We start from the raw sequence: 72089 nt of genomic DNA on the forward strand, positions 1-72089 counted from the left end.
AGGCGTCGTCAATCCGTGGGTGAGGGTATACGTCCTTCTTCATGATTTTGTTGAGGCGACGATAATCAAGACAGAAACGTAGGGTTCCATCCTTCTTCTTCACTAACACCACGGGGGATGCCAACGGACTCTTGGACGGCTGGATGATGTCGTCGCGTAGCATTTCGTCGACTTGTTGCCTTATGGCTTCGCGTTCGCGCGCCGAAACTTGGTACGGACTCTGACGGAGTGGGCGGACGTATTCATCGATTATGATGCGGTGCTTGGCGACAGGGGTTTGTCGAACTTTAGACAACGACGAGAAGCAGTCCTTGTATTGCAGGAGTAGAGCTTTTCGATGTTCTTTCTTATGCCTGGCAAAGTTCTGATTGACGTCGAAAGTTGGTTCAGGTACTACAGTCGTCGTTGCAGGTGCACTAGAATCCGTGAAGGCGAAAGCACTGCTGGCTTGTACTATTTCGTCGATGTAGGCGACTGTGGTGTCTTTGTTTATGTGCTTGTATTCGTGGCTGAAGTTCGTGAGCATCACCCTTGCTTTCCCTTCACGTAGCTCAGCTATGCCTCTAGCGACGCAAATTTCACGGTCGAGCAGTAAGTGATGATCGCCCTCGATGACGCCCTCCTGTCTGCAGGCACTTCGGTACCGACGGAAATCATTACGCTGGAGCGAGGCGGAACGGTGACTTCTAGCAAATTCAAGGCATGGTAATTGATTCCGGTGGTAACGCGTTGTACGTTGAAAGCGTTATCGACTTGGACCTTAAGTCGATGACTGCACCGTGTTGGTTTAGAAAGTACATGCCTAGGATGACATCCCTGGAGCAGTGCTGCAGGATTACGAAGCTTGCCGGGTAAGTGCGGTTGTTTACCGTGACTCGCGCTGTGCAGATTCCAGCCGGCGTTATTAGGTGGCCTCCCGCTGTCCGGATGTCGGGTGCTTGCCAGGCCGTCTTCACCTTCTTTAACTTGGCGGTGAACGCGCCACTGAAGACGGAATAGTCGACGCCAGTGTCGACGAGAGCGGTGCCGTTATGACCATCCATGAGCACGTCTAGATCGGTAGACTGGCGTCTGGCGTTGCTGTTAATTTGTGGCGTCGGATCACGGCTGCGTCGGCTTGCTCTGCTGCGGCTACGTCGCGTCGCAAGGTCTTTATTCGGCGGCGAAGTGCTGTCAAGGCTGTTGCTAGGCGGCGTGCTGATATCTCGTCGTGACGATTCGCGAATCGTCGCCGTCGTTCGCGGCGGAGGATCTTCGGCATTGCGTCGTACAGCAACCGCACCTCCATCGGTTGCTGCCTTTAGTTTCCCGGGTAAGGGCTGGTAGATCGGCCCCGGGTGGGACCGGTGTACTGACGGCGATGCGGCGAGATGTAGCGGCCTGGTGACGGTGAGCGTGAGGGTCGTCGTTGTTGCCACTGGGCTCAGGCAAAGTAGTCGGTGATGTCGCGCGGTAGTTCACCTCGCACTGGACGTGGTGCGTTGACGGCGAACCCGCGTAGGCCCATCTCGCGGTATGGGCATCGGCGGTAGGCATGACCAGCTTCCCCGCACAGATAGCAGAGCGGGCGGTGGTCGGGGGCGCGCCAAATGTCCGTCTTCCTTTGGTAACTGCGCTGGGCGACGGGCGGGCGTGCTGGCGGCGGCGGCGGTGGACGATGGAACTGCGGCGTTACGGGGTCCTGGCGCGAGCGTGTAGGGGGGCCTTGACGACGGGCGACGGCGGCATAGGTCATCGCTTCCGGTTGGGGTTGCGGCGATTCGGGAAGTCCTAGCGATTGCTGGATTTCCTCCCGCACGATATCGGCGATGGAAGCAATTTGAGGCTTCGACGACGGTAGCAACTTCTGCAGCTCTTCGCTTACTATCGCCCTTATGGTGTCTTGTAGGTCGTGGGAGAGTCCTTGGACATCGGCGTACTGTGGCGTTGAACGGCGATTGTATTGGCGGTTGCGCATGTCCAGTGCTTTCTCGATCGTCGTAGCCTCGGAGAGAAAGTCTTGGACTGTCGTTGGGAGATTTTGCACCAGTCCGGCGAATAGCTCCTACTTAACTCCCCGCATGAGCAAGCGAACTTTCTTGTCTTCTGGCATAGCGGGGTCGGCGTGACGAAATAATCGAGTCATTTCTTCAGTGTACATACCGATGCTCTCATTTGGGAGCTGTACACGGTTTTCCAGCAAGGCTGCAGCTCTTTCTTTACGGACGACGCTCGTGAAGGTCTCCAGGAATGCGGCTCGGAAGAGGTCGCAGGTTGTTAGTGCATTCTCCCTATTCTCGAACCAGGTTCTGGTGCCGTCTTCAAGCGAGAAGTAAACATGGCGCAGCTTGTCGGAGTCCCACTTGTTGAACGCAGCGACCCGGTCATATGCCTCCAGCCAGCTTTCGGGGTCTTCACATGGCGAACCGCGGAAAGTCGGCGGCTCCCTGGGTTGTTGCATCACGATTGCAGGTGTTGGCGCAGAGGCTGTCATGGTAGCTGCTGCCGATGTCGTGACTTTCTGCTCTTGGTCTTGTCGGGTGGGGTTTCGTACTCCGGTGGCAGGTTCAATAGCCTACGGCTAGCTCGCTGGTCGGGGTAGGCGTCGACGTCTTCTGGACGGTTTGGGCTTGGCTCACTGCTGGACGGGGGAGTTCGGTACAAGGACATAAAAACACCTCCACCAGATGTCACGTAGTAGTGACGCTGAAGTAAACAGTCGTAAAACTGTGTATGACGAAACTTATTCTTTATTGGGCGAACCTGTGCCCACAAAAGCAAGCTACGCGCGAAGCACAACGAGAGCGGCGAACATAGTCGGCGATCGTCGAAATCTGATCAGCGGTGACACGCGCCGGCTTTTATACATGAGTCATCGAATGTTCCAGATTATTCCCTGGTACCCGCAGTGTCTTCCAGAAAGTTCTAGACAATCCGCGTCGGTCATATAATCAGATAACATAAGCGTCGGTGAAAACAGGCTACGGAAAGAAGCATCGATAACGTTCGAGAAGCTTCCCATGCAGGCGCGTCCTGCGCCGAGCGATAACGTTTAACATTTGCTAGCCGGTGGAAAGCCGCCACCGGTGAAAGATACACATGTGTACGTGTCAATATTCAAGCTAATCCTAGTCAACAAGGAAAGCTAAGAATAACCAGCTGAACCTTCGCTTATGCTACGTATATCCTGGCATAGCCGAGCTAAGCCACTGTTAATTTTTTACAGCGAAGCTGTTAAGGGCTCAGCTTTCGATCGTCGCGTCCGACAATAGAAAAAAACTCATTGGCCGTATCCTGTATGCGCTGAGTGAAAGCGAGCGAGGGGGAGGGACGCGCGCTTTCACGGGGAGCGAACGCATGGCGGAGAGCAAACGCGACTTATGTGCCAGTGAAAGCGCGCGAGGGCGAGGAACGCAGGCTTTCACGTGGAGCGAACGCACGGCGGAGAGCAAACGCGACTTCCCAGTGGAAGGGAGTGGTGGGCGAGGAGGGCATCGAGGCACCTTAGACTGTATGTGTGCGTGCCCGCTCTCCCACTGTGGCGCATGCGCGCAGCCCTGCCTAGGGAGCCTACATGCAAGCGCCCTAGCCCGCCGGCCTTTGCCGCCGACTCTCTCTGGGCTCTCTCCCACCTCTCCCCTAACAGTGTCGACAACGGCGTTTAGCCATTCGTCACGTAGCCAGCGTTTTGACAGCGTTTGTGTGCGGTCACATAAACAACGCGCACAACCGTTGTCGACGGCGGTGGCGTTTTGCCCGCGTTCGCACCGAACGCGCGCGGCGTTGGTGACATGTTTATGAAGAACGTGCCAACCTTTGCCGTACACCCTATGGCGATGTACTGTAGCGACCGTAAGGCCATGGTCCCTGTGGTCACTAAATAATTGAAAACCACCGAATCATATATATTTCTCATTCTTTAATAGTTCAAATCACCAATTACACCATCATATATTAAGAGTCATATTTGGAAATACATAATTCCCACCATAGTACAGCTTCGCTGGTCTTCCATCTCTACCCTGCTGACAGTTTTGTCAGATATGGCTCCTTTCACTACGTATGTTTGACAGAGCCATGTGAGCGCGCACTGATGGCTATAATGCCGAAAGCGATTGTCCGTGAATACGTCTGCAGTTTTGTAAGTAATGTCGCTTTACCAATACATTATCTGTTACAGTGCTAATGGAGCGGGGAGCGCAACGAAAAGCGCACTCTTGCTACGTTACACAAACTCCATCGTTGTCCTGGGATGTTTACATAATTTTCTCTTTATTTCCTGAAGCGTACTGGGCAAATGCAAATGGGGATGAAATTATATTTACGTTGAATATCCGCGGTGTATGTCTTTATTTAGACATTTTCTCTTTTTTTAATTGAAAAATGCGTCTGCCCTTTTTTGTTTGCAAAGTATATTTCCCTATCCAGTACATAGCTTCACCGCGCATTAAGGTATGACATCGCAACCACTAAACGCATTAGAGGAAATCTTGGCGGAAAAAAGTGTCAACCACAAGAGCACCGTTAAATTGTCACTTTCAATTTTGTTGCGATAGGAATTATATGGACACTGCAAGCATATTTCTGCCGTCGGCGTCGTTGTCGACGTCACCGTGAGGTTCCACATAAAGTGCAACGGCGATAAAATTGTCGCCACGCGCCGTATGCTGTATGTGCGAGGGCTTTCACGGGGAGCGAACGCACAACGGAGAGGAAACGCGACTTCTTCCAACGCCACCTAGAGGAAATTATTTTGCTTCTTACGTCGCGCAAAAGGCCGTGGGGAGACGGGAGGGAAGGCGGGGAGGCGAAGTTTAGCTGTGGCACCAAATACGTATCTTGCGGCCGGGCGCACGGAGAACTGGCGACTCAATCTCGCACGCGAAAGGAGGAAAGCGGGAAGGCAGCGCGGGAAGGAGGGGTTGCCACTTCTTATCTCCGAGAAACCGCGTACTTATACTTTGCGCGGCGCCGAGCGACCGCGCGCACCGTATCTTGAAAGCGATATGCAACACGGCTCTTACCTTTCTATGCGGTGTGCTTTCGCCGCTAAGCCTCCGTTGAAGCGATAGACCGCACGAACCTTCGCTCTCTGTTGCTGGTGCGCTTGCTCACGCCAGCGTTTTGACAGCGATTGTGTGCGGATTGTTATCTAATTCATGTTTGCTTGTGCGCATTGACACCATGCTTGATAATGCAGTTAGCAAGCGAATGTGTCCAACTTTATACAGCCGATAAAACTGCTATACTTAATGCCTATAGCTCGCTACTAATTTGCTATCGCAATTGATGCTTCGTTTCCTGGCGAAACTGCGTCTTTTTTGTCACACTATCTATTACATATGTCTCTATCCTTTCTACCTCGCACCTGGGTCAATGGGTTTGTCCATGGTCAAATGAGTGGCACATAGGGCTGCTGTGCTGAGGGAACACGGTTCAAGACCAGCTATCGCGATAACTAGGGTCATCAATATTTGACGTTCATTGTGTATGTGTGCCGATTTTCCATCAACGTCCTTACCCAAAACTTGAGTTGCTCGGTATCTGCGTCTTTTCTTCTCCTGTCGTGGACGAAATCGAGCCCGCGAAACATAAAATGAAACCCTCTTGTCTCAATTCGCTACCCCAGAATCCGCTACTTGAGCTCGCAACACTGTCCAAATATACAAAGATGACTACGGCATCTATTTTGTGGTTTCGAATAGTGTTTCGCGGAATCCGAAAGGGTCCATGCTACTGATCACAATATTTTCATCGGTCTCAAGGATTTGAGCGACGAAATGCGCGGAAATAATTGTGCTGTGCGTGCTATCGTGTGGCCTGCCCAGCAAGCCGCATCAGATTTTTTAACACGAAAGTGTTTTATGTCGGGGTCCACGATGAACTTTCTGTAACGCATGTGACCTTCGGCGCCAACGAGTTAAATACGTTTTCTTGACAGTGATTGCGCCGCCATCTAACAGTAATGAAGCGAAGTACTGCATCGTGATACTAACGAGCGCCGACAGGGAGCGCTTGGGTATTCACAGCGCAGCGGAGGCTCCAACTTGGTATAGCCTGGTACCGGTGTTGGCACTTTCCGCACACGGGTTTCTCTTTCGCGTCGGATTAGCCTGTGGCGCCTCTTCACCTACGGAGTACAACATGCATCAGCAGTGCTTAAACTCCACCTACTGCTTCGCTTGCGATGACACAAACTAAGAAAACTGCTTCGCTAAGCAGCCCAGAACGGCAACGGCGTCGACAGGGCGAATCTCGCTTTGGTTCAGCGAGAGACACGCCAGCGTGAAGCAGAATGCCTTTGCTCGTTAGCAGCGCACGCTGCGAACTCTGCCACTCCCATTCCCGAAGTTTAGCGCGTCGCAACTGGCTGCCCAAGGTATTACGGAGTCATTGCAAAATGATGGTAACGTCGCCGAAGCGACTACGCAGCTGGAAGCCGCTCGCCTACAGGACGCCGCGCGCGTCAAGTAAACCTGCAACACGGTCGCCGGCCCTCATATTGTGCGCCTTTTGCTGCAGCGGATCGGGAGTTCACGAAGCGAACAGGCAACCGCTTTTTTGAAGACAAGTTTCAGTTTCGGCTTCTAGCAGCTACCTGTGGAAAATGAATCAACCATAATTCTTTATTGACAAAGAAGCCGTTCAAGCGAGCCGAAAGGTAAAAACACGAAGTGTTTGTGCGTAGCGGGCCTCCGAATGGTGCAAGCACGTGTTTTCGGGCTTGCTACAATGTTACAGGTACGATACTTGACTGTTTTCGACCTTCTTAGGGAACTCCGGACTGCGAGTCATGTTCTAGTATTTCACATATAGCATCTAACAATATATAGTCAGTAACATTTACCGTGCTTTGAGGAGCTATATACGGTTATTCTGCGCTGATAGAACGAGGCTAAAGGCTGTGAAGTTACCTGGTCAGTGTGTCTTGGTATAAGAAGAAATAAGAGTTCCATTTGTATGCTGGGGTGCACCTTCTTATTATTCGCGATTAGCCATTATATAGATACTCCAAGCGCGTTTCTGCCATCGCCATTGCCGTGATTATTAAGTCGAAACACGGTAAGATCGTCGCCGCACTGCCGTAGGCTGTAAGTGCGAGTGAATGTTTGTGAAAGTAAGCTGACGATGGCAGCTCAATCTCGCGCGCGCGTGGGAGAAAGACCGGGCGGAAGCGTTCCGTCTTCCGTGGCGCGCGCGAGTCCGGCGGCAGCTGCTCCTTAAGGCCGCTTATCTTGACAGTGATCTGCCACGTGAACAAAGTATGCCCAGTGCCAGTAGCTTCATATGCGCTAGTGCTTTCGTTGTTAAGTTCGCGTTGAAGCAAGCGACAGCACGAAGGTAAATGCACGCGCTGCTGCCAGCGCGCCTCCTCACTCCAGCGTTTCGACAGTGAGTTTCCACGGTCATAGAGTGAGAGAGAGAAAAACTTTATTTTTATGTTGGGTGGTGTGGTGAAAAGGCCCTCAGTCCAGAGCCTCGCTTGCCGCATTCTTCGGTGGAGCACCGATAAACGCCGCAAGGTACCGTTGGTCGTCGGTGCTGGTGGCTTCTGTCAGCCACGCGGCATGGGGTTTAAGGGAAAGATTTGTAGGGGCACGCAAGGGAGGTGGGGGCGGTCCGCAGGACCAGGGATATGGGATGTGTTCGGGTGTTCGCCACAGTGTCGGCACGCTGGGGGATCCTCAGGTATATAGCCCGCGGAGGAGGTGCATTCGCGCTGGCGTAGGGAAGTGTTTCACTTTGGGCCTGACGGATGAGTACACCCTGATCACAGGTGAGCTCTTTGCTAAGCTTAGGAAACTTTCGCCTTGCATCTTGATAAGGCCGCAGAAGCAGAGCCCACCTTGTCGTCTGGGCGGGTTGCGGAATGTCGGGCGCCTGGTTCACAGTCTCGCAGGCGAGCTGATTAGCTCTTTCATTTCCCGACATCCCGTCGTGACCAGGTATCCAGATGATTTCTAAAGGTCCCTGTAGGTGCTCTTGCATAAGTGTGGAAATGTGCGCCGGGACATCGTTGTGCGACAAGTTTCCGCAAGCCGCCATGGAGTTGGTAAATATGATTCATGGGTATGCTGAGTTGCTAGGGGGCATATGTTAGATCGCGATTGCGTTGGCCGTCAGCTCCGCTAAGGTCAGATCTGTCTCGAGATGTGTTCATGTTTTCTAGTGTGCGCGTGACACCAGGCTTGTTTACTTAGTTAGAATGCCTATGTTTAAAAGTTTGTATGGCCGACAAAACTACTATCCTTACTTCGTATAGCTGTTCACTAATTGCACATGGACAGTCCGAAATTGCCCGAGCTGTTCCTGTAGCCCTGAATAGTGGTTGCCGCATCAGCCATAGTGCCTGATTTGCCACAGGACAAGCTTGCGGAGCTCGCTGGTCGCATCGTCCATTATTATGCCACCATGTGCACTGTCGCTGCGACAGCAGCTGTGATCCTGCCGCCAAGCCTTGAGGGCCGACAGGGATGACAGAAGATGAAGAGGACGTGAGTGACAAAACATCAGTAAGGGAAAATTCATCGGCATAAATAGAGGGATTCTTTTTCTTGTAATGGATTCATGATTACATAAACGGAACTTCCAAGGAGGAAACAGAGAGTAAAAAAAAAACGTTTGATGCAAACAGTCACCGCACATGATTTTTGCGGTTAAAGAGACTTATTTTGTCCCTGCTTTCTGATATGTATATATACCACACAAAAAAGAAAAAAGTTAAAAAACCTTCATAAGAAAAAAAAATACATAAGGGGATCGCTTAGCACTGTGACAACAATGGGAAAAGCATTGTGAAGTGTGGCCTAAGGCGAACGCCCATGAATGGTAGCAAACAACAGATGCAGCTATCGAGGCATGCAGTTGCGTCTTTTGGATAATGTTCAACTAGATATGTACCTATGGAAAGCGATCAATGATTACCTCTCACACTGACAGCTGGCTTCTTATATGATTAATAAAAATCGGGTCCCTCGGTTCCCTTTCTTCTCGTTCAATGACTCAGCGAAAAAAGATTAACACTCAAAAGCCACTGAAATGGGTTCTGACGAGGGTATAAGTGAAGGAAACACTAAAGCATGATGGTAAAAGTCATGAGCATGACTCAGCTAAACTGACAATGAATCAGCAAAAAAAGAGTAACACTCAAAAGCCACTGAAACTGCGTCAGCAGGCGTTTGGTGAGTTGCGACACCACGTACCCGAGCACATGAGGGTTGGACCCTACCTGCGTGGAGCAGTGCGCGGCTGAGCTGTGTCTGGGAAAAGGAGAATCCTGGGGGTTGAGCCGATGCCGGGTGTTCGGACCTTTAAGGCCCCCCGGCAGAGGCAACACACCTCTTCGGCCTCTGCTTCACATAGACGGTACACCTGGACTGACCCACCCAGCGGAAATAGGCAGTTGCCTTTTCCTGTACTCCTCTTCATTCTTAGTCTTTCTATCTCACTTTCAATCTATCCTGTCTTCTTTTCACTTCATTTTACTTCCAATTTCCCAGGCAGCTAGGTTTAACCTTGTGTGAGTAGCCAACTTTAGATATTCCATATCTGGTTATAGTCAAGGCGTACAGCTGGCGTTTGCAGGACCCGTCTTTTCCAGGTCCTGCCGCGTCCCCTCGTTGGGCTCCAAGGTGGGTGGCTGGCGCTGCTGCCGAAACATTCACCTATACTTATGGAAAATTCATTCCCCCCACTGCCTGATCGCCGTCTGAAACGAGGGCACACCGAAGAAGTTTTCCAGTTTTTTTGCGGAAATACTGAGAATTTTCCTCTATTTCATGTGATCCACTCTGAGAAAAAAGAAAAGGCAGCGAGAATGATCTCACCTTTTCTGGTTGCAAAAACACTGGCTGAAGCTTTTGGCCCAGGTTATAAAGTTTACAGGCTGGCAAGCGGTGATCTCCTTCAGGAGCTCCGCGAAAAGAAACAACACGAAAAACTGTCAAATCTATTGTCATTCGGGGATCTCCCAGTGACAGTCACACCGCACAGCCCTATGAACACAACTCGTGGAGTCGTTTCCGATACTGATCTTATGGAACTCACTGAAGCTGAACTACTAGAGGGCTGGAGTGATCATAATGTGATTAATGTCAAGAGAATTAAGATGAGGCGCGATCGAAAAGAGATCGAAACAAAGCACCTAATTCTAACTTTCGGAACAAGTACGCTGCCCGAGACCATTGAGGCTGGGTACCTAAAGATCCGGATCACACCGTACATCCCCAATCCTCTCCGATGCTTTAATTACCAAAGATTTGGCCCCAGTTCACAGAACTGACGAGCGCGCAAGACTTGCGCTAAATGTAGTGCCCAAGAACACCCATATGAAAATTGTGAGAATACTCCACAGTGCGTGAACTGTGATGGGGAGCACCCCGCATACTCGCGATCATGCCCATCCTGGAAAAAAGGAAAAGAAATCGTTACAATCAAAATAAAGCAAAACATATCGTTCAAAGAGGCACACAGGCGGGTATCGTATCTGCCAAAGAACAGCTTTGCCGAAGTGGCGCGTCAGGGGGCAGCGTGACAACGGCCACCGGCTGCTGTTCGGCCCATGCCTAGTGAGCCGGCGGCAACGCCGTCCGCCCCCTCGGCGGCTGCAGCTACCGCTGCTCCGCCATCTCAGAACAAGGGGCCATCGATCTCCGGGCTGGTGGCCTCCAGGGTTTCGTCCCTTGAGACGTGGTTCTCACGTCTAACCAACCGCTCGCAAGAGTGCGTGTCCAGAACCCTGCAAGAGGCAATGGACACAACCGGGCATACGGCGCCGCCAGCTCCTGAGGAGCTGCTAGAATCTCTCGACCACTCCAGACAAGAAAAACACCGCATCATGGCGCCCGGAAAGGGCGCCATGATGCGTCTTTCTCAAACACAGAGCACAAAAACCACATTCAATATCGATACACAAATATTACAATGGAATGTCAGAGGTCTCCTCCACAATCTCGATGACATTAAAGAACTCTTACGTAATTATAATCCAAAGGTGCTGTGTGTTCAAGAAACACACCTCAAACACACGCAAACAAATTTCCTCCGAAAATATGCTATTTTTCGTAAAGACTGCGATGACACTGCCGTGTCATCCGGTGGTGTCGCTATCGTAATGAAAAGAGTTGTTGCCTGCGGAGAACTAAAACTCCGTACATCCCTAGCGGTAGTTGCTGTTCGCGCGGTGTTGTTCAATAAACTAGTTACTATTAGCTCTATATACATCCCTCCGAATTATCAACTCCAGAAAACCGAATTTCAAAACAACATTGATGAACTTCCGGAGCCATACATAGTTGTAGGGGATTTAAACGCGCATAACACTTTGTGGGGAGACAGCCGTTGCGACGGAAGAGGGCGCTTAATAGAAAATTTTCCTTTTTCCTCGGAGGCTTGTCTACTCAATAAGAAGGAGCCGACCTATTATAGCGTTGCGCACAAAACCTACTCCTCAATAGACTTGAGCATAGTATCCAGTACACTAATGCCTTACCTTGATTGGAACGTTATTAAGAACCCCTACGGAAGTGACCACTTCCCAATAGTCATAAATGTAATAAAACAGGCTGAATGCTCTCCACATGTTCCCCGATGGAAAATTGAAGTCAGCAAATTGGGTTCTCTTAAGAGAAATAACATATTTAGCTCAGGATGACATTGCTGGTTTTAACATAGACGATGCTGTGGCCTACTTGACAGGTTTCATTATAGAAGCTGCCACAAAATCTATCCAACAAACTAACGGACTAGCCAAAAAGCCTCGCATCCCATGGTGGAACGACGATTGTAGAAAGGCGCGGAAACAACAAAACAAGGCTTGGGGATTGCTTCGCGACTCTCCACCTGACGAAAACCTCATCAATTTCAAACAGGCAAAATCCCAAGGCAGAAGAGCACGTCGACGTACTAAGAGAGATAGTTGGGAGCAGTATCTTTGCACTATAAATTCCTATACGGATGACAGAAAAGTGAGGATCAGAGTAAACGCATTAAAATCACGTCGCACAAAAACACTCCCCTAGGCAAACAAAGAAGGTGATAGCCTGGAAGAACAGGCTGATTTCCTGGGTGAACATTTTTAACACATCTCCAGCGCGTCACACTACACAGAACACTTCTTGAAGTTCAAAGAATGTGCAGAGTGACAGCCCCTCGAACGCAAATGTGCGCCAAATGATACGTACAATCGACCATTTTCTCTCGCTGAACCTAACACATCTCTAAACTGTTGCAACAACTCCGCCCCAGGTGGCGATCGTATCGTGTACGAAATGATTGAGCACCTGCGCCCTGATTCCCTAAAAACACTTTTAAGTCTTTTCAATGCCATGTACGCAGCTGGTTACATTCCATCTTCGTGGAAGGAAAGTGTAATCATCCTTATACATAAACAAGGCAACGACCCATCCTTAACCAGTAGTTATAGGCCAATAGCATTGACAAGCTGTATTTGCAAGTTATTCGAAAAAATGATAAACCGGCGCTTGATCTGTGTGCTTGAACGCGGCAAAATCCTAGACCCCTTCCAATGTGGTTTCAGGTAAGGTATGTCCACAACAGACCACTTTGTTCGTATTGAATTTTATATTAGAGATGCCTTTATGCATAAGCAGTTTGTCTCTCAGTATTTCTGGACCTAGAAAAGGCATTACAATACGACATGGCGCTACGGAATCCTCCGAGATCTTTCGGCGATGGGTGTCCATGGCAACATGTTAAACACAATCGTAACTTATCTCTCTAATCGTACATTCCGCGTAAGAGTGGGTAACGCGCTGTCTCGGCCCTTCACCCAAGAGACCGGTGTACCGCAAGGGGGCGTGCTTAGTTGCACGCTATTTACTGTAAAAATGAACTGCGTGCACACAGTCAATTCCACGCACAATGTTTTATTCCATTTATGTCGACGACGTGCAAATAGCCTTCAAGACATGCAATATTGCCGTCTGCGAACGACAAGTGCAGCTTGGAATAAACAAATTGTCCAAATGGGCAGATGAAAATGGTTTTAAAATAAATGCCCAGAAGAGCACTTGCGTACTCTTCACAAACAAGAGAGGCGTAAAACCTGTACCAAGTATTGAAATTAAAGGAAATACGCTCTCTGCACAAGTTTTTAGGAATCATTTTAGATCTTAAGTATTCGAGGGCAAAATGCTTTGAGACAATGAACCCTTTAAAACTTCTGTCGCGCTCAACACGGGGCAGTGATCGAAAGTGTTTGCTTAATTTGTATAAGTCTTGTCCGCTCATGCCTTGATTACGGAGCTATAATTTATAATTCAGCAACGCCAAGTGTATTAAAAATCCTAGACCCCGTCCACCATCTGGGTATCCGCCTCGCGACCGGTGATTTCAGGACAAGTCCAATACCGAGCTTCTACGTATAATCGAATCAGTCGTCGCTTCATCTGCAGCGGTCATACAGCAGTTTTACATAATTTCCGTGCAGGTGCTCCTTGAAGACCGTCCCCATCGCCCGTCGGCCCACAAAGCTGTGCAGGCACTGTTGCGACCAGTGATTTCAGGACAAGTCCAATACAGAGCTTCTACGTAGAATCGAATCAGTGGTCGCTTCATCTGCAGTGGTCATACAGCAGTTTTACATATTTTCCGTGCAGGTGCTCTTTTCCGTGCAGGTGCAGGTGCTCCTTCACAAAGCTGTGAAGGCACTGTTGTCTTACTTGAGTACGACGGGCCTATCTGAACGCCTTTGAATTGCTCAGGCCCTCCGCGTGCGTGCGCGAGCTCACCGTGTCCTTCCTCCCCCCTCCTCTCTCTGTCTCATCTTTCCATTTCCTATTTCCCGTCCCCCAGAGTAGGGTAGCCAACCAGACGCATTTCTGGTTAACATCCCTGCCTTCTCTTTCTCTCCTCCTCCTTCTGAAAGTACAAGCGAATATTGAACATCGTTGTTATTCAACAATAAACGATGTAACCGCTGCCACACTCTTCCATAACCGATCTGCAGCGAGAAAGCCGTTCTCTTTTCGTGTAACAAACCCAGTGAGGAAATGGGTGTTCCAGTCCGTGAACACTGTCCTATGGCTCCAGCGAAACTGTCACCGCCGTGGCAGTGGCAACTCATAGATAGCGATACATTGTTTGTAGAGGTCACGAAGCACGCACCAGAGGCACACATGAAAATGCATTTCCTAGAGCTCCAATCCAAGTACTCGTGCACAGAGTTTTACACAGACGCTTCCAAGTCACATGCCGGGGTGTCTTATGGAGCCGTCGGTCCATCCTTCTCGAAATCTGGTGTGCTGCACCCGGAAACAAGTATCTTTACGGTTGAGGCCCATGCACTATTGTCGGCTGTTAATCATATAAGGAAATGAAAACTTCAAAAAGCAATTGTATTTACAGACTCCCTAAGCGTCGTGAAAGCCCTGATGTCACTCTGCAAACACAAAAATCCTGTGCTCACTGAGCTCTATTCCACTCTATGCAGAGCGTATATATCAAACCAGCATGTCATTATATGCTGGGTGCCTGGCCATAGCGGCATCGAGGGCAACGTGCTAGCAGACCAGTTGGCCACATAAACTACATCGCAACCTATTAATCCTGCCGCTGCTATTCCCTCCGCAGATATGAAGCCTTTTTTGCGAATGAAACTGCAAGGCCACTGGCAGCACCTGTGGGACGCTTAAACAAATAATAAGCTTCACCTAATTAAGCCACAGTTAAGTTTCTGGTCCTCTGCATCAAAAACACGACGAACTGAGGTCCTATACTGTCCGCTCAGAATAGGACATACATATGGCACCCCCAGTTTTTTGCTGACTGGCGATGAACCACCAACCTGCGGTAGATGTGGTGAGAGGCTGACCTTCTTCAATCTCCTCCTGGAGTGTCAGGATGCCGAAGCGGAGAGAAGGAAACATTTCCATGTAGCATACCACTATCATATCCCTCTTCATCCTATGATGTTTATTGGTGAAGAACCGCTTTTTAACGCAAAAGCAGTCCTCGGTTTCCTGAACGATGTTGTGCTACATGATATTAGCCCAATACATTCGTAGCGCATCCTCTCTCCAGAGGATGCCGCTGTGATAGTAGTTCTGTGTAGCACATACCTCCAGGTCCTTGTGTTTCAAGGGCCCTGTTCAGGTAGACGTGCTTTTTGCCAATTTTTATATCTTACATATTTTGTATATGATATCATACTTTAGCAATGATTTTTTTATGTTAATAGTACGCGTCACTAGTCATTGGCATTATCTTATGACATGTTGATTTTACGCACTTTACAGCGACTATTTTAGGCCCCTTTACAGCCCTGTCACATCTACTTCTCAGAATTCATCACTTTACTGCGAACTAACAAACACTGGCATGGCACTCTTTGGCCATACCTGGCCCTTGCGCCATTAAACCACACACATTCAAAAGCCACTGAAATGGGTTCTGACGTGGGTACTAAGTGAAGGGAACACTAAAGCATGATGGTAGAAGTCAAAGTCATGAGCATGACTAAGGCTTTCGCCCTAAGGTCTCTTAGGTGTGGCTAAAGGACTCTTGAGGACTCATGACATGAATGTCATGACATGCGTGTCATGTAGTTCATGAAAGAGCCGCCTACGTCTTGGTTCTCTCATGGTCGTTTCGTTAAATTGGTAGGCTCCCCGCACACTGCTTCGCATAACACCGAGTCCAACAGGGTGTGGGATCTGCCGGCTTTTTTTTTTTCACTCCACTGAAGTCCCGGTCACTGCGAAAGACGTTGTAATGTGGTGGAAAAAATCTGAAGTGGAAATTTGACTTCAGAGCCATGTTTCAGAAATAACAAATATAGGAAAGGAAGACGAAATAACATTGGCGAAAAATTCACGTGCTTTGGTGCGATGTCCACGAACGTTTTGGTATGAAATGTCCAGATTACACACCACTTTGATCATTTGGGAATTTCTCGCAATAATAATAATAATAATAATAATAATAATAATAATAATAATAATAATAATAATAATAATAATAATAATAATAATAATAATAATAATAATAATAATAATGTGTTACTGGGCCGTTCTAGCAGCACAACTTTCACGTACAATCTTTATCATGACTGTTTGCGCAGTGCTCGCGTTACTTCTGGTTCAGCGTGGAGCAAACCAGGTGCTGCCCTATTCTGAGTGGTTTGACATTGAATTACATGCAGTTTCAATGGAGTATTTAGCACGCTTTGGCGATGGACAACTAGATAACGCTCCCTTTGCGCGGTTAGCCAACAACTCTCGGTACGCATATCAGTTGTGCACTCGAGAAAAGCGGTGCAGAAACGAAAGTGCTTTTCTCCCTTTGCATCCTTTTATGTACCTACCCCGCACCTTAGCCATATATAAATCCAGCAGGCCCAAATGTCTAAAGTTTTTCGTGGCTTTAGCTTTGTATAGCGTGGACCCTCTACCTATAACCTACCAAATGCAGTTCCCTGGCTGCGCTTAATACTCACACTAGCTCACTTCTGTTTTCGTTCTATATGTTACAAACGTGCTCGAGCCTTATTTTATCCCCAAGGGACTGCTCTTCAGAGCGATAAAGGTAAAGACATGTTATCTCCACCGTCGCATTGGTAAACAAAGCGAGATATTGACTACAGTGAGGGCTGTGTTATCGCAAACTGACACCACGCTGAGCGCCAGGCCTTCTCACAACCGGTCTTCCTCATCAAATGCAAGGTAGCACGAGCACCTATGTCAAATTATCTGGCAAAATCAACAGCACGCTTATCACAGCGGCAGATAAACGAACCCGATACACAGGGAGTTGTCAAAGGGCATCGTCATTTGTCGCCGCAAAAGCGCATAGGTACAATGCTACAATGCAGTCGCCCTCGGGTTCCTTACTTGTGAGTAGCTTTCAGGTTGTTGTTTTTAATCGGTTATTGTAGGCGTTTGCTGGAGTATTGCACCAGTTTTCAAGAAAACCACTATCATGTGTGCAGCGTAGCATGCAACGTAACAAGAACGCAGCTTCACATGATGTTGATCGCGACGTTCACAGCAAGATGTTCCTGAGATTAAGTTTCCACTGGTATGGCCGCATATCGCCAGCGTAAGCGGAAGCCCTGGTCCCATTTTGGTTGTGTCAAGCCCAATTAACATAACGACGATCAACCGTATTTTTCACAGCATCCGACCAAGGTTTCTGCAGTGAAGAGTGAGGAACAAGCATGCTTCCTCACATGCTGTGGATTTCATTGTGCCTTGCATTGTTGGCTGTCCTTCTTCTGACGCTGGTGAGAATATTGAACTCACGGACGGTTGGCCAGTGCACGTCTACCCGGGACATGTCTGGAAAAACAGTGATCATCACGGGAGCTAGCTCCGGTAAGCCCATCTTTGTCAACCTTTTGTTTCGCGTAGAACGCATAAATGTTATGGCTGGGCGCCATCACGTGTTTTCGTTTTGGCAATTCGTAGCCAAATAAGCGCCTTAAGTGTCTGTCTAGCGACCATTTTTTCCTATTTAGTGACCGGCGACCTTTGACAGTACAATCAGTGACATGTGAGTGACTTGAAAATTAGGAAAGCTGCTTGAAAAATTACTTTTAGACCGTACTTTATTATTGCAAAAGTATACAAGTAGCTGAAATTGGCTTTACGGTGCGTGGGCAATGGGATCATGATGGAGCAACAGCTGCCATCACATAACTGGCCCTTACAGGTTTCACATTACGGTCACAGAATACATGTTTCTATAAATTCATTGCGAAACCGATTTGAATGGGTCTTTTTTAGGCGTGCAAGATTATTGATTTCATAAAAAACAGTACATCACAAAGCTGTTGGGCCAAAAGCCTAAGCTAGTGGAGGCCACTACTTCCATACATTCGCAGCTAATCTTATTAGAAATGATGAAGATTAAGAGCTCATAGAAACAAGCACGATGAAAACTATAGTAGATATGGAAATATACCCTTGCCGAGAAAAAGATGTTTCACTGCAAGTACAAAAATTTTAGCTAATTTAGTGTCAAGTGGCCATGCATTTCCAATTTTCGCACAATAAATTGCAACAACCATTGGCCGTAGACATTAGGAGTGGCAGGGAGATTGAAATTTAGGTTGTCCACATATCTAGTGCTAGAGGCTGGTATAATAAACAGGCTTATTGTCAGTGGGTAGTTGTTTACGATGCTATGAATGGGGCATTACACCTTTAAATGAAATACAAGTGGAAATGGTAGTATGCGGAGTTCTTGAATAAGAGGTCTGCTTCCATTGTATATGTTAGAGAATGTCGTAATCCGCAAGGCTCTTTTTTGGAGGCGAATGATCAGTTGCAGGTATGACCTAAATGTAGAAGCAACGATAGGTTAAATGACAATGGAGTATAGAGTACTAGATAATTATTAAGACAGAGATTTAAAACTCAGTCCTTGTCCTAAGTAACGCAAACCACATAGATGCTAACTTTGAGGAGACGTTACTATTGTGTAATTTCCAGTTCAGACTATAGTCTAATGTAAACAATAAATATTTTATCTCCATAATGCTGTTATTATTGCCAATTTGCGAGAATCCTTGCGCCGATACATTGGTATGCAGAACGGAAGCACTGTGTATTTAGTGTTGGTAGTGTTCGGTACTAGTTTAGTATATTCAACCGGATTTCAGGCGCGGTAGCTCGCTTCTTAGTGTAAAACTTGCTTCCTAGAATGTAATTACTCGTAATATTGTCTCGGTACACAGGCCCACGTCGAGTGCTGCGTACTGTGACTCCAGTTACTTATAAAATCGCCCCAGTCAGTACCAGCGCCTCATCTGCCCCGAATTGCACTGACGTTGTGCATGTCGCATGCCTAAAACCGTATTACTCTCCTGTTACCGCCGATATTTAGACGCACCGGGACGGTGATTTTGCCGCCGGGGACAATGATACATGCGTATTGCGTGTTTGTTGTGGACGATGCGCGCGGGCACCCCGACGAAGACGACGAACTGCTCCTTGCTCTCGAGCTGTCGGCTAAACTGGCCAGCGCTGCAGTTGTCTTTTGTAAATATACATTGTAAATAGTCATCATCACCATCATCAGCCTATATTTATGTCCACTGCAGGACGAAAGCCTGTCCCTGCGATCTTCATTACCCCTGTTTGCGCTAGCTGATTCCAACTTGGGCCTTCAAATTTCCTAACTTCAACACCCCACCTAGTTTTCTGCCATCCTGGACGGCGCTCCCTTTCTCTTGGTATATTCATTCTGTAACTCTAATCGTCCACCGGTTAACCATCCTACGCATTACATAGCCTCCCCAGGTCAAACTTTCCACTTAATGTCAACTAGAATATCGGTTATCCGCGTTTGTTCTCTGATCCGCACCGCTGTCTTCCTATCTCTTAACGTTAGGCCTAACACTTTTCTTTCCATCGCTCTTTGTGTGGTCCTTAATTTGTTCTCCAGTGCTTAATCCTTCGTTAGCACAACAATATAAGAGCCATGTCGTCGGCATAAATTATGGTTTTCGCTGTATTCGAAAACAGCGGTAAATCATTAACGTACAGAGAAAATAAAACCGGCCCGAGCAACGACCCTTGTGGTACTTCATTTAAAACATTATGTATGGGAATGAAAGACCACTCATACAGACATGCTGCTTCATATTTCACAGGTAGAAGGTGCGGGTTCTGCAGTTTCACTAAATACGTTCAATTTTTAAACGTACGCAAGCACAGCAATACATTAAATATATTATGGGTGCTTGATGCAAGAAATTTGATGGTGAAGCTTAGAAGCAGCAGTTGAATAATAAAACAGTTCAACTGTATATATACCGGAGCGGCTAGGCTCGTTCACACTAATCTCAACGCACCGCTTCCGTTTCTCACAGCCTTCGGACAAATCAGTATTGCGCGGATCTTTTAATGATCAAGGGCTGCAGCTTAGTGTTTTACTTCTATAAAGATGGCGGAAATGTCCTGGCCGTGTTAACGACATGCGACTAAGCGCATGTGGAAGAATTTATTTCTCCTTTCACGAGCCCTGAAAACTACAGGATCTGCAGAAATAATGTGGATGAAGTGCCTTTTCCTGTTTGGAAAGTAATGTTCCTAGTGATTTTTTTAATCGTGCTGGATTCGCAACCTTACAATTTCATAACAAACGCAGAATTTCACTGGCATCAATCATTTATTTGTGACCTCTACACCCTACCGGTGAGTTTACTGATGGTTAATTCTCATGCATTTGCACGGACACTGGTCCAATGTGAAACGCGTCAGCAGATAATATACGCCACGTTAGCTTGTATAGTGTTCCAAGCACCTATTTTGCTTGAAGGTGACAATATTTTAGCGTCATTGCAGCAAGATTTTGCGGATAGTTGGCGACTCCTTTGTCTATTGTTAGGACACATGGCAAAATTCGACAACACTGCACGTCGTAACCCAGCATCTACCTGTGTGGGAATGTCTAGTGATGCTGGTGGCATTTATTAGAATAATTTATCCAATGATGGTTGCTCAGTTTCGCCGCCCGGAATTTGCACCAAAACATATATCGCGCTTTATGAGGGATGCTTCCCACACCAGGAACTGAATCATTACGCAGAATACTAAATCAGGAAATGCTCCGGAATGGTCTAGTTAACAAGCACAGTGTGTTTCCATCTGCAATTATCTCAAGAGTGCTCGTGTAGCTCTTACGGAAAAAGGTACTACTGATCATTGAGTGCGTCTACGTATACACGACAAACAATCCGTTCTACGTTTCCTCTTCTTATTTCTGGGGTTTAATGTGCCAAAACCAGTTCTGATTATGAGGCACGCCGTAGTGGAGGGCTCCGGATTAATTTTGACCGCCTGGGGTTCTTTAACGTGCACTACGCCGCAAGCACGTGTTCGTTTTTGCATTTCGCCTCCATCGAAATATACGGCTGCCGCGGCCGGGATTCGATCCCGCGATCTCGTGCTCAGCAGCGCAACGCCTTAGCTGACTGAGCCACACCGGCGGGTCAATCCGTTCTACATGAGCCCTTTGAACCCATTGCTGAAATTCAATAATAGGCTGTTCAATGAAAAAGAAAACTTGAAAATCATCGAGAAGCTACCGCATGTGTGTTGTCATCGTCATAGTTTTTGTCATCATCATTATCAGCATTATAAGCCTATCTTACGCCTACTGTACGACGAAGGCCTCTCCCGGTGAACGCCAATCACTCCAGTCTATCTCCAACTGGCACCATCTTATGCTTTAGAATTTCCTGATTTCACCACACCACCTAGTTCTCAGCGGTCTCCGACTGCCCTTTCATTATGTAGGCACCCATTCTGTAACTCTAATGAACCACCGGCTATCTGCCCTGTGCATTACATAACGTGCCCCACCCATTGTTTTTTTTTAATCTCAACTGTAATGATTGGCCACCCCCGTTTGTCCTCTATTCCACGCTGCTGTCTTTCTGTCTAAGCTTATTCTGGAAGTGGCATACATGTAAGCTCAAATGCCACTGAATAGGGTGAAGTTTTCGTATTCTCTTCATTGCCGATAATAATTTTCTTGTGGTCTGCTAAACACACAAGAACAGGTGTCATGGAATCGTGATTCCCAAAGTTTCTTTGCAAACAGAAGTTCACTTCGCGTTAAAAGAAGTGATGTTATAGTACCCCATTTTCCTTCCCTGTTTCTCAAACACTTTTCAAGGACTAGAAACGACTTTTCCCCCGCCTTTTTCATTGTAACTACCATTACAACTAAGGCCGCACAAAGCGAGCTTAGCAATTTTCAATATAATTCACCTAAATTTGGTGCCGCGGTGAGCAGGGGCGACATAATCTTCACTTTGCCTCGAACCGCAACATTTACTCGAAACACTGTTGAACGCATAAACATTGCATTAGCTTACCATTTGCATAGAATGAAAATAAACGCAATTTTATGCATCGGATTTAGTTCTAAGGCATTTATTTAACTGCTTCACTAATGCTTCGCTTCACACTATAGAATCCGCGATGTGCGTTGAATATGGATAACTTATTCTGCCTGTCTTTTGTAGCTTATTTTGCTTAAAGCGGTCATTATGCGGCCCACTCTTGGCAAACAATGCACATTTCACTTTATTTATTTATTTATTTCACTCTCAGGCATCGGCAAAGCGACGGCCCGCGAGCTGTGCCGGCGCAACGCGCGCGTCATCCTGGCCTGCAGGGACGAAGCCAAGGCCCGCGCCACAGCCGACGAGATCGAGGACGACACCGGCGTGCGGCCGGCGTGCATGCAGCTCGACCTGTGCTCCTTGGCGTCCGTCAGGCAGTTCGCGCACCAAGTGTTGGCTCAGGAAGAGCGCCTCGACGTGCTCATCAACAACGCCGGCACGCTGCGTGAGTGCGCCGGCGCATCCGTGGTCGCGCAGGTTTTAGTGCACTTGTTTGTTCGTTATACAGGGTGTTTCAGCGAACACTTTCAAAAAAGTTTGAAGCTTGCCTGTGGCAGACAGCACAATTCTATTTCGCGAGCTGGTCTACTCGAAGAAGCGGGCATTACTTTCGCAAAAAAATGGAAATGCATAATAGACAAAATCACAAAGAAATGACTAATTTAGTTTTTAACTCAATACCTATGGCCCATATCGCAATTTACAAATTCTAGCCGGGGTGTCCGCAAGGCTCATCTACTTGAAACAAATTATCAGGGTGACACTAGTTTCGAGATGGTAATTCCCGAACTTTGTGGAGAAATGTATTGGCGTTCCAGTTACTTTCTTATTTTATAACGTTATTTTATACACTGAAGCACAAATTAACTGGAACGCCAATGTATTTCTCCACAAAGTTCGGGAATCAATATCTCGAAACTGGTGTCAGCCAGAGAATTCTTTCCAAGTGATTGCGAACTCCACGGCCAGAACTTGTAATTTGCATTATGGGCGTTTAGGTAACTAGTTATAAACTTAATTACGGTCAATCTAGTAATTAGTCGATTCTGCATTTCATTTTCTTTTCTGTTAGGGATGTCCGCCTCTTCGAGAAGACCAGCTCATGAATTAGAATTGCACTGCTATCCGCCACACAACCTTTAAAATTTTTGAGTGTTCGCTGAAACACCGGGTATAAGGTGAGCAACGAAGAGGGAAGCTTTTATATACTGCAATAGACGGATGGATAGGAAGACGTGCAGGCGTTACATTTTGCTAGAGTTCTTGTCTGTGTGATATGCTGTGCGTCCCGTCTGAAGGACATCAGCCGCACTAAAACAGCTCTTCTTTAATAACAAAAGTCGTACGCAGCCACCACATCAAACCAAACATTTAGGGCACGCAACATTCGTCAGGTCTACTCTGGAATAGGCTGGCGCAGTTTCGTTTCCGTACACTAAGCTACTGATCCAGAAAGTAGAGGCTGTGCAGATGGAAACATGTAGGTGCATATACAACGAACACAAATCACCAGATTCACCCACGGAATTACTACAGCTGGTATGATTCAGTACCTTGGGGGCAGGGGGGGGGGGGGGGGGTGTCCACTCAGCTACGGCTAACGCGGCCAGTCTTTTTTGCAGGGACGTGGATACTCACGCTTTCGCTAGAGGCTGTGACAGCGCTGGGAAAACTGCGATGCAGGCAGAGCGAAAATGTACTTGAGACGGCTGTTTGACAGTCAGAAAAATGCCTTAACCCTTGTGAGAAAGAGAGAGAGAAATAGGGTGGGAAAGGCAGAGTAGTTAACCAGAGGAGCTTCTCGTTTGCTACCCCGCACTTGACGAAGGGTAAGTGAAAAACAAAGTTTTGCACTGGAATTATCATGCGGGACTATAACGCTGTAATCATTACCCGCCATAGGACTAACAGATTATTTTATTTACGGTTTGTTAATAATATTTTGAGCGGCTTCTTGCTTTCTTTGTACTTTGTTGCTCAGTTATGTTGCGTGCTAGCCTGAACATTTCGTTTGAGCTGTTCAACGTTTTACATTCACAGGTAGCTCAAATTAACACGTTTTTCCTGCATTTTATTTCACAACACTGCTTGAGTATATCGTAGCACTCACGACACTGAATAATGTTTGCCTGCTTAGCAGTAACGTTTGTTTGTAACATTAAAGCAATGAAATGGTACAAGTTCATTGCTGTGGCAGACGCGCATGTTACATCCGCACAGAGCGCACGAGGATGGTTTCATACCTGCGCTAATCTTTGCAGTGCATTCAGGCCGCTGCTGATGGGTAATCTTGATAACGTAATGCGCCTTAACACTGGAATGGTTCTGTGATAGCCTACTTTGCTCAGCCTTTGCACTGTTCCTTACAACAAGAACCATATGGTTCTGATTTGATCCTGCATTTCGGAACATTCTCTTGCGCACTATATAGTGGCTCATTTCGATGCATAACAGAGCAGCTACGAAGCGAAGCGCTTACAGGCAGACATAATGTGACAATAGCCGCAGAGTAAACATGACGAATAGTTGGAATACGCTAGCGCAAGACAGGGGTAATTGGAGAGCGCAGGGAGAGGCCTTCGTCCTGGAGTGGACATAAAATATAGGCTGATGATGATGATGATGATATGAAACATGACGAAGTGTCCTAGAATGTTTTCCTAATGCATATGCAGTATTCAATAACCCAAAATGTAATTCATACCTGCAGCTCCACCTGAGAGGACCGAAACCGAGGATGGGTTTGAGATGACCTTTCAGGCTAATCATTTGGGCCACTTCTTGCTGACGAATCTTCTTATCGGTAAGTTCCAGTTATGGGTATCGGAATATTTTTTTGTTCAGCTTCGCACTTTACAATCAGCTGAAAAAGGACGATGAAAGCCTGCTCGTAGCAAGCTGACATCTAGTAGTATCAAAATTGTGTCTGTGAGGTACACGGCTGCGACGATCTCCTGCTTCCATTAAAGTTCGTCGATTACTGGATGTCGCATGAAGTTTCATTTACCCTTTCCAGACCTTCTCAAAAAGAGTGCGCCAAGCCGCATCATAAACGTGGGCTCCATGGCACAAGTGGTTCGGAAGGTTTGAAGTGGACAATATCGGCTTCAAACGGTACAAACAAAATCGCATATACAGCAGCACAAAGCTGTACAACATGCTGTTCACGGTGGAACTCGCCCGGAGACTTGCAGGGACGGGTAAGCGGCAATGACATGCCTAATCCATTCAAAAGTAGGTGTGTCTATTTTCGTGCAAAGAAGAATTTTGCCAGGAATAGTGAAGACGCATATTTACCTACTTTTCCAAAACAAGGTAATGATTGCGCACGCAAGCAGACGCACATAAACAAAAAAGAGCAGCACAAGATAAAAACAAATTTCTCTTTTGATATTGATTATAATATTTATATATGTAGTGACGAACTTATTTTTTGCTTTATTTAGAAACCAAAACCTACATTAAGACATATATGGACATAAGGACTCTCTTTAAATTGCAAAAGTACTGAAAGTTGGGCGAGTTGGTATCTATTCATCTTGTAACTGCAGCGCGCACACGGAGAAACGAGGACAAAAAGGTGACAGCGCCTGTCTGTCACTTTCACCTTTCTGTCCTCGTTTCTCGTGTGCGCGCTGCAGTTACAAGATGAACTCTCTTTAAAGATTGCATTTTAACAGTGGTAGCGCCGCGACAGTATTCGATAAATTTGGTTTAAAGCATGTGTTATACAAACAGAAAACTTGCAATAGAAGAAAGAATAGAGTCACATACAGAAGTGATAAAAACTGAGAATTGCCACATCAGTTGAATGTTAAATGTTGGGTTTTGTAAGAACAAACTACTTTGCACAGTGTACCTGCTTGACCATTGCACGGAAGGCTCGGGTTGACTACTCAGCTCTGCCTCGAGGCAACACGTGAAAAAAAATACTTATGCAACTGATTACGTGCTGAGGGCAAGTAATTGAGTCATAATTTCAGTGTTTTAAGCAAAGTAAACATTCTTGTAGAAACCCGATGCGCTTCGAGTTTCTCGCTTTTACCGACATGACATTTTCATCGCATCAGTAATCAGTGTTGGGGGCTTCCGTATACGTAGTTTTAACTGGAGGCTACGCAGATCGAAAAGTCCTCTCGTAAAGATTTCTGCTTGGTTTCAAGAGAAACCACTGCATGTTTAGACACTTCGAATGGTTTTCTATTGCGCTGTAATAGGAGGTCCTTGAAAAACGATTGACGCGCCCTTCAAGTTATCCATATAAGCAAGCTGGACACCGAAATTCTTGCTTGAACATTGTCTGTCTTTGTTAATTGTCTGGTTTCAACGGAATTAGGGCGTCGTGCGGTCTGTGTTAAAGTTTTGAATTGTTACCACAATCTCAGTTGCAGGAGTTTAACCACATCGTTGCAGGTGTGACAGCAAACTGCTGCCATCCAGGAATAGTGAAGACGCACCTAGCCGATCGTGGAGGAGCAGATTTTCACTCAAGATTGCTACAATTCATCGTGGTAAACTTTGGAAAGGTACAAACCACTTGCCTTCGTGCGCAGAATGTACAGTTATTTGCGTCATATGTGCGCAGCATTTACCGGTTTGCTCTTGAGAAGTGGCACACACAAGATTAATGAAAAGGGGGCTCTCTTCGTTCCCTTATTGATGTCCAGTTTTTTTGCGCTGTAACTCAAATATAATGTAACAATTAAGCGAGCCGCCGCGATGGCGCCATGCAGCCTGTTAGCGCCGCTGACGAACGTGTTTCCGTCCGCCGCTGCAGAGCGTCGAGGAAGGTGCGCAGACGTCGGTGCACCTGGCCGTCTCGGAGGAGAGCGTCAGTGGCAAGATGTTCTCCGACTGCAAGCAGTCATGGGCTCCTCGCTGGGCGACGAACCCGGAACATGCGCGCATGCTCTGGGAGGCGTCGGAGACCATGACTGGAATCTTTTGAAAGGCTTACAGCACCCACTTCACAGTGTCCCCAAGTTAAGCGCAAGAGACGAAAAAGAAGTGTCATGGCTGTGTCCAAATCTCCATGTTACTCTGTCCCGAATGCTTGCTGTTTGAACTCAGTTGTACCCCAAGATAAGCTCTATACTAAACGTTTACACGCATGTTTTCCCCGCGTCTGACATGTATTACTAATTCTACACGGAACCGGACACTAACATCGTGGCTATCAGTCCAACTATATTCTTGTATTGCCGTGTGCTGTACATCGCTGACAAAGTCTTTTATTCGATTCATTGAGTGATTGATTGATTGATTGATTGATTGATGACGTGCTGCACCAATCTTTATCTTCTGCGTTACAAGAATGTGATGTAAACGCGGGGGCCTCGGGTAAAATGCTTTCACACGGACACATTTGTGTTTGTCTTGTCTTCTAGCTTGCTCAAGAGCTATATTAATCTTTTTGTTTGTATTTAGTGTTAGCCAGTCAGTTTAGTCTATAAATCCGAAGACAATTCCCGATCAAAGATGGTTAGAACAACATGATCACCTTTATTCCTGTGCATGGAGATGTTTGAAGGTCTTTCTACAAAGAAAGAATATGAGAAAAATCTAATTAGTATAGTAATTATTTGCTACTTGATTTGCTGAAAAATCTACAACTGAAAACTTTCTCCAGCGTATCAATAAAGTTGTTATGCCTAAGCTTCCTGCGTTTAAATTTAAATTTTTAGTTGTCGAAATGAGCATAGCAAAAATGAGATGTTGGGCATCACACTGTTAAAAATAATTATTTAACTGCCTAGCATGCCGTGGACAAGGCCTGCCACAAACGTAAAACAAAGGTTTATTTGTGTTCTTTAGCAAGTGTCATTCGGGTCCTTCCATAGCAACTGTCTCAACCTTGGCGCACAACCACCTGCGGTTTCTATTTTTAAATTTTAAGCTCTTCAGCAATAGAGAAAATGTCATCCAAATATTTTTGAGGAAAAACAGAACCGAATAATTGAGGCTATCCTACGCACAAAAAGTTTGTTTTATTTACTCAATAATTCAGAAGCTTCACTGCTACCATTTCAATGATTGCGGTAATGCAATATATGAACCTGCAGCCATAGAGTCTTCATTGTTAAATGTACAATGAAGACTTACACAAATAGAAATAGGCATTACTCAAACATACACAAAGAATGACCTCTTCAATACAATTGTCACGGTGGCACGAGACAGACTAGGAAGACGGATCATCAACAAGACGAAAGATACGACGTAGTGTTGCTAGCCTAACGTCCCGCCATACTGGTTGCACCGCCCATAATTTATGCAGACTAAACACGGTCCCATTTAACCTTATATCGCTGCCCGTTTCAACAGTTTTAGATGTCACGAATCCAAAACAATCTTGTTCTCAGACTAGTAGCATTTGAACAATAATTAACGTTACCGTAGACAGTACGTAAAACAAACGTTCGGTCTCGCTAATCGCTTCTGATTCTGAGAATATTTTTACTTGTAGCTTATTGGAACATTATCATTATTAGAATGTTGGTCCATGCTCTGGCACTGGCAATTCTTTGCCTTACATATTTTATCAGGGAGATGGGTTGAAATTTACGTTCAAGTTCCTTTTCTTTAGTTTACGCTGAAGAAAGAACTGCGAACAGAAGAAAGGAGAATATTAAAATAGATTTTGCGAGTTTCTAAAATGAAATTACACTCTTATAAATTTGTAAGATGATTTGATCACATGTATCCTATGGAAGGCCTAGAGATTCTTAGCACCCTCTGCCGCGTCCTGCAGTGGACATGAATAGGCTGATGATGATGACGATGATGATGATCCTCCTATGGGAAATATTAACGTCGGATGGATAAGTGGGCAATTTATAACACGCAATGCGCACCATTGCAAAGGCTGACACCATAATGAAACACAGAAGCTGATATTTTATGACATATAGGAATATGATTGAACTGAAGTACACTGCAGAACTTATATAAGCGCGTAAAAGGTAATACATTATTTTGAGCACATTTAAATTTGATGCGTAGTTTGTTAAGAACAAGCTCCAGGATATTTGAAAGCAAGAACTTTTGAAATAATGACTTTTGAATGGCAGATTTGTACTGTAAGAATTGTTATTCATTTATTTTCTTTGTATAATGCAAATATTTATGCTTAATGTGTGTTTGTATTATGCGCAGAAACTCCATTTTTGAAGCCATTAGTTCTTTTTTTTGTGCTTATTATAAGAATGGCGATGTGACACTGGCTGTTCTGAAGGAAAATGAACAAAACGAATTCCGTTGCACTGTGCTGCGAACTTTCAGTCAGTAAACTATGTAATGTGAAATTTTACACTGCAGATAGAGGAGCATGCGCCAGGTTCCAGTCGCCTTTACCTCCTGTATCTTTATTGAAATGTATCGAGACAAACTCAATAAATGAAATCAAATCAAAGGAAACAATAGTTAACGACAGGATAATTAACTGCAGTCCAACGTCTGGAGTGAAAGCGCATTTAGCAGTTCAAAAGCTACACGCGGGCGGCGGGGAATGTGGAACCATCGCTATTATTGCCCGCGCGGCAGGAAGGGGTCTCACCGACGGTGCACACGTGACGCTGATCCTGCCCACTGAAGAGCCACCCGATTTTAGAACAAAAGTCCACAGGTGCGACGAGAAGCAGCATCCGCTCATGGGCTGCCGATGGCCGTTTGCAGCCGCAGCTGGTCAAATCCGACAAGCTTGACGGAAGCTCGAAGGACATCCTCGGCCAGCGCCCGGTCCTTGAGCAGCGGGTTACGGTAGCGCTCGACGGCGAGCACGCATTCTTCGAAATATTCGCCCGTGGTCTTATCGAGCGCCGGGTCCACCGCCAGTTGTATGGTTGTCTGTGCGCCTTGCACGGCCGTCTGTAGGTTTTTTTTTAATAAGGAGAGATGTATAGACGGCTTTTCAGCAGCGCTTTAGGCTACGCCATTAACTCAAAAATTACGGCACGGTATACCAATTAATGCGGGATTCGTACTTTCCTCTATAATTTGGTATGTGCAGTGATATTGCGTAACTTACCTCTCAATGTATTACCATTTACTTTGCTTTTATGCGCACTCACCTCAATTGCTGCAAAGAAACATTGGGTCCCACATATCATTTGCACTCAACTCATCCAAAATTTTAGATGAAGCCCTCAACTACGAAGCCGTAATCTGGACAAGGTCATATAGATTTAACTCTGTTGCATGTTGAGATTCTGAGCAGACACGCCATAAGTAATACACACACCTTTTCAAGTATATCACCCGATCACCCGTAAGATGGCATTGCGCAATCTGTAACAGCAGATTTGTTTTTTTTTAAATTCTGATACATTCCCCAAGAAAAGACTTCCAGATATCCAACAGCAACGTACGTATCCGACATAAAGACAAATTCTCATGGCGCGAATGCATGCAAGGCCAAGAGAGCAAAAAGGGCGTCATCACCTTTCCTTTGATGAACAAGCCAACCTGAATAATCAGTTTCCGCAAAAGTGATCCATGGCTTGCTATGGGAGTCTGCACCAGGCCAGGATTTAGGGAGTTTACAGTGACGCCTGCAAAGGTAAGCAAACGGAAAGAAATCGCGACAACTATGTGAGAGCAGTATCTTTAAGGCATCACCCTTCGCGTTCGGCTACGTGTTGTTGATCACGTGTCAAGTCGGCCGCAGTGCGGGCAGAACGTAAAAGCGCTCCTCCACCGACAGTTATGTTGCTTCGTATAAGTGACGTGCACAATTGTAAAAATAATCCTCCAGTCGCTTAAAACCACATGTGTGTTGCTGCTGATGTTTACTCAAAACAAACAATAGCCTTTAAGAGACGCGACAATTTGCTATTCAACACACGCATATGCTCAGTATACCGGCGATGTCTCAGGATTCATCATTTATATATCTGCTCGTCGATGTCACTGCGCACTTCCGCCGCACTTCCTCCGTCTTCTACCGCAGCGGGGGGGGGGGGGGGGGGGGGGGGGCGCTCGTGCGATAATTTGGGTAATTACGAGGTCACCTTCGAAGCTCGCTTTATGTTATGCCAAGGTTAGCTTCTCGGAGATACGCACTCCCCGAGCTGCACGTCTCTTCGATCTGGTCCACTTATATCAAAACTCCTTAACATGTTTCCGATTCTAATGCATGCTTTCGAGCATGTTGGTCAGCATACTCAGCCGCGAGTACACTGACTCATACTTTATCCGCACTCAATTCTAAGGCGTGAAACAGAGTGAGTGACAAAATGTGTGAATGGACGTAAGCATGAGTGGGAGAAAATGCCGGTGATATTAAGCGAACGTAAGTTTTAACAGGAGTGAGTGCTATAGTTTAGAGCACTGCACGGGCTCGGGCTTACCCTAAAGCCCGAGCCCGGCCCGGCCCACGGGCCGGGCCGGGCCGGGTAGCACAGTTTTTTCACGGGCTCGGGCCGGGCTCGGGCACGGCGTGTGCTTTTTGACTCGGGCCCGGGCCGGGCTCGGGTTTTTTGACGCGGGCTCGGGCCGGGCTCGGGCTTTCTGGTGGTGTGCATGTAATGTGCAGCGAGTTATTCTCGGGTGTCTCAACTCTGAAAACATTATTTTTTGGTCTCGGACCGCGTTCGGGCAGGTTTCGAGTCGGGCTCGGGCCGGGCTCGAGCCTGACTTAAAGGGGTGGCGGGCCGGGCGGGTAACGCAGATTATTTCCGGGCCCGGGCCAGGCCCGGGTCTCGCGATAAAAGTTTTGATCGAGCTCGGGCGGGCCGCCCAACGTAAAAACGGGCCCGGGCCGGGCCCGGGCTGAAAAAATCGACCCGTGCAGTGCTCTACTATAGTTAACGTGAGTACGAAACGGGGCGGTCAGTTTGAGTGGACGCGAGTACCAACAGGAGGAGTGGCAGTCGATGCAAGTGGGTCGTCCCTAAGTGTTAACCGTGGAAGCGACTGTGAACGCATGCGAGTGCTGCTTAACATGAGTGAGTGCCGGCGAATGTGAGTGCGCATGAGTGTACATGTATGAGGGAGTCCACACCAAGTGAAAATAATGGTGACTGAGTGTATGAGTGAGATTGGCTTATTTGGCCATCCTATGCTTCGTGCCACTGTCCTGCGGGTGCTTGCTTCGTTACTGCGTTCCGCGGCCCTTGTCAGGGTAATTTCCACTAGCTGCTCCGCCTGCGCTTCCGTAAGTCTAGAAGGGCCAAATGGATAAACAAAATTTAAAATAGGGCCAATAATTTTTATTCCTGCCAATTATGAGTGCTACTCAAGCGTAACAACAATTAAACTAGGCCTCTCTTTTCAGCTACAATGTAATCGTTTTCAAATAGCCCTTGTTTCATCCCTGTGCCTACCTCTTTCTTTAGCAACCGTCTTTTGCGATAGGAAACCTGGTCGCATACGCGCCAAATGTGGAGTGCGTGATTCGCGCGCACCTACAGCAGCGCCGTAGCGGGTTTGGACGCTCCATTTCAGTGTGGAATAACCTTCCTACTAGCATAGTTTTGTAAAATAGCCGCTAAAATTGCGGCAGTAGCTCAGCACGCATTCCCTCAGTTAATTAATGCTGTAATTTTTATCGTTGCATTGTGCGTTCCAATACTTTGTTCTCGCTGTATAATCTCCTAGTTCTCCAACTTTGTGCGGCGGTAGTCGCTCTGCGATGAAGATTATTGAGAGGCATTTGTCCGTATTTTTCATTTCAATCACCTGGTTGATTGCTTGTTGCAAATACGTTTATTTTCTAGGGGTGAGTTGGGGTTAGAATCTTTGATGCTGTTGTGAATATGCTTGTTCGTGTTGAACTTGAAATCGTACGTTCGTAATGAGATTTAACAAGCGCTGCGCGACGCATTTCCACGCAGCCATGCGCGTTCGAAATCTTCGCTGTGCCACAACGGTGCCATTAACAAAGGGGCCTATGCACGAAGTACCACGCGGCGAGTCGTACAGTTAGCTAGCATTGTCGCAGCTGGATATTGTGCAGAGCTTTATGAGCTGCGCAATTAACGGGACACTTTAGTCCAGCAAGAAAAGAGCCGGAGACAGCTTTTATTGGAGCAGCGCTTACATAAATTTGAAGCTAAAAAATTTCAATAAAGGATAATGCGATGTATATTACTGCCTCTTTCATATAGACGCAGTTCTAGATGAGGAAACAGAGAGCAAGAAAAAAATGTGATAAAAGAATCTTGGGATAGGCTACTTGATTCATCGTAACCAAAAGTTGACGCAAAACAAAGTGAAGACAAAAGGAAAACTAATGAGAGCAGCGCTGGTCCTGTTTTCATGTATTTTACTTTTGTACTCGTCTTCTTTCCGCTGAAAACGTCCATGTACATATCAAGAAAGTTGTTACTGTAGCAATATTGAAGTTCAATCTTGGTAACTGTCACAATCATCAGCTTATTGTGGTGTCATACATTTTGACAACGCCTGGGCGGTGTGAGTTATTTGTGTTTTTTTAATAAATAATAACTACCTCGCTCTCAGAAGCAGGTACAGATACAACGTGGATACTTTTGACAATTTGCCTGCCTCCGAATGGCTCAAATGCAAGGAATGTTGCAATAACCGTGACGCCATCTTGACCTGGTCGGTGCCTTGGCTTGGACGTGAAACTGAAGCGGAGACATTTCGACCTTAATTTTCCATTCCGATGGTCAGGCACATATACAGGCAGAGTCCTGAACGAATGATCCATCCGCCTGTGCTCTAATGGCGCTTCTCGTTCATAACTCTTTAACATTGGGAAAGAACGCTCGTCCCGAACGCAGCCGGTTCAGTCTCCATTCCAGGCCGGGGCGACATTTTTTTCGCGAATATATTAGGCTCGCGGCTACGCGCACAGCATGGTCATACATTCTTAAGAAGAACCGGGTACGTTTTCGCGTGTGTTAAATTCAAGTTGTAAACTTCTTTGTGTATGGGAGCAAGGGTGCGTTAGAATAAGTGGCGTTCACTGTAAAAAACGCAAACGCGTACCAGTGTTCTTGAGCTTGTCGGCCAGCGCGACGGTGTAGAGGGACATTGCCAGCTTGCTGTTGGAGTACACCGAAAAGGGAGTGCGCAGCGTGCATCTTCCTCGCGCCTTCGCTTCCAGCTGCGAGACGTCACCGCTGCAGTGGGAGTCCGATGACACATTCACGATCCGGCTCGGCGCGCTCTTCCGCAGCTTCTCTGGGCGAAGAAAAAAAAAGTGACCTGCTAAAAACTGAATGTTCCTATTGTTGCAGATGTTGCTATGTGCACTGAAAAATAATTCGCACCCTTAAAAAGGAGTAAGTGTGTACATTAGACGTTCGATGTCTCGAGGTTGTGCGGCGGCGTGGTTAGCAGCATTCGCCCGCCATTGCCGCTTGCGATTCTTCGAAATTAAAATTGCTTTGAAATTAAATCTGTCCGTCAGGGTAAGACAATAAATGGCTCATACCTCCTTAAGCAATGGCTCATACCCCGTAAACGTGGCCTCCCCATTACGACGACAGAATAGAAGTGAAATTCTACGCTCGAAAGATGAGCGGCAATGCAGCCATCTGTTGAAGAAGACGACGACGCTCTCAGCTAATGATGATGATGATAGTTTTCTGTGGACAGATGACGGACAGACGCTTTTTCATTTCGCCTAGCCATATAAAGCTTCGCTTTAACATATTAGTGGTAAACAGCGCAGGCGGCGAGGTGTGACGAGACGGCCATATCGCCCGACCATGACAAGCCATGCTTCTAGAAATTTCATCTAACTGCACGAATGGTCACTGATATTGCGCGCTTGTCCTTTCGTCCTTGTTTATCGCGTTACCATCATTTCGCCATTGAATTGATGGGTTGTGAACAGCATATTATAAGAAATTAAATCTAGGAAAACAAGTCCTTACATTACACTTGCACGCCTTTCGTCCTCCTTGCCCAATCGCTACCAGACACAGTCGTCTCTAGCATTTCAATAAGTTAGTTAAGGATGCTTGTTTGAAATCAGCGCTAAAATGACGGCAAGACGGAGAAAAGGCCACAGCGCTCGTCCTGTGCCTTCTTTTTCTGCCCGTTGTTTATAACGCAGGTTTCGAATACGAGCACTCTGCTTGTCTGCTCGGCACAAAACACAGGCAATAAACAGCTTTGAAATAATGTCTGCGTGCTGCAAGCACTCAGGCGCTGACACAGTCCGGCGTAACGCGCGCGCGCGCCACGCGCAGCGCAATTACGCTACGCTGGAGCGTAATTGCGCTACGCTGGAATGTCTCCAGGCATCTTGACTCGAGACATTCGGCTTGCTGTGGTGTGGCCAGCTGGGCCAGTGTGGCACACAACATGTCCTATCCCGCGCCAAAGACGTTAGGCTAGAGTTAATCGCGTGCTAGCTTGGCTAGCAGGCCTACATTTCGGATGCAATGAAGAGATTGCAGGGAGTTTGCGCCTTTGCCACACAAACAAACAAACAAAAAATCACGGGGTTTTACGTGCCAAAAACACCATCTGATTATGAGGCGCGCCATAGTGGGAGGACTCCGGATTTGGACCACCTAGGGTTCTTTAACGTGCACCCAAACATAAGTACACGGGTGTTTTCTGCATTTCGCGCCCATCGAAATGCGGCCCCCGTGGCCGGGATTTGATCCTGCGACCTCGTGCTTAGCAGCCCAACATCATAGCCACTAAGCAACCACGGCGGGTCAAAAAAAAAAAAAAAAGCGCGAGGTCACCGTGCCAGTGTGCGCATGCGCTGAGGCAACCGTTCATCACCGCGATGCTATGCGGGCCACATTAAACGCGCTGCACTATACAGGGGCCAAATTTGCGGACATACTGACGTCACCGACTGGACGTATCTGAGTGCACCGGCCGCTGCATGACACGTTGAAAACGCCGGACTGTATGCGCGCTTTAGGCTCAGCCGTCTCGGCAGCGCTGCTTGCGAGCAATGCTTAGTAGTGTGGAGCGCGTAATGAAACGGCGTAGGTCTTGCAGAGCTCGAGCCGTGGAGCGTTAAGCTCGCCTTCTCGCGTCGTGCACTCGGGAGGTTTGAAATATGTTTTCAGAAGGCTGGCGCATACGCAACGGCGCACTATGCTTTCTGCCTTGCGTGGTCTCAGCCAATGTTATTTGGACAGGGACTGATATTTGTCTGTGCTTCCCTCCGCTCTCGCATTGTGATATGCCCAATCAAGAAGTGCAACGTTCGCTATACCACGTTTAGTGCGGTGTGTTCGGATGCCACGGAGAGAACGCCTGGGAGGACCTTGCGACATTACAGATTCCGAAACGATGGAAGGTGGTCATTGGAATTGGATGATGGAGTTTCAGGCCAGGATTGCAATGTCGCCAGCCATTCGTTGGTGAGTAGGGCCCGGCCCACGCTTGCTACTTCTTTAACGAGATATGTTTCGTTCGCGTCGAACGTCTTATGTACAGTTTCTCTGGTCACAACAGACACGCGCGCAACTTTCATAGTCGTGAAAGGGTTGGTAATATCGATGAACGATTAATCGATTAAGGTATCCCACCATACAATTAATCGATGAAAAACCCTGCATAGAAAGTGATTATTCGATTAAAGGTTAAAATGATGAGTGATTGTTATTCGAATAAAAAAATATTCGACCATCCCTATCGTGCCCTCGATAATGCATCTGAAATGATTGGAGAACGGTCGCGGCGCGTGGCTGCTCTGTTTGTGCCACAATCTAGTGACGGATCGTCAGAATAACAGTGCACACACAGTTTTGTTAATTTGGTGTTTTTTCTTTGATAACGCATCAGCACACTTTCGGGCCATTTTACGTATTATGGTTAAAACCAAACACACTATTGCACCTTTTTTTTTGGTCCTACTAATGTAAACTTTGCTCACTCGCGAGGGTTTTTCCGTCGAGGTAAGTTCACATATGTTGGATACGAATGAAGTAGAAAATAATTTCTGCGTATCTTATCGCCGCGACATTCATTTTTTTGAAATGCCAGTTTTTTTTTTGTGCATAAAGATCAACACGACAAAGCCTTCGAAAAGCCCAATATTACTCACCTTGACGCACATGCTGTCGTATTGCGTCAGATCAGCTTTATTATACAAAATTAATCACATATCTCATAATGAAATGTGCGCGCAATGAAGGTAGTCTATGAGATGTCATCATGAAGCGAGGACTTTGTTCTCCTGCACCATCTGTAAGTTCAGTTCACTGCTTACACATAGGATGCACGCAGGTTACTGCATGGAACTTCGCTGCCACCATTACCGATCACATTGTAGCAGACGATGAAATTTTGACATCCTTACATGATCTAGCACTGTGACCTTCGCATTCACCGACGATGCCGTTGCAGTGGCGATTTGTGCAATATTTTGCTGCCGAACGAGAAGCACACGGGAGACAAATAGAAAAAGACCAAGCAGAGGATTTCAAATAATGCCCCATCAACAAAAATAGCAATGCGAACAGTTGAGCGCGTGCTCGAAGCATAACTGAAAGTGCAGGGCGCGCCATCGGCGCGCACCCTACTGCTACCATTTTCCTCGATCGTTTTATGTGAAAGCGACTGAACTAAAATCGAAGAAAAAATCTGGATCATAGCTATCGCAGAAGGGCGAGCTGCCTCGCATCTGATGGGCAAACTGAACCAGCGGGGTTTTCTCTGCTGATGACCAGCTGAGGGCGCGAATTGTGCTTTCATTTATTCTTGGGGCACGTGCATGGATTGCTGTCAATTCAGTTTTTTCTGATAGTGCTTTTTGCCGAAGGAGATAACAAACAATTGCGACTGCACGAAGCGTTTATCCGCACCTTGCCTTGCGCAGATCAACAGAAAGGACTTGGAAACATTCAACAACTTTAGTGCATGAGGGCGTACCTGCTTGATGAAACAGGTGGTTAACAACCTAACTGGATGACGAGACGGGATAGTTCATGTAGGCGGCACGCATGACAGCTGGCAGTAGGCTGAGGTCAACTTCAGCGTCCGTTGCGACTGGCTATCGATATGGATCTACGCCGTCAAACGTGAGAATTTTCTCTCTGTATACCAAACCAGCGTCGGTACTACAAGTGCATAAAATTGCCTTCCCATAATGTTATTGCACATATATTTTACGCATTTTACAGCGATAGTTTTTTAGGCCCTTTTACAGCCACGACGCATCTACCTTTCGCAATTCATTGCTCCATCGTCCACTCATGAACACTGGCCTGACGCTCTTTGGCCATACCTGGCCTTTGCGCCATTAAACACCATACATCATCAAGTGGCGTTGTGGTTGAATTGATGTGTAGTCGTCCTTGTGCCGTCTTCAAAGTATCCTGCTGTAATTTCGTCGAATAGGGCGAATGTACACAGGCTACTTCGAACCTGCGATTGAACAGAGTGCCTTGTGTCCCCTGCAAGGGGAGGCGCAAGTGGTCTCCCAATGATGCCGGACAGCGTGCTCAGCTCTGTTGTGCATGTAGCGAGGCCGCGGCATTTACACTGCAGCACGTGAGGAGTAATTCTGTCGGATGTTAAAGTGAATGAATATGCAGGGGCCTGTGATAAGGTGCCAGTAAAAGAAGGCGGGCTCGATGTTGATGCGCACGTTTCTGCTTATGTAGCCATTTTGATTCTTGCTAGTGTTCCTCAATCGCCTGCGATTGTTTTTCAGATCGATTTCGGGGCTTTTTCACTTTCCCTTTCTCGTTTTGTAATGCGTCTGCGATGCTGGTTCTTCAAGTTTCGCCTTTCACGCAAAATTTACCGGGCTGCATATATCTGCCGCAAAAAAAAAAAAAAACTTTAGCATCCACAAATCCCACTAGGCATCAACAATGACGTTATAATTACGTGATCAATTCGAAGGGGTAATCTGCCTAATTTCCACAAAGAATGTGAAGAAATGAGGGCCCTCTAATTGCATTCGCATTGTTGAAAGGTACAAAAGCGGTGAAGGACGCTTGAAAGAAGCAAGTGATTAGGCATTCTGACGAGCTCCACACAGCAGTTCCGCTCTCCTTTTTCTCTTTGTCTTCCGGGATAAGTGAGTGCGCTCAGTTTCCTTGTTCCCTATAAATCGTCACGGGGACTAATCACGCGTCACAACAACGAGTCTCCAGGGAGCCATCTAGAGGAAATTGTGAATCGCCCTTTAGAATATCAATGCATTTAACGATAGCGACATTTTCTATGCGTTTCTAGTCTAGGCAAACATTAAGAATAGGCAAATGCTTCGTAGATGGACAGAACCAAGGTATAATGTTGTTTGCCGTCGCTTGGAGATACTCAGATTATTTTTTGCATTGAGCCTAATTAGGTAATTAGTCTTAATTAATAATTCAACTTCTCAATTATTAAAATAATTAAAAGTGTCGTAGAGCAAATTGTAGAGCAAGATTAGAAACTCCCGAAACAGCTTTCTGTTGCTCAACACATGCTACATAAAAGTGTTTTTCCGAGAGTGAAAGATGCCCACGAGTGCACGCCAAGTGCCTCGAACGGTCGGTAGCGAGGCAATTTTACGCGTACTCGCGGGCTTTTTTGACGCTCGGAAAAGCCGTTTTATGTAGCACGTACTGAGCAACAGAAAGCTGTATCGGGTGTTTTTCGTGTCATTGTACAATTTTCTCATTGACACTTTTCATCTAATTATAATAATTGAGAAGTAAATATTCATTAAGACTAATCGTCAGTCAAGATAAGGTAATTATCTAATTAGGCGTAATGCAAAAGATAATCTGGATATCTCCAAGCGACGGCAAACAACATTACCTTGGTTCTGTCCAGCTACGTAGCATTTCCATATGTTTAATGCTTGGCTAAAGTTAGGTGAAACACCCTGTATAAGTAAGCTTGTATATTAAATGTGTGTATGCAAATATGTTCAAAATGACAACGATATCTATGGCATTTTATCGTAGTCATTTTGGCATTATTAGCCCATTTGCAATATGACGAAATAGAAGTGCGGCCATTCAAGAAACATTACGATGAATACATACAAAAAGATATAAAGAGCGAAAGAACGAGTGTAATGCGAAGCATTATACTCACTTGCTACGCGATCTAAAACAAAAATTTACGCGAGCTATAGTCCCGAACATATAAGGGGTTTCTGTCTTTACACCACGATGACCAGAAAGCAACTAATGAGCAGCGTGACATACGCAGATTGTGAGATGTATCACTCAGTAGTCTGACATCCAGATTTGCGCTTCTATTCACGCTGCGCCCGCCTATGCGCTTGAACTACGACGTATAGCGAACGTTTTTGTTCAAGCACATTCCGCGAATATGAATTCTAGTTCAGTGCCAGCTAGAATTTCGGTTCTGGTGTGTTTCTCGTTCAAGCTTTGCGGTCGGTTCGACGCGCTGGCTTGGTTGTGCTTGTTACGATTGCAACGTGTAGTGCACTCGTGAACTGTTTTGCGGGCAAATTTGATCATATTATCAGTGCAGATATAACACAATTCTCAAATTTTCTGTTAAATACACCAGGATATTTTATGTGCCCCGATATAGACTGGTTCACCGAAACAGTGTCTGGCGGTCAAACTGTCGCAAGTGCATTCCTTATTAATTGCCTCGATCTTCCACTTGCGCAACTGATTAATCAACCAACCCGGTCTTCAGCTGGAGTTTCTGAAGTTTCTGGTATTCCTAACCTTATGTTAACCAATAACTCGGACGGCGTCTTTCATATAACGCAGTCTGTTGGACATTGCAATCACCATGTCATTACCGGCTCTATTTCTCAGCCGCCTAATGAGTGATCAACTACTACCTAGAAGATGAGGTGCTACAAAACAGAACATATTGATCAAATAAATTCTGAAATTCTTTACACATTTGGTACAAACATGCATTCCTCTCAAAACCATAAAATTCAGTAACGCTGCATCTTGGTCCACGCAAAACTTCGACGGTTGAATAGTAATAAGAAAAAAAAAGGGCAAGGGGGGCATACAGACAAGCCTTGAAAGCTTACTTGCCGGATTCTTGGTAGCAATATAAAAATGTATCAAATAATTTCACTCATTAAGTACATCCTCTCATGGTCACTTTACGAAGCCTGGTTTTCCTATTATGCTGTTGAACAATGCCCAACGGTCCTGTTGTGTGACAAATCCTAACACTCGTCCCGAATTCACACTGGCTAATGATAACGGAAACATAATGACAATGTCCAAATCTTTTGAATGATGCTATTTCTGCGGTATTTACATGCGAAGACAGAAGCTGATTTCCTAACTTATGTAAATTACCTGTCCGGATCAAAGATGAGATAACAGTAATGAAAGCGGTAAGTTTTCATTGCCGAACAAAATGAAATTTCATTTACTTATGAGTACACAGAAGTAGAGAACGCTATAATAAATAACATCTCATCAATAATTGCGTGAACGTTGGCCGCTCTTTTTGCGCAGTCACTATCAACAGGGAGCATCCATCATGACTGGAGCATGATCAAATTTGTTTCCATCTACAAATCGGGTAATCGTTCATCTGCTTTAAGCTACCGCCCCAATTCACTGACAAGCACCTTTAAAGCTTCAGGATTATGAAATTCCTTCCAAAGTCAACTATGTAAAGAACATAAGATCATTCTCCAATACCAACGTGGTTTTGGTAAGGCTTACGTTGCAGTGAAACTGGATTCATTCACGACTGGATACATTCCCTGGATTCATTCACAATTTGAATTTATGACTTAACGGTAGCGTTCGATCGAGTTAGTGCTGCTTTTAACGATTTTTCTGAAATGTTACATCGCATACCCCACCACAGGCTCACTTTTAAGCTAACTCAACATCGACTCCAAAGTTATTGCATCAACTAAAGACTTTCCTTCATTTCAACAATAGTATGTGTCTATAAATGATTATAACTCACCATAGGATCCCATGTCCTTTGGCGTTCCTCAGGGCAGTAGGCAAGGTGATTTACTTTTTCATCTTTAATAATGAATAGCCGTACTGTGTTTTGTCGAAGATTAGAGTTCTCGCTGATGGCTGTGCAGTTTATCACAGTATCTACACTGACACGGACCGTAACGCTCTACTAACTGACTTGGATGCCGTAAGTTTATCGCGCTCCTCCTATTATTGTCACTCAACGTCCGCTTTCAGCAATCACGCTTATACTATAAAACAATAACGACTTGTTTACGGTCGAACATTATATTTTTGCATATTTCGGTAATATATATACAAATAACATTATTTTAAATAACATGAAAATAGGATTCAGTATTAAGCGTAAAATGGGGGCAGTTTCGCCTGAAAGGCGAACCATCAATTGCGATAACAAATTAGTGCACAGCTATAAGAAGTAAGGATAGTCGTTTTATCGGCCACATAAACTTGTAAATATTGGCAAACTAAATAAATTAAGATGGAAGGTGTCACACGCACACAATCAAACATGAACGCATCTCACCCGATGACCGCGGAAACTCGCTGTCAAAACGCTGGAGTGAGTAAGCGCGCCAGCAGCAGTGAGCGAATTTATCCTTATCCCGCCGCTCCGCGAAAACCGCGAAAACACAGCGAAAGCCGCGAAAACACAGCGTAGGGAGGAAGGACTCTGCTTCGCCGCATATGGCTTTCGAAATGCAGCGCTGGGCACGCGCACGCGGCAAAGAACCCCACCCCCCTCCCCCCCTTCTGCATCCCCTCGGTCCGGAGTGGTGCGCGCGTCTGGAAGACGGGCCGCTTCCCTCTCTTGCGTGCCCGAGATTTAGCCGTGATCGCCGGCTCACCCGCGCATGCTTTCACTCGCACATACAGCATAAGGCGCTCGGTGACGATTTTATCTTCTTGGACTTTATATGGAACCTCACGGCGACGTCAGAAATGCGCCTGGAGTGTCCACTTAATTGTTATCGCAATATTACGAAGTGTACGAGAATTTGACAGGGAATGTCAACATATGTTTATTGCCGTGTGGAGTGTTAAGGATTACTTACACATAAAATTGACAAGAAGTGTGTGACTCAGTGTGACAGATGGTGGAAATCTTGTTAATTACTCATTCTTTTTCCAAGACTATTTATTGTTCAACGAAACACCTTGTTCCTTTCGCAAGCTGTGACTTCGCTGAAGTTCCGAACACCATGGAACTACACGAAGTAAGGTTCTTAATTCCAGCGGCCGTATAAGTTTCAGTAAGCATTCTCTAATTCAGTTAACGAGCATGGTGTCACGCGCGCTCAAGGAAACATGAACAAATCTTAGTGAATGACAGCAAACCTCGCTTTCACAATGCTGGCGTGATAAAGAACGCGTTTCACAGGGAGCTATCGCTTCGGTCCGCCTCTAACTTCAGCGCGTGTCCCACAGTTGAGATGACGCGGCCTCTAACAAAACCAGGGGCGCGCAAAGACAGCGTGCGTGAAGCGATCAGCTATCTCGGCTGGCCCAGCTTTTGCACCCGCAGCAGGTTACGTGCAAGATACAGCTCGGGGTGCACGTATGTGCTCAGCCGAGCGGACAACCATGCGCACCCAAGGCCTGGCTAATGGTCGCGGCTGCCCCCCCCCCCCCCTCACGTGCCCCTTTCGCCCTAGCAACAGTTTGATCACGTGACCTCAAACAGGGTGGCATGCATCAAGCCACAATCCTTCACGGCTCACTCTCTCTTCTAAACGTCAGCTATAATTGGCCAGGAGTGTCCATATTATTGCTATGGCAATAAAAAGCTACACCTGCAAACAAACTGCTAGCCTATTTTGCAATTATTACGCCCCAATTAGGAGGTACCTGTGATTCTAGGTCCCTTATGCTCAAAGCAATATCTATAGCCTTAAAGGTAACACCGACACAAAAAATTTGCATCTAGTCTTTTCTATTGCAATAAGTAGCCAATGACCCAGTAATCACGACACGAACCCTCGTTCGCATAAGCCGACTAGCCCAAGTTTCTATTTGAGAGAGGAACAACAGGGACAGTAGGTTTCCAAACACAGCTGGTCACGTGCTTGCGGAAAACTGACGCGAACGCCGGCGAGCGATTGTTGTTACTGGTTGCTTTCCTCCATCTACGTACACATGTGCTAGGCGATCTTCTCGCCGTCCTCCTCGTCCTTATTTCATAGTCCAGCGGCGACAATTTTCTGCACACGGGAGTTGCCGCCCTACTAGACGTCGTCGATCACTTCTACGCGTAGGCATCTTCAAACTAACCGCTTTGCCCACGTGGCATCCCTACTGGAACGAAAGCTTTGCTTTTAGCAGCTGCCGATAGGTGGCGACACGGGTCCACTCTCCAAGCATTTGTACAGGAAGAATATTGACTCACAGGGGAGGACTAGAACTAGGGAGCTTGGCAGGGAGTATGCGATTGATATAGCATGTAACATGGCAACATAGAACGTCAAACGCAGTGAGAGAGGCTGGGTGGCCGGGCATTTTGGAGCAGAATGCACTGTTCAGAGAGCAGCCAAGAATATGATAAGCATTTAGATATTACGATAAAGTGCATGTTTCCGTGTTCTGGCCTTGCGTCCCAATGTCATTCAATGATCAGTACATGCTAGGAATATGTCCTGGTAGGGGCTGTTGGCTACGTCGGTGGTACGCCCAGTAAATAACGTCTTATCTCTTTAATACATGTGTTAATGACAGGCATGACGCGTATAACTGAACGTTTTTTTTAAAGCGCAGCTCGAGAGTATTCTTAACTGCCACCGCAAACAACGTGCACAAGGTGAAAAGCGCCGCAATTCTCGCTTACTCGGTTGTTGCTATTGACACGCCCACGCCAAACAGCCGACGATCCAACACGCCGCCATGCAGGCACAACCCTTCCGTCTGGAGATGTTGACAAGGCCCTTCCATCAATGACAGGCTCAGGGTGTGTACTGGGCGCACGTGCAACAGCTTCATCTCTTCGGGTTCTTTCATTTTTATGACGAAGAACACAGCTTGGCATGGTAAAATTGCACGTTGGTTTTTTTTGTTAGCATTTTCGCATCCCTATCGTTCATCTTCGCAGTTATACGAGACTACCTTTTTTTTTCTGTACCATATTAGAGGCACTGGGGGGGTTGGAAAAATCCTACGCTTTCTATTTTAACTTTTCTCTCGCCAAATCTTGTCGGTACGTTTGTGGCATGAGGTTTTTTGTTGCTTGAGAGGTACCCTACTTCAGGTCGGCTGCAGGCAGTGGCAACAGTAAATAATGTGTTAGGATGGTAACACGCCAACAAATGCTCGCTTCCTAGATAGGCGACTGCGCGACTAGACCATAGGGAGGCTTCTAACTTTCTGAGTTATATCGAAGGAAAAAAAAACAACAACAAAGAAAAAACGGTAGTGTTTTACGCTCGAGAACTGTCGGATTCTTTCTGTTCTCGTAAAAACCGTATCCTCTTGTCAGTGATAAAAATGGTCAGAGTTGAGAATCTAATACACATGCGGAGAAAACAGACGAGCATATTCTCAAACAAAAAAAAATGTACAACTTGTTTTATCCCGCCTGAAAAAGCATTCGCCACATGCAGCGTTATTATACAAAGCACTTTCGTATTCACAAGGTTGGTGTCAAGAGATGTTTCCGTATATGTTAAATCTGTGTGCATGGTACAGCGGCAAATATTCTCCTACCTGCCTTATCATTGGCCATGCTTACGAATGTTCGTATAGGTATACTTGACAACGTCACGGTCATTCATGCGCTGTCTGGTGCATTTCTCTAAATCATTGTGACAGTACATTCGTACGATAAGCCCAAGGAAATCGAACATGTATTAGTACAGGTCTAAATATGTTTAGCGTAATATTAGATGGACGATTATGTAGAGTGTGATTACTACAACTGGTGGACAATAGTAAAACAACCAGATATGCATTAGTTTACCTGGAGCAATCGCACGCACCATACTTACGCGGTTCACTTCGAACGAAAGTGTCTCACAGTTAGCAGTCACTTCTGCCAACACATCATAAGAATAAAGGCAACGTATTTCTGTGTGATTTCTCGATCTGAGCATGTCGCTTTAGAGTGAAACGCCGAGAGAGACGAGTAATTAGCCAGTAAGAATAATTGGGCCTAGGATAAAAACACATACACCCTACGAGATAGGCCTCGGAGGAAGAGAGCAGTCGCACCGAAAGGTGTGTGTGTCTTTTTCGTCAAATAATTGAGGTAATGCAATTTATTCCGCAATCTTAAAATTTCGTTAATGCAATTTTATTTTATTCGGATCTCACTACCGAAATCGTATTGCCATGTATCTTTCAGCTTGCCAACGGAGCTATTTTCAAGCGATCACTTTGAGCTTTAAAGTTCGGCAATTTTAGCAATATCTTTAATCATGCTAAATATCCCACGCTCTTGTTACTTCGCAAATATCAAGTTGTGGGCCTTCGTTTACATACCATAAGTATACCTCGTTTTTTTTTATTGCGATAGCAATTATATGGACACTTCAAGCGGATTTCAGCCCTCGGCGTAGCCGTCGTCGTCGCCGCCGCCGTGAGCTTCCGTATAAAGTGCAAGGGCGATGAAATTGCCGCGCGCCGTATGTGCGAGTGAAAGCGCGCCGGGGACGCGCGCTTTCACGGAGAGCGAACGGGCGGCGGAGAGCAAACCCGACTGCCTCCGTCACGCGAAAGGCCGCTGAGGAATGGGAGAGGAGGGAGGGGGGGGGGGCGACGCTGTGGTGCGGCACCAAATGCGTATCTTGCAACCGGGCGCAAGGGGAACTGGCGACGCAATCTCTCACGCGAAAGGAGGAAAGCGGGAAGGCAGCGTGGGAGAGAGAGGGAGGGAGGGAGGAGGGAGGGGGGACTTCTACTCTTCTAACAACTGCGTACTTTGCGCCGGTGCGAGCTGTCACGCGCACCGTATCTTGAAAGCTATCATCCAGACGGCTCTTACCTTTGTATGCGCTGTTTCGCCACTCAGTTTCCGTTGAAGCGACCGACCGCACGAACCTCCCCTCGTTACTGCCGCCTCACTTGATCACGCCAGCGTTTTGACAGTGGTTGTCTGTACTCATCGAGTGTGATCTATTCATGTTTGCTTGTGCGCGCTGACACCACGTTTGTTAATTCAGTTTGTAAGCTAATGCGTTCAAGTTTATGCAGCCGATAAAACTACTACCCCTACTCCGTATAGTTCTCCACGAATTTGCTATCGCAATTGATGCTTTGGCTTTCGGGCGAAACTGCGACATTTTTTTTTTCAGTGTGGACATGAAAACGAGTTCAAGTGTGTACTTAGCGTGAGTTTTTACAACATTGTCCTTAGGAAAGAGATAGAAGGAGAGAAGGTGATTTATTATATGTGAAAATGCCCATAGGTTGGCCTGAACTATTGTCTTTTAACCTGACACATAAACATTCGGGTAGGGGGGGGGGAGGGGAGTTGAGTGAATTAATACAGTGAAGATAACGATGGTAAGGGGAGAAAAGTAGGATATACATGAAAAAAAAAAGAAAACTTGAAACACCTATTACAGTGCAGGGATAGTTTCTTCGCCCAGTTGAAACAAATAGGAAAAAATTTATGCAGCTGTCCAAGAGCGCACGAGAAAAGTCACCGCTGTACTTTCGCGAACAGCACTTCTAGAGCTTGCGTCTCTCATAACCATCAAGAAGGTGGAAACCGTGTGACTCCGACAACCTTGTGGCGGCGAGTGAGAGTACTTGACCTAGGACTACACAGACATGTATTTCAACCGTTATCGCGGGCTCGGCGCAGCCATGCCCATTTAACACAGCGTGACGCCTGTGCAATAATGAGGGCTACCTTGTTCTTCATCTACACATCAAAGCGCGAACCACAGGGACCACATTCCGGCGGTGTTTACTGGGCGGTGATAGCGCGGACTGGAGTGAACGCGACAAGGCTTCACAGAAAGAAAGCGCTAGTAGTGAGCGGTTATTGTGGTCGCCGCTGTGCTTGTGGTATATAGGTCAAGGCATATCACAGTTGGCCATGTATATTACCGCCCACTAGTCGTAAGTTTAGTTAGACTGCGGTACATGGATTAAATGTGAGGTATTCTGTAGAACATGTTTCACTGGGCGCTGAAAAACTGACGGCCAAGGAAGCGTCCTTCCAGATTGAATTACTGGGTGTTCAAACGTTTCGCATTACCATGTGGGGTCTGGTGACACTGCAGTGAATGGTAATTGTCGGACTTTCAGGAAACATTGGGGATTTTTATGCATCCTAAATGAAATGAAATTCTGAGGTTTCACACTCAAAACCACATTCTGATGGTGAGGCACACCGTAGGTGATGGACGCAGGCATAATTTCACATCAGCTGGGTTTTCTTAACTTGCACCTTATATCCACGGTACACGAGTATTCTTTGCCTTTCACTGCAATGACAATGCCACCGCCACGGCCGGGATTGAACCCACGACCTCGCGCTCAGCAGCGCAACAACATAGCCACTGAACAACCGTAGCAAGTGCTTTCTGCTTTCTGCCGTACATATTTAAAGTAGATAAACACGACAGTACTAAAAGCCGTTGAAGTTTTCTAGTGTAGAAAGACAAAGAGTTATAGTTCTAGCTCTTCTTTTTCAGCCATGTGCACCGAATACCTTCGATTATTCCGAAACATCGGAACTCTTTGACTACGCGTTCAGATATTGCAGTTGTGCTATCAGTACAGACGTCCAGCATAACACGCGCTGGAAGTTCTAGCACGGTTCGCCATTAAGCGTATATTTTTCAGTGCACGTATTCAAACGTGTAAATGAACAGAAAAGCTCCACTTAACAATGCCGTGAGGGTGGCCATATCACGACCCAAGAAGCATCGGTAGACACTTTCACGTATGCATGTCTGCAGATTCGCCTGAATATTTGATAACATTTACTTTTCAGGTGGCCAAAACTGCGTTTGTAAATGAATATGGCCATACACGTGCCGCTTGCAGTTTTCTCGACCAAATACTCAATGATTTGCCAATTTTATGCCTAATTTCAAGCACAACGTTCCGCATGGTCCATTACAAGAATTCAGAGAGAGAGTAGTACGTGGTGAACTGTTTTCTCAGCTCACACTATGAAGAAAGTCAGCAATGAAGACTTTATTTTATTCATTCAGAGGAGGTTTGGGTTTAAAATTTTGATCGTGTCACAAGGCAATGGGCTATTCCGAGGCTCGATTGACGACACGAGTTCGTTCCGTCTCTTTGAATACATTATGCCGAGTGCTGCGAAACTCCTTGCAAGGTTACTCATGGTTGTCAGCATCATGCACGCTCGTCTCACAATTTATTCGTCGCAAGAGCAAAGTCATCCGAGCCTAATCAAGCACTTTTATCAGCGATGCCTCACATGCGATCACTTTTGTATGGTCGTGGTAAAAACCGTAGCAGGTTAGATTTATTCGTCATTCAAAGTGTCTATACCTTCACATTCAAATATTGATCGATAAAGTTGTAACAGAAACCCAGCCCTTTTATATCATATGAGAGGTGTTGGAAAATTTAAGAAATGGAAACGACTAAACATAATCCCATGGATAGGTAAGAGGATATTTGGCTGTGAAACTTCAGGTCATATCGATTGGTTCGACCACCATAAGCTAACACGGTGACGCAGGGGCACAGCGGTGATTCCTTTCCTCTCTGGTGTCCTGTTTTGAGCTGTGCTGGCCCTATCCCCGATATCCACCAGCATCTAGGATTTATGAAGTTATGGCGGAAAAGGAATTACCACCTCATACACAATAATGAGTCACGGCTGCAATTCTTACTGATATGTTACTGATTGAATTATTAGCCACCGAGTTTGTCCTGTAGAATCCTTGTAAATATACACCGTTAACTAAGATTGCGAAGCCACACGAAGGGCCATTGCAGAAGGAAGGTTTGTTGGGCGAGTTGGAATTGCATTCTTGAGACGAGCAGCGCGAAAGTAAAACTTGATGCAAGGGTGTGAAAGAAGAACACAGCACTGACGATCGACAGAAGTTTATTGAAATCACACAAAAGTATACACTCTGAAAGCATGTGGCAGACAATAAAAAAAAGCATCTCTGTCACGTTGCATGCATCATGTCCAAATTATATATGTGAGCATCGATAAGCGGCAAATGTTTTGTTGCCTCTTAATCTTGCCCATAATTTGTTTTAATGGCCGCCACACGATTTGCAACGTATTTATATTTGTGTGATTTCAATAAACCTCAGTTGATAGTCAGCGCTGTGATTGTATTCCTTACCCTGGTGTCAAATCTAATTTTCCCGCTGCTCGCCTCAAGAAGAACATTTGTCCAATACCAAGCGTTCAGAAAAAGTATAGCTCAGAGCAAGGGGAATTCGATGTAATTGAATGTCTTTGTATGTCGTATCGAAAAGGTAGAAACGAAGAACACAGTTTTCACCATGATTTTTTATTTCTCCCCCTTGCTGTATCTCGAGAAGAAAGTTGTTGGAATGGCTTGATTTCAATAGCATTCGCGTCTCTCTCGGCATCTTGAAAAGCACCGTTACAGCATGCCAGTGCAAAATTGCGAGGTTCTATTTTCTGTTTGAATACCAACCTATGGAAGGATGTCCCTCATAAAGAAATAAGCATGCGTTATGTCTTTCATAAAACACGGGACGCTAAGCTAAACTTTGGTTTCGGCGTATTGTATCGCTGTGCTTCTTTCCGGCGTGCAACTACCAAGCGAGCACTCTTCGTCCGTAAGCAGATTGCGAAAAGGAACAGCCGACAACCAACCTTATTTCAAAATACTCATAACGGGCGTTCTTCTGAAGGAAGACAGCTCTCTGCTCTTTCAAATCCGAAAGCTTCTTTTCTGAATTAAGGCGTCCATTTAGGGCATCTGCTCGGGCGAGGTGCGGTCTCTAACAAGCGCAGCTTTTTGCTGCCGAACGTCTCCACAAGGCCAGTATACTGGGTATATAATGCGCGATTTAATGTGCTAAACTGCGGCGTCAGCTCCGAGAATTAATTAGCAAGGATTGCCTGAGAATGCATGCGCCAAAGCGTTTTACGTTTTCGGTATTGCCTTTCTCGACAAACGCGTGCGAAAATCAGCAAATTTGTCGCCGCCTAAATGTTGCCAATGCGAGTAAACTTGTGCGGCTGCCTGGTGAAGGACCGTGTCCTGTCAGCAACATTAGAAAGATTGAAAACGCGTCGATAAGATAGCTACTAAAGACGGTCGTTTCCGCGTGCTTGGACAATATATATTGCTTCGTTCGACATGTGCTGGTTCTCTTATCTCTTCTCTTTCTATTTATGTTAATTAACTGCTGAAAGAAAACACACTAAGGAGGCAGTAACTCGTAGTTAGTCTGAAGAATTTCGGTGTGCTTACTTCACTGAATATAAATAGCTGCGTTCACTCACTTCTCTGAGGGAGTGGACACAAATGAGCTTGCGCAATGCTCGCCATTGCAGCAGATATATCATCACACTCCTTTTTAAAGAAAAGTTCGAGCTCAACGCTTCAGCCCTCTCACCTGATATGCGCTTTGTGCTTGCCGTGAAAATCACGACTGTGGGTCAATCATCTACATTCTAATATTGAACAGGGCATAGAATTTTTTCTGCGGAAGGAAAGGAAGAAGGAATGAACAGGTTAAACAGTGAAAGCGGGAAATGAGAAAAGAAAGAGAAAGAAAAAGAAATGTGGGCAGCTTGCAATAGTGCTGTAAGGCTGGTCTAAACAGCGGAGCTGGTGATCGACCTAGCTTCTTGCAGGTTTTACTAGGCTTGGCTACGTTTTGCTAGGAATTGTTAAGTGGCAGCTAGGCATGTTAATCCGAATCGGCTCATCGCCGACGCGCAGATTCCCGCTTGGCCGCGCGACGCGCTTCAAGATTAGCTGCTTCTTCTACGTGTGTCCGGATCTTCGGACGTCCCATGTCAAGGCTACATGTACTCGCCACAGAGTCAACGAGAGTTCTGCCGCAGCGAACGCGGGGCAACGAGGAAACGCGGACGGCGTCGACAGCAACTCTGTGCGTTGCCTCGTTAGTGCTGCTACATTTTTTTCTCTCTCTCGCTCTCATTTTCTCTTTCTCTCCCGAGCATAGCGCGCACAGCGAGCATGCTCTCCTTCCCTCTCCTTAATGTCGTATGTCAAGGCAACATATGCACGGCACGTAGAGGGGGCGTAGCAAACGTGCTCCACGAGGTGACTGCTAGGCAACGCGCGGTGACGTCATCACCAGGAGCAGTGTTGTTCGCCCTGCGCGGCGCAGTCAATAGCTTAAACAGCTCCACTGCTAAAATGAAATAAGACCAAACCGTGATCATGCGTAAAGAAAGCTGGATTTTGAGGTAACAGGATACCACTATAGTGCAGGTTGCTGTACCCGTGGTCCCGTATATCGGAATCAGTGGCAGGCACCACTCTGGTGGAACTAAAAAAAATCGCACTGAAGTCATGATTATCTCCTGTAGCGGCATGATGCCTCGGAAGGCAATTGCACTATCTATCTCTCTGAAAATGGGGGTTTTGTTTCGAGATAGTCTTGCAGAAAGAAGTTACCTAGTGACAAGGCTAAACTAAAATAGTGCACATTTGGCTTCACTGCCTCTGTTCAGCGAACCACGCCTTTTTAACCCTAAAACGTCTGTTCATTAAGGCCGGCGCAGTGTTCTAGTTATTGTTTAGAGCGCCCACGAAGAAATGTACAATTGAAGTAGTTCGAATTCACATTGAAATAGAAAACATTTCAAAACGTGGAAAATATTGATTAAGTACATCGTTACACCATTTCAATGGCAAATACATTTAGAATCCTTTCTTAGCAACGTTCTGGTCAATATTTAACGAGCTTGGAAATGTGCAACGTTATGGGCTTATGTTTTAGTTCTTACATTAGAAAAACGTTAAATAATGGCCTCCTGTCATGTGAATAGTTTTCTTTTCAAGAAACGTTCAGCGAAAAAGGGAAACACTGAAGCTCTACACTTCAGGCAACATGATACAGAGGCCTAACAGAAATCAATACGGGAAAACGAAGGCTCTTTATAGCTTAACGTCTCTTGAAAAAAGAACAGGTGTTGCCACCAGTGATGCATGACTGGATAGGAGAAATGGCCCGAAAATGGCACCATTTTCTTATCCCCTGCACAAAGAAGTAAATAAGCAAACTTACAATCAGACACGCATAGTCTTTCTTTTGTGCCCCAACTACTATAAGTTCCACATGCTAAACATCCTCTAAAGGTATGTCATTTCGTAATGGACAGTCAAACAGCAAGTTTGGAAATAACAGTTCGTTGCGACAGCTTCTAAGAAGGACATTGAGCAACCCAGTCTCGTCTAACAGACAATTTTGAAATTCGGCCGCAAAAGTATAGCCTGGGAACTCCGGATTTTTCTTTGTAGTAGAATAAACGTTTCAGCTTGAGTATCGTGACAAATAAAAAACTTTGGGTGTATGTTTTTGTAGAAGCAATGACATCTTGACAGATGGTTTTATTGAACAATAGTTGCAGAATTTCTCCGGAGAATGATTATACACTTAGAAGAAAAAACAGAACGCGCAAATAACTATCGTTTACGTTGATAAATCATGGAAAAACAAATCGACATGAACACTCACTGCGTCAGTGAGCACTGGATGAGTAGCGAACAGCGTGGCTGCGGAGATGCATGGAGGGCAGGTATGCCTATAATGCAGCCTGCGACAGTGGCCACCAGCCCCGAGCATGTGCAGTGCACAGCCATGTTGACCGCATGGTAGACGCGTTCCTTGCGTCCATTTGGATAGTAGTTGGCCCTGTGAGACAAGAGAAGACGCTCATCAGAAACTTTTTCCCACTTAAGGCGTGATTATTTCGCCCATTGCTTGTAAAGGGTCCTGACATGGAATTCGGTGATACTGCAGCTGCTTTTAAAATGAAGCTTCTCCTTTTGTCATTGCAGCTGCCCTGTATTGTGCAACCGCAAAGCAGAGACCCCCGTCTTCACAAAAAGGCTCTTACTTACGCTAGAACACTTAGGACAAAACGCATTGCGAATACGGGCCGAGATTTAATTTACATAATGCACAACTGGCGTGGCGTGACTAATTATATTAGCACATAAAACACCACATGTTACACAGTCGTTCTATATTTTAGAAATTATATTTAAAAACCCATAAAGATTACATTATGCAGCATTGTTTTGCTCCTGAGATTTATAATAAATTGTTTTGAAGTGCGCATCAAGAAATCACGGAATTTAGCAAGATTCTGTAGGATCTCACGAATATAGTTATTCTGGGGTAGATTGTTTCACGCAGTTCAATTTTCTGTTATATTCTTTTCATGTAGTTTTTCTTTTAGGGGAGGTGTAGGGGCTTGCTTTCCAGAGGTGTGTCCCCTGTTGAGCAACTTTATCGAAAACACGCAAATTGACGAGAACTGGTGGGAAAGATTCTAACTATAATTCACTTTTAAGGGATTTTGAGGGCAAGAAATCTACAACAACGCCATGGTGCCTACTTGCAGCAAACGTTTGCCAGCAATTCTGCCACAGACAATTGCGCTAAGTGAACCATTTTGCTGCTCACTCATTCAAGGCAACATCCGTACTCATATTTACACACTGCCGTGTCTGTGTGCTGCAATGATCACATCTGACAGAAAAATGAGAGGGGCCGTAGAGATCACATCGTCACTTTGTGGATCTTATACGAGGCTACAGGAAGGCGCGAACAGAATCTCGCTCCACTAATAGGGCCCCACATTAGCAGCTTTTCAGAGAAATTATTATGCATGTCGTTTTTTTCCGTTTGCTCATCTCAATATTACTTGCTGATAGGGGCGAAACACGCGATCGCTTGTCCACCGCCCACCAGAGGTGAACAACAGAGCAGCCGACGTCGGTAGTCTGTACACGCTGTGTTGCAAGGGATAGTGGTGGGGATGAGATCACATGCAGCGTCATTAAGAGAAACAACGCACATCATGGAGTGAAATCGCCTGGTGTAAGGAGAATACTGTGTATTGTGAAGTCACGCACGTCGTTACGGAAGACATGAAAGCACATAACACCTATTAGAGCGGCCCGTTTCACGCAAAGGACACTAATACCTGTGGTGGCGAGGGCTTGCACTGTCCAGTTAGCAGCACATTTTTCTGGGTTTTCAGAGCGGCAATAAACATTCTCTGCAGGAACCATATAGGACAGAGAAATTCGCAAATTCCACAACACTTCACCGGGAGTTCTTTACTACGCTAAGCCTTTTAGGTCTGCAACCATTATCTCCCATAGTGAGTGCAATATTAGATGTTAAATACTAAATTTTGCGAATCTTGATGAGAAGGCACGCACATGGCATTGCGACTAAAGGCAGCGCTAGTCCTGCAGCCAGGGCTGATAAACGCTTTAGCTATAAGTACCGCTGCCCATTGCACAAAATTCGCCATCACATTTCAGTGAGATACATCGTGTCTTACAATACTTATTTGCAGATTAGTCAACCTGCCTTGGTAATGCAATCTAAATCATAAAGCATCCCATTCACATTTCGTTCAGCGATCCTGAAATCGAACCTTAGTCATGGAGAATGCATAAAGGATTCACCAAAGACATAATACAGAGATGGAATAGAAAAACAAGCGTACTGTATCTTTTTCTGTTCCATATGCCTTAGCGAAGAATCTACGATCAATTCTGAAGAAACCGCCATCTATCCTTACTCTTTTTGTTGGTTTGCATAATGGTGTGCGAAAGGTGCCAGTGTGGCGGTTAAGAGAACTATGAATATTACTTCCTTGTTCTCCACATTGTGCGAACATACATGTGTAGTGTGTAACGTAAGAAAACGCTGCTCGAGTGTGTTGCGCCCATGCCACACTTCCTGCCTAAAATTTATGTTATAGAAGCGTAGTATAAGAGCCCCCTAAAGAGTGGAAACGGTCTTTGTGAATACTTCACATCATTCAACTGTTACCGAGCTGCTTACATAGGCAGATCCTTGTGCGACAGCAAAGATGTCTCTGCGTAGGGATTGTTCCAAGCATCTACGGTATTTTCGCAAATTTTCGCTGGTATAGTTAAGGCGGCTCTTTTCTGTTCAACGGTGCAGACATGGTCCAACAAACCGTGTTCTGTTTCTCTCTGTACATTTGGAGCAAATTCTACGGAGAGACTTTAAATGCTTTGAAAACATGTCAGCCAGATTTAACACTTGTCATTTATGAATATATCTGACTCTCGCTAAAATTCCAGTCTGAATATCAAATGCATTTTTCCAATAGGGGCTATAGCATGCACACAAAAGCATTTCCAACCAGTTTAACAACATGGAAAACGTAATTTTAAAAGCCCAGCAGCACCAGCTCAACTAGGCTATACACTCATTCTCGTTGTTCAGAAGTTCTACATCGTAAATGTAACATGCTTGCAAATATATTGTAGGTAGTGGGTAAGAGCTACGCGGAAAGAGATTATGATCTTCCGTTTACGAAGGGAAACTTGTGTGAAAGGATTTATGAGTGATATACAACAGTGGCAAGAAGCTAGACTGGATTAACAGTCGACATTCAATGACACTTGTTTGACAAATGTACTGGTTAGTAGTTGGAATATTTTTGCAAATATATTCTACTTCCTTAGTGGAATTTATGTGGAACGTCATTAAGAATGTATACATTTTTTCTTTCAGAAGTACGGCGAAGCATATATATATATATATATATATATATATATATATATATATTGCCGTGAAAGCATGGGCTAGATGGTTATTGATTATCTGGCCAGAGAGCGGTCACACAACGATAAAAAATCCTGTAGGTGTTCAGTGTAAGTGTGGTATCAGAGGCTAATTAGTTAAAAAGTAATCATTGATAATTTTCTATTTAGCCGACACGGCCTTTTCATTTCTCACGCAAGTAATGTCCGCCTCTGCGACGAGCCCAGCTCACAGACTTGAATTGTGCTTTTTTCCACAGGCGAGTTTTAAAATGCTGTAATATTAAAAAAAAACACCGAGTATTAAAAACTAGGCAACTATTGCACTTTTTTACTTAGTACTTTCTCAGCTGCACAGCCCATCACGTCCTAAAAGCTTCTTTTACCTATTTTTATTGATTTTTGAAGCGGTGTGTTGGAAAGTGAGCGTTACGTCTAGACTCTGAATAAACAGAAAAAATGTACGATCATCCTGGATTTACATATTTCCCACCAAGTGTGCCGCTGCCACAATGATGAAAGTCAACTGCTGGAAAGGACCGGTAATTTCTGTTTCGTAACATTTCATGACGTTCTTCAATACGTATTTGTTTTCTTTTTCCCGGGTAACATTTCACGTCGCCTAACGTGCGTACTTAAAGAGCAGCCTTCTAGTTTGGAGAATCAAAGTTGCTGCAGATGATGTCTGCTATTTTTGGAGCGCACTTTTTCTTCTTACAGTATGTCATTCATGCGTTGTCAGTTTAGGCAAGACGCCCCGCAGATTCTGCGATGTCCTTACCTGAGTTTTTTTTTAGTTGAGTGGCACTCTCTCTCAAAGCTTCTCGAGCCGCAAATGCGTCTACGGCAAATCTGCCTGCATCAAAAGAACAGATGTCACCTATTGAAGAACTGACTCACCATGTGTACCACGAAAGAAAAAAAAAGAATGGTCCCTGTGGATTAGCCAGGGTAGTTTTTGTATCTTCTTTTCCGGCGCACATGTTTCAAGACTGATAAGCTATGTTTATTTCTAAGAGTACAACCCTCGAAAGGAGACTCGAGATGAAGAAACGCGCTTTTGTAGCGTTGGGAAGCAACTGTAAGGGAGCAGCCTGAATGTAAAGAAGAAACACGTTCGCTTTTATACGCCAGAAAGAAGGAATACAAAAGCAGGACTCAGCACCTGAGCGTGCTTTTGATGTGCACTTCACTGGTAACAAAATTCCCTTATCTGGGACCGCTTAAATGTTGGAGCTTACCGAACGGCATAAAAATATACTGAAGCAGAAATTAACACAGCCTACAAACTTCGCAGAGAACTTAGCAAAGCAGAACATCCAAACTAAGATGCAAGTATGTCCACTGATACATTGAATGAAATAATGAAACCAACGCTGTCCACAATAGAACCGAGCTCCGCTTATTCGTTCCGAATTCTCGGTTGGCTTGCATATTTCCTTGTATTTGTTTCTGTAGGTCATTATGCTCCACCATTTTCATAAATTATTAGAAAAGCGTATATTGATAATAGTCCAGATATGTTTTTGCGAGGTACTTTTCTTATGTGGACTTCATTTGCATTAATATACGCTGCACGATTGTCTAATGAGGGCGGTTAGAGTTTTTTTCAAGTTGTTGTGCTGGTAACAATTTCATTTCAGATATCTCCTCGCTCATGCCCCTTCGTGTATGTTCTCTGCAAATGACTGTTTTTTCGTTTTGTTCAGAATTGTGCTCCATCGAAACCTGTAGTTGATGAATTCATTTGCACTTATTTACAAGATCACCAAGATAATAATAATAATAATAATAATAATAATAATAATAATAATAATAATAATAATAATAATAATAATAATAATAATAATAATAATAATGGGGTCTTAAAAATGACGCAAAAGTAGAGAAACCAAAATGCGAAAGCCAGAGAAGTCAACTGTTCGAGAAACGTGTGGCTTGCTACCCTACACAGGGGGACATGCGTAATATGAGAAGTATAACAGGGAAAGAAAGTACGAAAGAATACACGCAAGTCGTAACGCCTATTAAGTAAGTGCGACGAACGCCTGATGCTTATTCTGCCTTCATTACCTTCAGGTGGGGCAACCTTGTAGGCCGAAACGCCATGACTGTCCACTTCGAAAAAGGTCGGTTGTTCAGGCGCACTAAAACGATCCGGAGCGATGGTACTAGTACACATTTCGTCCCAATACACTTCGTTCTAGCCAAAACAGAAGCAAGGAACCGTACTTTGGTGCGCATTTAGTCCAATAAGGTAAAGTTTCACGATTTCAATATGCACTCATTCTTCATTGGTGGACCTCAGTGTGTGATTGACGTTGCTTTTGTCCAGACTATGGGCTAATTGTGCAAGGTATTTTGCTGGCACTAGTCTCCGGCCTGCATAAATTGCTCGTTGTAGCCTGCTGTATATTACCGCTTATATATGGGAGCCGCTGAATCATGAAGAAAGGTTTAAACAATCTTGTGTGGCAGCTTTAAATGCAACCGTAGCAGGAACAACTGCTTTGAAGGCCCCTCGACGGTACTGTTGTCTCCTATTTAGCTAGAGCATGCTTAAGAAAACAGATAATAGAAGAAACAGTTTAAGAAACAAAAAGGAGGCAGTCTGTCTTAAGTGTGTCTTTCTTAAAAAGTTCCAGAAAATAGGTACGCTTTTTTTTTGTCTTCACCACTCGTAAATAACAGTGCTCGAACAAGAGATCTACATGGAGCCAATACTGAACAGTGATACAGTATCACCCCTAAACCAACCACACAAGGAGAGATATGTTTCACATTCCGACAGTAACAAAAATTATTGCGAGGATTCAAGTGAATTTCAAAGCTCGCCGCCATGCCATCCCACAATCCATGAAAATGAAAACATTAGCGCAACTGGCCTATCCTAACAGTCACGAGGGTAGATAATGCCGTCTACAACAGAGATACGTGTTATATGTGAAATAGTTTTGCAGGACGGCTTGGTGCGCTGCAGGGGACGGAGCACATTGGTATAGTAGTATCATACAGTGTTCGATACAATATAGTGCTAGTTACTTTTTAAGGCGCAAGGACAAAGAAGGAATTATTTTACTGTGGTTCTGCCTGATCGAATGCGTGTTCATTATTAGGAGCTTCGAGAGGCCTCCCAAATGGAGTCAAACGTGGGGCAACCTTATCTTCTTGTTAAAGAAGTTCCGAGCATTTCTTGCATCATCAGAATGTAAGCAGCGAAAATACAACTGTGAGTCAGAACGTCGTTGGCTGCTGTCTGAACAAATTCAGCATTCGGCTGTAGTCGCTTGCGCGAATGTTTCTGAACCGTAGCTAAACAGAACTACCGCATATCAAATGAGACTAACTTTCTCTAATATAGATTTACCATAAGGATAAAAAGTTGAGTCACATCTTGTTCTTATCATGGGCTCACTGTATAGGATTTAAACGGCACTGCGGGAACTTTACAGGTCATGTGTACCTGACTAATATGCTTATCAAAAAGCCTAAAACATTTCATTGATATCAAGGTACCTGTCACTGAGTAAACATTTTTTAAGTACGTTCCAATGAACAAATCTTTGCTCGTTGGTGAAGACAGTATGCACTCAGCAGTGCATCAAGGTTCAAACCGGTTACAGATTATAAATAATTTTTGCACATAAAGCTGTAGATTCTTTTGAAAATAGTTGGCGCCGCTTAGTAGAGGCAGCTGGTCTGTTAGGCAGCGAATTTATGCGCAAAAGTTCAAAAGTTCCTATCTAAGCTTCCTCGCCCTGGGGACTTTCTCAAGACGCGACACCCACTCTTGTAATGTTTTTCTTATACTTACTTTTAGAGTGTTACTCATTATTGCTCTTTTGACATGCTCTATCTTTCCAAATATTGAAGCCGAGGCTCTTCCCGTTTCGAACTCACAATCTCAGCCTTCCCGCACTCCTGGGAGGCGCTCAGTCTGGGATCTCTAGTGCTTAAGAGCCTACCACGCTCCTTCGAGTAGCGGTGGAGAGGGGGCGGGGAGAGAGGGAGAAACGCCTCCTGGGATGGTGTAGATGAGCGAACCGAGGGCATCGATTAATCCCCGGGCACTTGTTATAAACGATGACGTGGTTCATATCGAAGGCTGACCTCCGAGCCCTTCAGGGGAGGGAGTTTACCCTCTTCGTTTGCTTTCTGTTCGTTCATTTTTCTGGAGTAATGTGACACTACCACATTGTTGGCTGTTTTTTTTATTTCTTTCTGGGATAGCAGAGGGGAAAAATGAAGCCGGAGTTGAAACGGAGCCACTGGGGGCCACAGAGAGAACCACAAGGCTGCAGTGAATGGTTGATATCGATTCCGTTTGCTACCTTTAACTGTCGTGTCTAAAGAGCTGGCTTTCGCTGAGTGGGCAATTGTCGTTTGTAAGTGAAGTCAATTACATTTATGGTGTGTGATCCATCCCCATTAAAAGGTCCGCGTAGCATTTCTTCCCTCACAGCACCGAGTAGTACTCTTTTAAGAGCACTTTCGCAATGCTAGCTTTCGGGTAAAGTTTTGAACATCTATATAATGCTTTATTGCGTTAAAAAATGAATGCTCTGCAGGAAGACGTGGAGGGAACAGAAACTGTTGCTCCACACCGCCTCTTCACCTAGCGGAGAAAACCGACTAGTCATACGTAAGAACAATGAATGTTAAAAAAGTACATGAACAGTGATTCCATGCTTGTGTTATTTTCCGAACAGTGAAATTCACAAACAAAAACTGAACTTGATCTTACCCCTACTGGGTGACAACACATTGCATACAGCGAAAGGTAAATGCAGAAATGCGCTAAGTGGTAATTATCATTGCAAGCGTCCATGTATCAAGTGCCCTACAAAAATGCCATTTCTATCCACATTACATGACCTGCAGTATTTGTGCAAAACAACCTTTCTCGATAACAGTAATGTTTCCATAAAGCACGGCTTTCAAGATTTCAGTGCCCTCACTGAAAATGGAACTAACTCCCAAAGCATGTCACAACATAATCATCGATGCCTTCTTTTTCGAATATGTCGTTTGTTTATGCGGCATTGTAATCGCTAAGATCGGCCCTATTGCACGAAGGCTGCTGAAACAGAGAGATATCCAGTCTGATATAGCAAAAAAAGAGCGGTTAGAGAAATGCAACCCCAAGAGTCGTTTTGTAAGCAACTCTAAAAAGAAAACCAGCTATGTCTCTACTTCCAGCAGTTCATGCGAGTAGACATATCCTTTCAAAACTCACAACCTGATACCCCACCTGGCAGAGACAGCAGTGCGGCAGCACTAGCCTGCTACCCCAACGCTAAAAAAACGCTAAGAATGATGTAACAAATACTTGGATGCACACTATGAAACCAGAAGTCCTCCCCCAGAAAGTTTGGCTGTGGCAGTAAGGAAAGAAAAAGCCGGCCAAGGAAATATAAATATATTTCGCGTTAAGAAAACCATGAGCACATAGGCCAATCGGCAACGCCTGAGCTCAGCACTCCGGGAGAACAGTCGTAGTCAGCGCCTTCGTCCCTAGAGACCTGGGGTGCCCCACAGATCACGCGGGCTCTTGTGTCGCCTTGCTTGTCAAGGAAGACGTCAGCTGCAGCAGACATGCGGTTCTTTTTTCCTTTGTCCCCCGAACTACCGCACAACAGCCATTCTCCTAGATTGACTTCTCTAAATCGGTGCATTCCAAACTGGAGGCAATATTTATTAAGCGTTCGTTACAGGGGAGTATGGATATGCAGTTTTCGACAAATAGCAACAAAACAAACACAATGCTTTGGCGCGGGAAAAACTAATGCTGCGTAGACTTTCCGAAAGCTTGCTGGGTAAATCTTCCTTTCATAAACGACGCAACTGTTGTTTTTCGTGCAGGCACAAAGACCGAATTGAGTGACGGAGCTTTGTTGAGGTCATTTTTCTTTGAAAGGCTAGAGACCATAGCAGACTTGTCGATTTGTGCTTACTATGCAATGCTTCAACTGTCATTAAAGAAGGGCCACAGCTTCGCCCGTGTGGTTGTAAGGCTAGCACTTCAAGTGAATTGAACTGGATGTTTATTTTTGTTCACCTACAAAAAAGGCATCGCAGGTGAGCAAGGCCAAATGTATTATTCGCACCGACCTAAGAATTGTCTTTCCAATAGAATAAAAATTAAAAAAGAAAGCTTTGGCAATGTGGCAGTACAAGATTGTGCATAATAAGTAAACATTTTCAAGAAATCACAGAATACAAATGCATCAGAAACCGTGTTACGGTGTCACCGTTCTCGGAAGTCTCTTGGCACCACAAGGCACGGGTGCCAATTCATTTGTGAGTCAATTGCAATTACCACTCCTATCTCGGTCTCGAATTGGATCGATGGTATCAATAAATACATTAAATCAATATAGCCCATGTGCGTAAGATGGAATGTGTACTCGTTGCAAGCCATAGAATGCAGGCTAACCTAAATCAATGCTATAGCTGTTTTAGCAAGATCGACCTATGAGACACATATAAACACGTGTGCCAGGAGCTTAACAATCGCGATTGGCAATTAGCTAAACCTCACGAATGAAATTTAAGGAAAAACAGCATACGCTGAATAATCTACCTTCTGAATTAGAAGCAATGCCCAAATACAGGCAGCAGAATATATTCTAATATTTTGTTGCAACTGTACTGTGCTAAAAGACCTAAGTTATTTATACTCTTAGGTCATGTTGCCAATCTTATTATAAATTTAGAAACGCCACAAAATCACCAGGATGGTGCACTACAGCCAAAATAAAGGAGAAAATTAAGCTAAGAAGACCTACGCAGACCAAATACCACTATGTCTTCATTTTTGGGTGACATAAAATGAACAACGATAGCGTCACATTTAGAAGCGCATATGAGTATAAAATGAACAATGTAGCCTACAATAGGCAGAGGACCAGCTCGAGGTTAGAAAAAGAGAAATCTGCACAGAGGATATAATATTAGAATAAGACAGGATACTTCCCTAACTAGCAACAGGAGCGGTTTCTCTGGCACAAGTAATACGCCGTGATAATGCCTTATGAATGTAGGACAAGTAAGTAATTTCTAAGTAATGACGAAAGCTTTCACACTGACTTCTTTGGTTCTTTTGTGAGTGTGGAGTCATTACTGTTTTCCCCATTGAAGATCACGTCAGTGCGTCGAAGAAACCGCCCGCAAGTAGTGTGGAATAACGCGCATCACTTGAATCACATCTAAATTCAGTAGTGTGCGGCTACCGTTTTTTCATGCTTTTGTACTCCGCATTAGGTCATCGAAGCACCACGTGCAACTATGATCGCGCAAGCGTTTCTTGCCACCGCGAAACAAAAAAGGCAGACTACATAACCGTGATTCTATTGCACGAAGCCTTGAGCGTGCCGCTTTCTGCACGTGATTGCTGGCGCCAAACGGAGCACGCTGTTCCAGAGTTTTGAGCGAGGGCTTCACCTGCTGAGCGCTAACGGGCTTGTGCGTGCAAGTGTGCATGGGTGTTTGTCTGCAGCGAACAAGAAAATGGTCTAAACCCGTCCCCGTCCATTTGTGTGAGGACTGTGAGGGGAGAGGCGGAATTGTTCGTTACTTCGTTTCCTCCCAGGTAAAAACCCATGCAGCAAGATGCGTACCCCCAAGATCGGGGCGAATAAACATGTCTAGTATGGCTGTTTCGGTCTAAAAATTAGATGTTTATAACGTGGCGGAGACAAAGTAGGCGCGATTATTTAAATTAGACTCGACTTTCTTCTTAGTAAATTGTAGAACTAATTACAAAATGAGACCAGACAGAAACTGAAATGATGTTTTCCTGAATCAAAGAAAAAAAGAAACCCCCAGCTAATCGTTGCAAGTTATGAAGGTCGCAGCTCACACAAGGCTGTAGTCTACAGAAGCCTGTTGCCTAATTGGTAATCGGAACACTTAGTCATTGGTCGCAACCTATTTATTCAGCTAAGATACCAGGAAACAAAAAGCAAGAAAGCTACGAGGAAATGATCAACGAGCACTGGCTACATTAGTGTCCGTTACCTTTCCTCCTGTATAGATATGAAGCACATTTTGTAATCTGTCATTGAAGTGAGCATTGTCCTCAACTTCGCTGCGGAATGCTTTTTCTACACTCTATAGAAATCAGCATAAAGCATCAAGGAGTACGTGTGTAGGAACTGTCTTACTGGCAATCTTCGAGAGTTAATCAAAGGTTGAATAATATCCGCATATTCCGTTTCTGATAAAGAAACGGATTGTTAATGCGTGAGAGGAACACTTCGCAAGTTCGTCTTGCTAGCTCGCTTAAAGAATCGCATAATATGATATCCAAATCAAAGGCAAAGAATTTGATTTTGAAAATCCAGTGTTGTAAGTAATCATACTTATTTCCTTTAAAAAAGCCGTGCATATGTGAGTCTGCATTTACGCAATGCGGACGCCCAGGAACGCGCAATTTATGTCACTATCAATGGCGCACCTACGGAGCCATGTTTCATAATTTCATTGCTCAGTGACTAGGGACTTGTTTCCGCCATTATTTGGCTTGCTCACTGCCACAAAAATGGTGAATACAAAACATGCCTACACAAAGCTAAAAGCGTCTACACAAACCCAAGCCACAAATATTTGAAGAGTTCTCGTGCTTTGGAGGCTCAGCACGTAGTTTACGGAAAGTAAAAGCACGGGTTGGGGAGTGGAGGCGGGGGTATATGTGGTCGCGGTGCTGCTTGCTCGTCTGTAGGGAGTCTGTCACAATGACAAACACCTTCACACCTGAAAGCTCGCTAAACGTATACGCCGCCACGTCGAGAACGTCGCTGAGTGGGGAACCTCTCCGAATCGTTGTTAAATGACTGCAAACATGCAAGCCTACAAAAGCCCCGCGCATTAGAAGAAAAAAGAAAAAGAGGACAAATAAAAAGGACGAGCGAATGAGTACAAAAAAATGACAAAGCTGGCATGATTGAGGGCCACCCTACCAGACATATATGTGGGGGCCCCAGGGCGCCGGACCCCTGTCGGGACACGGGTGAAGGGGTCACATTTACTTATATATTAGAATTTGTCACTTGTATATACAGGGTTTCCAAACTATCACGCACCAATAGTTAAAATATGCAAATGCAACGTAGCTGCACAGGACTAAGGCAATGTTGTTTGCCGTAACTTGGAAATAGTCAGATATTTCTTTTTGCATTCCGCCTAATTACATAATTAGTCCTAATTATTTAATCAACTTCTCAAATATTATACTTGGATGAAAAGTGTCAATTAGAAAGTTGTAGAGCAACCCGAAAAACTACTGATACAGCTTTCTGTTACTCAATACGGGCTACATAAGTGTTTTTCCAAGCGTGAAAGAAGCCCACGAATACACGCAAAATTGCCGCGCGACTGGCCGCTCGAGGCACATGTGTCCATTAGGATGCTGCTGGCCTGTTAGCACAAAAGAAGAAAAGAAAAAAAAAACTAACACAGCTTAGCAGAAAACGTGTAGACGCGGTAAGATGGCAGCCTCACCGGAGCGACATCTTGGTAAATGTGCAAACCATTTCAATGCGCGTTTTCTCTTATCTGCAGCCACACTTTGTGGGCATGCAGTCGGCATGCATAATCGCGTGTGACCACGGGGGCGTCTCTTAAGCACAAAAAGATTAAATGGACTGCTTATCGTAGTTTCACTTTTCCTTCGTTCGTTTTCATCGCGTCGCCTCGGCAGTAGCGGTAGCGCGCCTAGGAGAGAGCAGCGTGCACCGTGTACACAAAAGATCGTGTCGTGAAAGGAATTCCAAATGGAACCCTGCACTCTACCTGCGAGGACAGACAGGTGGACAGAGATAGCGAGATGGACATCCAGTAGGCCAACAGGATGAGCACACAGTCGGACCACAATGGACACGGTGCTGCAAAGTTACGCGTTTATACAGACGACGAGAGTGCCTTGCAAATACTAAGCGCAAATGCGCTGTTTCATGAAGCGTCGCAAAGTGTGCGTTACGACAAAACGGTGCGTGATGCGTAAAATGAAACGCCAAGAACGTACCCCCATACTTAGAGTGACTGGAAAGGTGCGGCAGGCTACGTGTGCCTGTACACCCGTTTGCAAAAGACCCGTGTTTGTTGAGGCTGTCCTGTCCAACTCTATTTACTCTACCTCGTTACGGTCACTGAATTGATTCGAAGAACTTAATCGTTTAATAGAGCCAGGCGCGGGGCTTGCGCGTTGATAAAAGGTTTCGTTTAAATCACTTCCTGGCTTGTCTGCTGATAAGGAAAGTGCGTAGCGTACATTGCCGTGCAGTCGGCAGTACTATACAAATATGCTGGACTTTGTCGTGTAGTCTCTTTGAAGGCTGTGTTTATCCCCGGAGGCGGGTGCACAGTTTGAAGCTTGAATAGTTCACGTTATCGTGAAGCAGAGGTGCACGGAGGACATGGTTTTAAAACAGACGAGGACAGGAGAAATGAGGCCCTAAGAGCAAACGCAGGTTCTTCGTTGGTAAAATGCAGCTTGTGTTTTTTCACGCTTCAGAAGTGCTCAAACCGTTCCCCGATGCATCGGTTAGAGCAAAGAATAAGCGACGCGTCACAATCTTCAATGAAACGACGATACTTGAATAAAGTCATCTAGAGGAGTCATGACATACAACTGATCGCAACAAACATCATTACGCAAGTACTCCAACGATTTTTAACAACTGTTTCACGTTATGTCGCACAAGAAAAAACATCTGTAATGTGAATAGTACAGGTTTCAAACTGGTGACCCGGCAATATATGGCAGAAAGAAATTCAGCGATGAAATGCGATACAATATTTAAAAGAAACACAAAAAAACTGATATGCATGCGCAAATATGGGGCCCTTTTATAGGATTCCACGGAAGTTCCAAGTTGTAAGCCCCCTGCTTACACGCCTTTGTGCAAAGCGGTGTATCTCTGAATAAATAAAGAATAAAGAATTTAAGCTTGTTATGGACACTGAAACAGAACCATCAGTGCATTTTAATGCTCATGTGTAATCTAAATCTCATAATTTTTCACTGATGTGTAAAGCTTTTCACCTGTTGGCAGAAAACTATGGCGCTTTCAGTATGGATGATCAGCTCAATTTTTTTAGGAATTCTAGATATTTCAGACGTAGTTTAATTATACGGCATAATTTTTAAGTTTTATAGAATTTTTGAAAATCGCCTGTTGCAGACAACATAATTCTAGTCCTTGAGCTAGATTGTTAGGAGAGGTGGACATTACTTGCACGATAAATTGAAACGCTTATTCAACTAATTAACAAACATTCACTAATATCTTTTTAGTTGATTACTTTACGGCACATATTGTAATTTACGAATTGTACCGATGTGTTTGTCAGCATCCACTTGGAGTGAGTTTCCAGAAAGACACTAGTTTGGAGACATGCGCAATCAAACTCCCTGTAAAAATTCAGTGTTGTTCTACTTACTTTTTTATCAAAACGCTTTTTTATGCACCGAAGCACAACACTAACTGGAACGCCCATGTATTTCGTCCCACACTTTGAGAAATAATATCTCGAAACTGGTGTCATCCTGGATATTAATTTCAATTGGGTGCGCCTTGCAAACTCACCTGCTACAATTCGTAAATTGCAATATGTGCCGTAAAGTAATTAACTTTAAGTAAGTAGTCAATTTATTTATAAGTTGAATATGTGTTTCGATTTCTGGTCCTACGAATGTCCGCCTCTTTGTACATTCCAGCTCAACGATGAGGAATATGCTATCTGCCACAGACGATTTTTAAAATTGAAATGCATTACTGATAATTAACAAAAATTATTACGTAATTTTTAACTAATTGCCGTATTACCCATATTGCAATTTACATATCCTAGACGTAGATTTCGCAAGGTGGATCCATTTGGAACAAATTCTCAGGATGACACCAGTTTCGAGATATTATTTCCCGAAATTTGCAGAAAAAAATAATAATAATAATAATAATAATTTTATTTCCATCAACTTGGTGGAGGAGCTGCAAGTAAAAGCTGCTTCAGTAGAGGCAGCTTGACGAGGCCCGCAGCCCCATGCGTTGGCGTTCCAGTCACTTTCTTAACAAAACGTTGTTTATGGATTTATGGTGCATTTTATGATGTACAAACACCGTACAAACCTACTGTATACTTCATGTCCAAAATAAAAAAAAATACTGGGAGGTTTAACATCCAGATGCTGCGCAGCGTGTTATGAAGGATGCCGTAATGGAAGGTCATCCGATGCATTTTTGGTACCGGGGATTAGTTTAACGCACACTCAAGTGCTAGTGCATCCGAGTACATGGGCCATCTTTCTATTTCACCCCCATCGAGTTGCGGCCATCGCGGCCCGTAATCAATCACGCGGCCAGTGCATAGAATGAGAACGCCTTAGCAGCTGAGCCACCGTAGTCAGCGCACACTCCAAGTTTCATATTCGTGTGCCTTGACGGCAGACGTTGAACGACGCAACGTCCATTACAAGCTGCGCTCCTTCAGTACTTTCTGTTTGGGGCTAGAAAGAAAGAGACTTGCGAAACCACGCCGCTTCCTCCGCGCTCTCCAGAAAATGGACGAACAGAAATTTATATGTGCATGCGCTTGACGCGATTCAGCGATATAACGAAAGAAACCGTTTACGCAAACAAGTTTGGCCGAGGTGCCGCCTTCCGCATACTAATGGCAGCTACCGCGTAAGCTTTTGATTGCGCTCGCATGCTTTCTGGCCGAATGCGGGCCACCTTGTATGCGCATATGCATAGGAGCCGGGTCCAGCCCAGCCATCCTCGTGGGCAAAATTAATCCTCGCTGCGGGAGTGCCACTTGTCAACGGTGACGCGACGAGCAGCACTTTTCCCATTATTGAGCGTTAGAATGTTTGGCGCATGGCTCCCATAGTTTTGCAATTTTACCTTCAGCCGAGACACCGAGGTGCGAGAATAGATACCATTCGATTGAGACAGCATAGTTAGATAGCGCAGAGTGCCTAACCATTGACAGAAATTTATTGAGGCACGCTCTTAATGCCGATCCACGTATATGTTCCACCAGGTTTGTGGAACATAGTGCCACTTTGTAGTGACTGTGAAGAACACAGTAGCAATAACTGCGATTCACGAAACCAACTCGGTATTTGGCGAAGCTGCCCCCAGAAAAACAGGTTACACTTGAACCGCGACGTTAGCGGCGAGCACTGTCTGCGATCATGGAAATGTGATGAGCGGGTCAAGCGCGTCGGCTTTTATACGTGGCTCTTCGAAGGATTCCAGCGTAATCGCTCGTGACCGCATGCCTTCTAGAAAGTACCACACAATTTGTGTCGGGCATACGATCAGGTTACACAAGGTTCGCTGACGACAGACAACGGATAGAACCATCGATAAAATTCGGGAAACTTCTGTGTCGTGCAGGCGCTTCTCGCGCTGAGCCATAACGTTGGGTTGTGAGGGGGTGAAATGCAGTCCCCGAGAAAAAGAAGAAAAAATATTGCTCGTGTCAATGTCTGCAATAATGTTCCAGTTATTAAGTTGAGCCAACATGAGATAAATGTCCTTGAGCATCGCCTCTGTTTTCGGTCTACAACTTTCCCGGTATGTCACTAAACCATCCTTCCACATAGGTTTTTGACTAAGTGGCTCATCTTAATTGGGTTCCACATACGCTACTGCAAACCATCCTTCCACATAGGTTTTTGACTAAGTGGCTCATCTTAATTGGGTTCCACATACGCTACTGCAAGGAAGTGGGATACATTCGTAAAAAATATTCTGCTTACGGAGTGCAACTTATGTGCGACGAGATTAAGAGTGCAGTAGGGGGGAAATCCATTTATGGGACAGTCTGCCGAGTATCTGCAAGCGGTCCGTGGAGATGCGACCACAATTGTTTGTTAGCTAACATCTACATTTACTTCCTACAGAACGCCGACAAAGATTCTCGAATAATGGTGCTTTGACTCGCGGGCTTACAAAGCAATGCGGGCGTTACTTCACTTTATGAAATCGACTGGCCTCATTTTGTAGGCTTCATGGGAGGACCGCGTGTTCCCAATTCTGTCCCTTCCACTGCAAACGGTACAAACCAGACGGGCGTCTGCTCCTAAGTTTTCTTGAGCTCCTATAGGCTCTCAACTGGTTTGTCGATGCCCTAATACCGAATAAATGAGTGAACTTCTGGACATTTCAATACAATTAGCATTATTAGTGTAGTTCACGCGCTTTCTGAGGGGTGGTCTCTATATCTGTTTATTTATCTGCCTATCTATCTGGGACTCAAACCTTTTCCCCGCCAACCTGGGTAACCGGTGAGTCCATAGTCGAATGGATAGCGCATCGGGCTGCTTTGCTGAGAGAACAGGGTTTGAAACAAACCGTCTGACCAAATTGAGTCAATGGGTATGTGGAACTGTGTACCCATCTGCCGCTCTTAAAGTCGCCGACCTTGTCCACTGGCGATGCGGCATGGGGCATGTCGCACTGGGACCATACCGCTCTTCAGTGAACATCTTTGACAACCACTTGAAGCACTGAGTTGTGCCACTCGGTCTGCGCGGCTCTTCGATGAACCTCGTTGATACCAAATTGGCTCACTGGGTATCTGCAATTAGGTGTGTGCCGCTGTTCAACGAACCTCTGTGACGTTAACACAGGTAACGGGGTTATGTGTTGCTATTCGCAATGCACACGGACTATAGGGGGTGCGCGAGGCGATCCATGATGGCGGACCGAGAGAGTATCAGAATTGTCGACAGTGCGTACGTGTCGTAGCACGCCGAGTGTATTCTTGTATTTTGCAGTTTTTCTTCATCGGCTGCGGAATGCCGCTGCCTTTTACCAAGCATCTATCTCTAGTAGAGAGAGAGAGAGAATTATCTTTATTAAATGTCTTGAAGGGGCCTGGGCACCCCTTGCGGGGGCCGGCCCAGTGGCTCCGCCCATGTGGGGACTGGGAGTCGGAGCTCGCCAGCCACCTGTTGGGCCTTCTGGATGGCCTGGTGTTGAAGGGCCCTGTCGGGGCTCTTGAGGTGGTTGATCCAGTCGTCCTCGGTGGCAGGAGACCCGAAGCTAGGAGAGATTATGAGACACCTTGAAACCTACGAAAAGAGGATCCGGTGTCTAATTGAAGGCGAAGAAGCTTTGAAGGCTGGTCATTTAATTTGCTGCGGCGTCAAGACATGCAGTGATAACTCTGTTACCGTTCAAGGACTGTCTGTACAGACGTCCCACGTTCGAGGGAAGCCTCATGAACTGCAGTTTATTTTTGACGGAAGCAGTCGTATCAAGGTACGTACGTCAGCCTTTTGTTCTATGTTGCAGTCGCAGTGACCGCACATGGGTGGTGCGGCATGCGCACATGGACTGCATTACTACGGCGTGCGCATAAATGATCCTTGAATGTAATAATTCAGGCCCCGCGTGGTGACTAGCATGCGTAACCAGAAGTATGTGCGTGCTTGTTACGAATGCCGTGCTTAACTTTACTAAAGGATGTATGCGACGCGAAGCGTATTTAAATGTCTGGAGTGTAGCGCTTTCGGTTTAAGCCAGAACAAGTACGCCGATCGTGCTTTCAAATACAGTTTTAATCGAAATGGGTCAGTTGAAGCAAATATGCCACATAGCTGGTGATCGGCGCGCAACTGCGAACCTAGTTACGCTCCGTTGCAACCAGCCTGGCGAGGTCAAGGAT

The 72089-nt window shown here is 45.4% G+C and overlaps 2 protein-coding genes across 2 annotated transcripts; one reads left to right on the top strand and one right to left on the bottom strand.

The window, feature by feature from the left end:
• The first annotated feature begins 16746 nt into the window (after positions 1 to 16746).
• Positions 16747 to 29250, top strand: LOC119433121 (retinol dehydrogenase 12-like). The gene is given in 7 exon segments (XM_037700263.2): positions 16747 to 17312; positions 22065 to 22301; positions 24567 to 24659; positions 24873 to 24931; positions 24933 to 25056; positions 26270 to 26382; positions 26634 to 29250. Coding segments are annotated over 7 exon segments (954 nt in total). The 5' UTR covers positions 16747 to 17155; the 3' UTR covers positions 26805 to 29250.
• A 41-nt stretch (positions 29251 to 29291) lies between these two features.
• Positions 29292 to 35136, bottom strand: LOC125941312 (retinol dehydrogenase 12-like). Its single transcript, XM_049658319.1, has 4 exons — positions 35055 to 35136; positions 33809 to 34093; positions 30296 to 30405; positions 29292 to 29722 (listed from the first exon to the last, which is right to left on the bottom strand). The coding sequence occupies exons 1-4, from the start codon at positions 35134 to 35136 to the stop codon at positions 29504 to 29506; spliced, it is 696 nt and encodes a 231-aa protein (XP_049514276.1). The 3' UTR covers positions 29292 to 29503.
• Between the last annotated feature and the right edge of the window lie 36953 nt (positions 35137 to 72089).

This window comes from Dermacentor silvarum, chromosome 11 (assembly GCF_013339745.2).
Source record: "Dermacentor silvarum isolate Dsil-2018 chromosome 11, BIME_Dsil_1.4, whole genome shotgun sequence".
Classification (NCBI taxonomy): domain Eukaryota; kingdom Metazoa; phylum Arthropoda; class Arachnida; order Ixodida; family Ixodidae; genus Dermacentor; species Dermacentor silvarum.

What these genes read in the sequence shown, in the direction of transcription:
- LOC125941312 (XM_049658319.1), bottom strand. Translation starts at nt 35,136, where the DNA reads ATGTTGTGTGCCACACTGGCCCAGCTGGCCACACCACAGCAAGCCGAA. An exon ending in CGACAAGCTCAAGAACACTG is followed by an intron (nt 30,406 to 33,808) that starts GTACGCGTTTGC and finishes TTACCTTTGCAG; the next exon opens with GCGTCACTGTAAACTCCCTA. An exon ending in GCTTGTTCATCAAAGGAAAG is followed by an intron (nt 29,723 to 30,295) that starts GTGATGACGCCC and finishes AAAAACCTACAG; the next exon opens with ACGGCCGTGCAAGGCGCACA.